Source organism: Gracilinanus agilis, chromosome 1 (assembly GCF_016433145.1).
Source record: "Gracilinanus agilis isolate LMUSP501 chromosome 1, AgileGrace, whole genome shotgun sequence".
Classification (NCBI taxonomy): Eukaryota; Metazoa; Chordata; class Mammalia; order Didelphimorphia; family Didelphidae; genus Gracilinanus; species Gracilinanus agilis.
Genome location: NC_058130.1, coordinates 141,032,408 through 141,104,496, shown reverse-complemented (window position 1 = coordinate 141,104,496; position 72,089 = coordinate 141,032,408). Strand labels below are relative to the sequence as shown.

General features: G+C 39.8%; 1 protein-coding gene across 1 annotated transcript; it reads left to right on the top strand.

Moving 5' to 3' along the window:
- The first annotated feature begins 30,130 nt into the window (after positions 1–30,130).
- Positions 30,131–66,308, top strand: PIGQ (phosphatidylinositol glycan anchor biosynthesis class Q). Its single transcript, XM_044657137.1, has 10 exons — positions 30,131–30,820; positions 36,910–37,041; positions 38,061–38,181; positions 50,307–50,433; positions 52,490–52,643; positions 53,744–53,855; positions 56,645–56,725; positions 57,973–58,087; positions 62,905–62,966; positions 66,118–66,308. Exons 1-10 carry the CDS (start codon positions 30,141–30,143, stop codon positions 66,268–66,270), a joined length of 1,737 nt encoding a protein of 578 aa, XP_044513072.1. The 5' UTR covers positions 30,131–30,140; the 3' UTR covers positions 66,271–66,308.
- The last annotated feature ends 5,781 nt before the right edge of the window (positions 66,309–72,089 follow it).

Here is a 72,089-nt window from a genome sequence, read left to right as displayed (position 1 = left end):
GAAGCTATGACCCTACAACCTCACTGGGCCTCCGTTTGGTCCTCGATAGGGTCAGACTTGATATGATCTATATGGTCCCATCCAATTCAAGCTCCTATGATCCTATAAGTTTCCTTTCCTCTGCCTTCTGTAGGAGAGGGGGAAAGCTTAGCAAGTGAGGAGTTTTTAAGAACTTGATTTCAAAGGCTTGTTCTTTCTGAGCTAGAGGGAATCTGAGACTAGTGGATTGGGTATCTGGGAATGCCCTTTGAACTCAAGAAGCTTTGCTGAAATGAAGAGTAGAACCAAAAGCTGTAATATTGATCTATATTCCTTCTGAATCTGAGATGGTCACTCCCCTGGAGGGGGGTTACAATAAGGCAGCCAATCGGCCCGGCAAGCTGGATCTAGAGCAAAGGCACGCTCGTATTGGGCCATGCAGGGAAGGATACAGGAGACCTCAGGGAATTCCTTGAGGCTGAGGATTTGGCCTGGGACCTATAGTTAGGGAGAAGAGATTAATACGTTTTGGTCCTTTCTCTCCTGGGCTGGGTAGAAGCTTTTATCTACATTAATGATTACCTTTGCTCTTGGCTTACTTAATATTTTTGAATTATTCACCCTTTTCTTTTGTGGATAAGCCTTAGAAGGAGATGAGATGAGCTTTAATGGTGTGCTGGCAGAGAAGGGAAAGGGAGAGAGGAAGTGAGTATTGGGAGAATACCCAGAGATGATGGCAGCTATAGAAAAAAAAAAAAAAAACGCAGGTAAATTCAAGTCAAACCAGCTCTAGGATCAAGAAGGCCTGGGGATAATTATGCAAGCAGAGTTATTAAAGTGTTCCTATCCTTTGGCCCAAAGATCTCACTATTGGGACCATTCTCCAAGAAGGTTGACATTGTGTACAAAAATATTCAGAGCAGTATTTTTTGGTGAATAACAAAAAACTGTGAAAATAGGTGTGGAGCTATGGGGGAATCATCAAATTCACTGGTATGTGGATGCAATATTACTAACCTGTAGATTTTAGCTAAGCATTTAATATTTTATTTTTTCATTGAATTCTTGTGGACAAAATGGGAAAATATGGGCTAGGCGAGGGGTTAGCAAACTATTGAACAAGAGCCGATCCAGTCTGCCAGTGAGCTAAGGATAGTTTTTATATTTTTAAATACAAAAAAAAGCTTTACTTAAAAGAGTAAAAAAAAAAAACTATTTTTTGCTACATAGAGTATATAAAAAAACAAAACCAGGCATTGGGCCTAATGGACCACTGACCACAGTTATCTGACCCCCTAGTAATCAATAACAAAATTAAATGTTTTAGAGTTCCTTGAATTCCAAACATAAAGTGCAGGCATTAACTGATTTGATGCCAGCTTGGAAGAAGGTCTCTATGGTAGTGCCCCAGGCATCTGTGCTTGATCCTGTGATCCTGTGCCTTTTAACATTGTTATCATTGGAGGCAGCTAGGTTGTTTAGTGGAAAGAGTGCCAGGCCTGGAGTCCGGAGGTCCTAGGTTCAAATCTAGCCTTGGATATTTCCTAGTTTTATGACCCTGGGCATATCACTTAAGCCCCATTGCCTAGCCCTTACTGTTCTTCTGCCTTGGAATGGTTGCTTAGTATTGACTTCTAAGACAGAAGGTAAGGGAGGAAGAGGAGGAGGAGGAGGAGGAAGAAGAAAAAAATAAGAAAGAGGAGGAGAAGGAAGAGAAGAGAAGGAGAAGGAAGGGAAGGAGAAAGGAAAGGTAGAGAGGAAGGGGAGGCAGAGGAGAAGGAAGAAGAGGAAGGAGGAGGAGGAGAAGGAGGAAGAAAAAAGAAGAGGAGGAGAAAGAAGAGAGAAGGAGGGGAAGGGAAAAGAGAGGAAGGGGAGGTAGAAGAGGAAAAGGAGGAGTAAGGAGGAGTAAGGAGGAGAAGGGGAAGAAAGAAAGAAGAAACAGAGTAGATACAGAAAAAAATGAAAGCTGGAAAAGATTTGAAAGGAAAACACTCATTGGTAGGGTTGGGAGGGAGGGAGAGAGGGAAGAGGAGAGGAAAGGCTTCGAAAAAGGGCATTTGAACCAAGGTTTTTAAAAGACAGAGGTGAGGAGGGAGTGAATTGTAGGTATTGGAAACAGTGCCTAGAGTTCATAAAATAGTGAGTTATGCATGAAAAACATCAAGAAGGCCCATTTGATTGGATGGCAGTTAGGGGTGATGGGGGTGGGTTGGCTAGAGAATAAAATGCAGTAAGGCTTGAAAGATGGGCTGGGGCCAGGCTGTAATGGGCTTTATATTCTAACCAAAGGAGTTTCTATTTGAATGTAATATTACTATACTGTAGATTTTAGCTAAGCATTTAATAAAACAGGGAGTCATTGGAATCTGTTGAGTAAGGGAGTAATAGGATGTTCTATTTTGGGGAGTGGAAGGAAAGAATGGGCATTTATGCAGAAACTACTGTGTGTTGGTGTGGGGTGAAGAACCTACTGTGTGCAAGGCACTGTGCTAAGAGCTTTACAAATAGGACCTCATCTGATCTTAGTCAAACCATATTTGGAAAATTGTGTTCAGTTCTGGGGCCATATTTTTGCCATCGATGAACTAGACTATAATAGAGGAAGACAATCAGGGCAGTGAAGAGTTTTTAAGTCATGCCATATGAAGAACAGAGCAGCTCGGTGGCACAGTGGATAGAGCTCTGAGCCTGTAGTCAAGAAGACTCATCTTCCTGAGTTCAAATTTGACTTCAGACACCTAGTACCTGTGTGAGTTTGGGCAAGTCACTAACGCTTTGCCTCAGCTTTCACATCTGTCAAATGAATTGGAGGAGAAAATGGCAAGCCACTTTGCCAAGAACCCCCCCCCCCAAGGGATCACAAAGAGTCAAACAAGACTGAAATAACTTCACAAATGAAGAGCAGTTGGAGAAAATGGAGATGTTTAGCTTGAAAAAGAGAAGGATTAGATGGGGCATGATCACTGCCTTCAAAGATTAGACAAGCTGTCAGGTAGAAAAGAGATATTCAGTTGACTTGTTCTGTTGGATCCCAGAGGGAAGAAATAGGAGCAGTGGATGGGAGCTCAAATAGTCCAGTTTAAGTTTGATGTCTGAAAGAACTTCCCAACAATTAAAGCTTCTCTCCCCCAAAGAAATGGCCTCCCGTCTCCTTCCCATTGGAGATCTTCAATCACAAGTTGGCTGGCCCATTAAATATTTTATAGGCAATATTTCTTCTTCTAGTAGGGGTCAAACTAGATGCTCTCTGAGCAAATATGAAAAACTGCAATCCTATGATTCTGAAATGTTAATAACTAACCTTTAGATGACATTTACTATGTGCTTTACAATTATTATTTAATTTGATCCTAATGACCACTTTAGGAGGTAGGTGCTATTATTATCCCCATTTCACAAATGAAGAAACTGAGGTGAGGTGACTTGCCCAGGGTCATACAGCTAGGAAGGGTCTGAGGCCAGATTTTAATTCAGGTCTTCCTGACCCCTAGGCCCAGGCCTCTATCTGCTTTATTGCTTGGCTGCCCCTACGCAGCTTTAGTAAATGAAGTATATGAAAGATTCAGAGAAGCATGGGAAGGCTTGCTTAAAATATTACAGAATGGATAGTGTACACAGTGACCACCAAAGACCAATGCATATAGTGACCACGACAATAGAAATAGCTTGAACAATGAAAGGCTATGAAATTTGGATTAAATACAATGGTCAAGGTTAGTTGTTTTACTACTAAGGTTAAAGCCCAAATCCTTCCTTTCTGTTATCAATCAGGTAACCACAAAGGTTGAAGGTGGGTTGATGACCATTTTTTGTTGTTGTTTAATCCTGTGTCTGACTCTGTAACCTTTAGTGGGATGTTCTTTTTTAATTAAAAAAATTTTAATAACAAATTTCCACTTAAGTTTTCCAAAGTTATGTGATCATATTTTCTCCCTCCCTTCTTCTCTCCCCACTCCAGGAATTGAAAAGCAATTCAATCTGGATTATACATATATTATCACACAAAATATTTCCATATTGCTCATTTTTTAAATGAATAATCTTATAAGACTAAAACCCCACATCCTATACCCAAATAAGCAAGTGATAAATCATACGTTTTCATCTGCATTTCTACCCCCACAGTTCTTTCTCTGGAGGTAAATAGCATTCTTTCTCATAAGTCCCTCAGAATTGTCCTGGATCATTGTGTTACTATTAGTGGCAAATACTATCACACAATATTGCACTTGCTGTATAAAATGTTCTCCTGGTTCTGCTCATTTCACTCTGCATCAGTTCAGGTAGGCCTTTCTAGTTCTTTCTGAAATCATCCTATTTATCATTCCTTAGAGAATAATATTCCATCACTAGCATATACCACAATTTTTTCAGCCATTCCCCAATTGAGGGACAATTGTTTCCAATTCTTTGCCATCACAAAAAGCGCAGTTATGAACATTTTTGTACAAAGAGGTCCTTTCCCATTTTAAAAAATCTCTTTGGGATACAGACATAGTAGTGGTATTGTTGGATCAAAAGGTGTGTATTGTTTTATAGTTCTTTGGGCATAATTCTGAATTGCCCTCCAGAATGGTTGGATCAGTCCTCAACTTTAGTGCGGTTTTCTTGACAAAGATACTGGAGTGTTTTGCCATTTCCATTTCCAGCTCATTTTACATATGAGAAAATTGAGGCAAACAGTACTAAGTGATTTGCCTAGGGTCACCCAGTTAATAAGTGTCTGAGGCCAGATTTGAACTCAGGAAGATGAGTCTTTCCTTCTCTGGGCCCAATGCCCCACTGTCCATTTAGCTGCTCAGACTGAGGTTCTTATTTCTAAATCTAAAACTGATTCAACTACACCAGGAAGACCTGTAGGATCAATAGCCAAGATAAAAAAGACAGTGAGACAAGTTGAAAAAGAGAAGGCTTTCAATGCCCTGCTTTGTGCATTTGCTTCTGCAAAGATTTCCTCCTAGGCTGGGTTCTCCACACGTCTACTCCTAGAGCTGTTGGTGTGTAACTAGGGAACAGGAACTCATCTGAAGTCTCCACCTCCGCCAAAACCATGCAATACATACCAAAATCAAGTAGAAATGAGCCTTTAAAATCTATGATGATTTGGATCTAGATAAATGAAAATGTTGACTATATTCAGGCTCAGGAAGGAATCCATTCTTTTCTCTCCTTTCTCCCTCATTGTTATTTTGATCTAGATTTCCCCCCGGTGGCTTGAGCAAGGAACAGCAAGAATCCTTGAATCATCCACTAAAGGATTCAAAGAGAGAGAGACCTTAACAGATCATTCTCCTTTTGCAGATGGAGAAAGTGAGGCCCACAGCAACTAAGGCATCTGCCTAAGGTCCCACAGTGATAGGACAAGAATCCGGATCTCTAAACTCTACATTTAGAGTTTTCTCTCACCCCATCGTACATATCCAATCTTTTGCCAAAATCTGCTTTATAATATTTCTCTTTATTTGCCCCCCTCCCATCTCTCCCCGACACTGCTACTATATTGGTACAAGCCTTCCTCACATTAAATCTAGACCATTGCTATATCTTTGATCTCCTCATCTCAAATCTCTCCCCACTCAACCATGAAAGTGATCTTAAATCTCTGGCCTGGCCATGTTATCTCCCCATTCTACAAATTTCCGTGGCAGGAAAAAAGGAAGGAAGGAAGGAAAGAAGAAATCAGATAAACAGTCTTCCCTTTGGCTTTTAAAACCATTAATAGCATGGCCCCTTCCTACTTTTCTAGTCTTCTGTTCTCTCTGTCACAAGACTCTCAATAGGAACAGCTGGGTGACTCAGTGGGTTGAGAGCCAGACCTGGAGACAAGAGGTCCTAGATTCAAACCTGGCCTCAGGCATTTCCTAGCTGGGTGACCCATTGCCTAGCCCTTACTGCTCTTCTGCCTTAACACCAATACACAGTATTGATTCTAAGTCAGAAGGTAAGGGTTTAAAAAAAAAAAACATTCAATGTCTAGACTTCAGACATTTTCACTTAATGTCTTCCATGCAGAAGATTCTCTCTCTTCCTATAAATCCCAAATGAAATCCTTCTTTCTACAAGAAGCTTTCCTCATCTCCCTTAATGCTAATGCCTTTTCTCTGTTGGTTATCCTGTATAGATGTTGTTTGTACATATTCTTTTCCCCATTAGACTCTGAGCTCCTTGAGAACAGGAACTTTTTTTTTTCCTTTCTTTATATTCCCAGATCTTAGCACAGAGCCTGGCACATAGAAGGCACTTAATGGTAATAAACACTTGTTGATTTGCCTTGCCTACGCTATTGCTGCTTGCTCAGCTTAAACGCTGCTGTGTCCCCAGATTTCCCCCAGATCTTCCTCCCCAGCAACCTTTCCACCCTTGATTTACACACTGTCCACTAGGATTCAGAATCTGCTTTCCCAAAGCTTAGCCCTCTCTTTCCTAGTAAACTCCTCTAATTGCCCAGCCCCCATGCTTTCCTTGGAGGCGCTAGTCAAGGTTTTTCTATGGCCCCAGGGGCCCTGCAGGGCTGTGGGCTGGGAACTCATCCAATGGTTTTACTCCTTCCCCCACTCTCACCTTCCCAGTCCCAGAATGGATACAGCCCCGGGGCAGGGCCATGCCAAGCTGCAACAACAGAAGTCTGGTCTCTAACAACAGAAATCTCCCTCTCCTAGCCTTCTTCAATGGGTTTCTGTGGCATGTGGGCAGCTGGAATGGAGAAGGAAGTTCCCCAGGGGCCCTAAATAGGTAGGAGGAATTGACAACCCCCTGCCCCCCAAACCTAGGGCTACCTGGGAGCTCTGCTGAGCCAGGGTCGACCATTAGGGAGTAGATTTAGGGATAAAAGGGAGGAATCCCAGGATATTTAGGTCCCAAGGTTGTGCGGAAGGTGCGGCCAGGGCGATTACAGCCAAAAGTTCAATGAAGGGAAATGTTGGTCCTGTGTCTGGAGACCCCCTTGGGGTCTCTTTAGGGACTCTCATGACTCCACTGAGTCATTCTGCTGGGATGGGTGCTAGGGTAGAGAGAGTGAATCATGGTCCCTGCAGGACATAAGAGTGCAGGAGAGGTTTCCTTCTACCCCTAAGCCTCCAAGGTGCCTGAATAGGAGAATACAGGGATGGGGTGGGACAGTAGAATATTGGCATTTTTCTTGGGAGCTTCAAATTTAAATTGATTCTGGGGGCAGTTAAGTGATTTTAGTGGATTGAGAGACAAGCTTAGAGTTGGGAGGTCCCAGGTTCAAAACTGGCCTCAGATACTTCCTAGCTGTGTGACCCTGGGCAAGTCATTTAACTCCCATGGCCTAGCCCTTACTGCTCTTCTATCTTTGAACCAATACACTATATTGATTCTAAGGTTTTTTTAAAAAAAATTGTTTTAATTGATTCCTCGGAGAAGAAGTAGATTGAGTAATAAAGAGCTGATGTTCTAGGAGTGAAGGGGAGAAAGGTTCTTGGGAAGACTTCGTTGAGGAAGCAGGACTTAAATGGGCCTTGAAGAAGAGTTACTAATGAAAGATCACTTTAGTTCCCTTTATAAACTCTTAGAACCTCAGGGCTAAAAAGGCACTTAGAGGTAATCTAGTGTAACTTCTCACCCCATACAGGAATCCCCTCTACCGTATCCCTGACCTGTGGTCATCCAGCTTCTGCTTGAATATTTCCAGTGGCAGGAAACTCGCTACCTCAGCTATTTAATTGTCCAACGGCTCTGATTATTAGTAAGTTCTTCCTCATCCTCACCTATTCCCTTTATTTTGGAGAGGCATAGATGGCCCATGCCTTGGAGACAAGTCGACAACAGAAGGAAAAGTTCCTCAGAGCTATGCATGTCCTTCAGGCTACATCCATTCATACCTTACAGGTGGCCAGCCCACTTCTGGAACAACCTGGAGGCTTAGGACTGCTCACTGGCCCTTATCTTCATCAACTAGTACACCAAAGCCAAGGCTTGTGTGTAGAGTTGGATCATGTGGGTCACCTCCTCCGATTTCAGCAGGACCAGCTTCTGAGACGAATTCCCACTCCTGGTGGAGTCAGAGGCTTGCATTGCTCCCTGGATGATATGCTCTACTTGACCTTTGATGAGACCCCCTGTGTCCAGATCCTTGACCTCTCTGGGCACCTTCTCCACACTCTGCCCTGTAGCCTGCCAGGGACGGGAGCCTTTGTGTCAGAAGATGTGACTGTGACAGGGTCAGGGCTAGTATTGGTCAGTAGCCTGGTCCACAGAGCAGTCTATGCCTTCCGCCACCTTTCTGAGGCCTCCCAGGGTGAATGGGTGAAAATCTTGACCTTTGAATCCCCCAGAGGACTGGGAATAGATGCTCTGGGACGCCTCCTGGTAGCAGACTATGTCTCAGGTTTAGTTCATAGTTTTTCCCTAGGCTCATCATTCAAGGTCATGGGCCTGACCATTGTCCCAGGTCTGTGTGGCCCCCGTTATGTGAGCTGTGGCCCAGATGGGGGCTTTGTGGTGAGTGAGGAGTGTGGAGATGTCCGGCTCTTTGGTCATGCTCACCAGGCACTGGGCTCTCTGAGCAGCCGGCTTGAGTACCCATTTGGGAACCCCGCCGGTATCTGCACTGATGCCGAGGGCAACATAATTGTCATTGATGAACAGCTTAAAGAAGTAACCCTATTCCCACGAGCTGGGCCCCCAGTCAGACTTGTATCTAAAGGACTGCAAAGGCCCACAGGGGTGGCCTGTGCCTCCAATGGTCGATTATTGGTGGCTGACAATGGCGATAACTGTGTCAAAATCTTTAAATATCAAATGTAGACCTTGAAGTAGTCTGGAAAGTGAAGGTTGGAAGGAGAAGGAAAGTCTCTGCCCCAGACACTAAGGTGAGTATCAGGACTTCAAGAAGTTACAGGTCAAGATTCTTGAGTTCTTGTCATGGCTATCCTTGCTAGAATGGTCTGTCTATGCCTCACTTTCCCCATCTGAACAATGAGAAGTTATTCCAGTTTACAAAACGTTCCTTCCAAATGGAATGACTGGGATGCATACTGGACAGGACATCAAATAGCTGTTTGCTGACCTGCATCATATTTCTGGAACTCTTGGCCCACTTCCAGGAGTAGGGGGCTGATTGGGTTCTCTTTGATCTAGGTAGACAATCTGGAACCAAACATTAACCCGTCATCAACCAATAAAACTGATAAGTGTTTCCAAAGTCCCTTATGTGCCTGTCCACTCTTGTACTAGGCTGTGTCAAGGGTTGTGTATTTGGGGAGGGAATAGAAAACTAGGAGCAGAGAAATGAGGTAGTAGAAATTTAGTCCTTTCTCTGAAGGACTGTCATAGTCTCTGTGGAAGAGTCCACATCTAATATGAATATCTTTTATTGTAGACAGTATTTATTTATTATATATTAGATATAAGATCCTTATCTATGGCATGTCTTTATCACTGTATCCAACATATGATTAAAGATTTAGAATTGGATGAGACTTCTTAATCTAAGCAAATCTCATTTTACGGAGGAGAGAGCTAACTGGTTTATGCCATAGAAAGTGGATTGATTTTCTTTTCTATTTGTTTTTCCTATTTATTTACTCTTGTCCCCTGGAGTTCAGGGGTTCTTAACTTTTCTTGCATCAGAGGTTCCTTTGGCAATCTGATGAAGCCTAAGGACCCCTTCTTGGAATAATGGTCTTAAATATATAAAATACCATACCTAGGATTACAAAGGAAACCACAATAGAATTTATGCCTTTATCAAATTCAGGGAATTTATCAAAAGATAGTGCCCCCTCCCTGACCCCAGGCCTATGGACTCCCAGGTAAGAACTTTCCTTCTTATAGTGGAAAGAGGATTAGATTTAGGGACAGGGGACTTGGGTTTCATTTCTGGCTTAGCTACTTATTATGTGGCTTTGGACAAGTCATTTGACATCTCTATGCCTCAGTTTCTTCATCTGTAAAATGAGAGGCTTGGGTTAAATGATCTCTTTATGACTTCTAGACTTTTTTTCCCCTCATTTCTCAAATGTGAGGTTGGACTAAACAATCTCTAAGGTTCCTGCTAGTTCTAAATCTTAGCACATTTCAAATTCACAAGTTAACAAATTCACCTAAATTATAGACTCTTCTGTGCCACATGTCGTCCCCCACCCCTACCCCACTCCCTTCTGTTTCCTGCTTCCTGACTGAGAAACAGAAGTTAACAAAAAATATCAGGTAGTAGATACAGGCTATAAGGAGGCTACTGACAATTAGGGAAAGGGAAAGATCAGGGTGGGGTTGGGATAGTCAAGGAAGGCTTCCTGGAGGAGGTAAAAATTGAGATGGTCTCTCTTGGTAAGATTTCTCTTGGAGATCTTTCACAATTCCTTGAACATGTTACCAGCCTCTAGGACCTACTAGTTCTAGACCAGGACTCCCTCCAGAAGGGTCAAGAAAGTTAGAAACTAATCCAGTTAGAGACTGCCTTAATTTGTCATGGCCTTATGTAAGGTCCTAGAGGTCTCAGTTTTCCCATCTGTGAAGTAGGGAGTTTAGATTAGATGATCTCAAAGGTCCCTTCTAGCTCTGAAGTGTTGTGTATTCTGAGGTTTTTCTAGCTCTCTTCACTCTGCCTGCCTGCCATATTGGACCTGAGTCCCCTGTATCAGCCCTTACCCCTTGTCTGGGTCTTCTCCCCAGGAAAATTCTCCAGCCTTCTTATCAGCCCCCAGCAGGCCTGAGGGTAGGTGTGGCCCAAGGGAAGGCAGGAAGGGAGTTCTGATGGAATAGTGACCTGGTTTTCAGCTCATTCAATTTGTCCAAGCCTCCAGTGCTGCTGCTCCTCTGGTCCCAACAACAAGACTTCCCATTGCTGGAGATTTCCTGGATCCAGCGGATACAAGGTGTGTGTGTGTATTTGTGCATTGGGTGGCAGGCAGGAGAGAAAACAGCTGCTAAGGGCAACAGCATCAGGGCAATGGAATCCATGTGGTTTTTAGAGCTCCTTTGTGTATGGGTTCTTAGAGGGTAGAAAAGCCATGGAGAGTGCTCATCTCTCTATAACATCCCACTTTGGACATTTACTACCTGGGTGAACCTTGGCAAACCTCAGTGAACCTGGGCCTCAGTTTCCCCATTTGAAAAACGTGGAGACTAGATTTGGCTGACCTGTAGGGTCCCTTCCAGCTTTAACAGAATGGGTGATCCGATGATTTTTATTCCATCTGTGCTCCCAGATCAGGATGAGTGATCAAGCAGTAAAGGGCAGCTTTCCCCTCTTCTTTATCAGGCCAGATGTACTCTTGGAGGACCTGGCCACTTTATAGAGGGTCCAAAGGGCCCCAACCAAGGTTAGGGTAATAATCAAATTAACAATACTAGTAACTCACACTTCCATAATGCCTTGCAATTTTCAAAGCACTTTCTTTGAGACAGGTAGTACACATATTAGGATCCCCATTTTATAGAAAAGGAAACTGAGTATCAGAATTGAGACTCAAACATAGGTTTTTTGACTCCAAATTCTGTACTCTTCCCATGTCTGCACAGTACATTCCTCAGTCTCATTGTCAAGGTTAATCCATGGGATTCATTGGAGAGTCTTATTTTCATTATTTATTTGTTTGTTTTTTAAGCCCTTACCTTCTGCCTTGGAGCCAAAGGCAGAAGAGTGGTAAGGGTTAGACAATGGGGGTCAAATGACTTGTCCAGGGTCACACAACTGGGAAGTGTCTGAGGCCAGATTTGGACCCAGGACCTCCTGTCTCTAGGCCTGGCTCTTCATCCACTGAACCACCCAGCTGCCTCCCATTGGAGAGTCTTGAGCGGGGCTCTTTGGCTAGAGGAGTAAGTGGCTGCATCTGAATTAAGTTAAATAGGGTCACAAACCCTGTTGGGACTACTAAGTGTCCTTTAAATAAAGGTTGGCATAAAAAAAATGCTTTGTTCTCCAGTGGTCACTTCTTTGGATCTTACAGAGGCTCAGAGCAGCTGTTGGGCTGGGCTTCCCTCCTTACAATCTTAGGGTAGCATTAGGTCCTCAAATGGGTGGGGTGTTTATCAGCAGGGTCAGAGTATGGGGAGAGTCTAGGGAGGGTCCCTTTTCCCTCTCTCCACCATAGAGAACTCTCCCCATGCTTCCTTTCCTAAAGTAACACAAGAGAGAACATGGAACAGAAGAAGTAATGAAGTAAGCTGGGCTATAAACTAGGACCTCAACACTCCAAAGAAAATGAGCTATGGAAAAGGTCATTTTCAAGATGAGAGAAATCCAAAGGATGGTCTGAATTGGGGTAATGGTGAAGAATATTTTAGAAGCCTTAGCAGGAACTTCCTCCTCCTCTAAATGGGAACGGAGAGAAGTTATGACTGATCCCTAAACCCAGCTCCAAACTGATACCTAAATCCATCCACAGATTGACTCCTAAATTTAGCCCCAGGTTGACCCCAAAACCCAATCCCAAACTGACCCCAAAATTTATCTACAAAATGAGCCTTGACTCTGTTCACAAATAGACCCCTTATTCAAGGCCTAGCCTGATCCACAGACTTGAGCCATAACTCCAGGCACAGACCAATGCCCTAACTCTGGCCTTAAGTGTATGAACGCTGAAAAAATGAGGAGTGACAGGGAACTACAGTTCTGGAAGAAAAGAAAGCTAAACATCATTAGCCATACTTTCCTTCCTGTTCTTCCCTGTGGCCAAGGATAATCATTTGCCAACTGTCAACAAGGGAGTCAGGGGTTAAGCTTGTTCCTAAGGAGGAGGGGAAGAGGAAACAGAAGCAGGGGGAGGGGAGGCTCTGGAAGGTATAGAGGGTGGGGAAGCCAGGTCTGGAGAGTATGGTATGCTACTGGATTAGGGGGCAAATCTAAGGTTATAAGGGTCAATCTGAGGTTAGGTTTGGGGTCAGTCTGTGCTTCGTTTTTGAGGTCAGTCTAAGGCAGGGTTTAGGGATCAGTCTGGCATATAAAATTTGGTTGAAAGCTTAATGTTAAAAAAAAACCCACTAAGATTTTGGCAACTCATTTCATCACTTTCTAGCAAATGGAGAAGAGATGGAAGCAGTGTCAGATTTTATGTTCTTGGGCTCAAAGATCATTGCAGACAGGACTACAGCCATGAAATTAAAATACTTGCTGCTTGGAAGGCAAGCTATGGCAAATATGGATAGCATGCTTAGAGACATCACCTTACTGACAAAGGTCTATATAGCAAAGCTATAGCTTTTCTAGTCATAATGTATGGCCATGAGTTGGATTATACAGAAAACAGCATTGCGGAATTGATTGCCTTCAAATTATGGTGCTGGAAAAGGCTTTTGGGAATCCCCTGGAAAGCAAAGTGATCAGGTTAGTCAATATTTAAAGAAATTGTCAGACTATTTCACTGGAAAGTCAAATACTGGAGACGAAAATTTTAAATTCTTTGGTCACACGATGAGAAGATAAGTTCCTTGGGAAAGACCCAGGTGTTGGGAAAGATTGAAGACAAAAGGAGAAGAGAATGATGGACAGAAGATGAGACGGATAGTGTCATGGAAACAATAAACATGAGCTTGGAAGATGTCAGGGGATAGTGGAGGATAGAAGCGCATGGAGTGCTCTATGGTGTCCATGGGGGTTACCAAGAGTCAGACCCAATTGAATGAATGAACAACAAACAACTGGGTTTAGACTTGGGGCTCAGACGGGGGCCAGGACAAAGCTGAGTGTCCTCTGTGGGGATTCTACAAAGTACAGGGAGAAGGGAGGCGATCGCCAAGAGTAGGCCAGGGGAGTTTCAGTGCTTCTATGGCTCCATTGGCGTCTCTAAGTCAATTTTAAGTGGCTGTTTCCTTGAGGGTGGGGACGGGGGCGCTGTTTGAAACCCAAGCTGAATGCCAAGGGCCCTCTCACCAGGTTCTCCTCGGATCCGGATCAGCCCGGTAGCACTCTCTAAGCCCGCTGATTGCTGTGCATTGAGCGCTGGCGGAACGTTAGAGCCGAACCGCGCGTATAGCCGAGAGTCTCTAGGGGAAGGACCCATCGCGTAACCACTGCCCAGCAACGGGCGGAAATGGGGCTCCTGTCAGGCGGCGCGGCAGTGGCGGGGCAAGGGCAGGCGATCCCGGCGGGGCTGAGGAGCCGCCGCCTGCAGCCCCAGGGCTCAGCCCCGGGACGCTGGTGTGTACATCTCGTAGGGCGCGGTGGGCTGGGGCGGACAGCGGCTGAGGGGAAGCCCTGGGCCCTGGGCCGCAAGCACAAAGACGGGCACTTGGGGACTAAGCTAGTTCCTGGGAAGGGGAAGGGGAGGCGGAAGCGGGCGGAGGTCGCGCCGGCGCAGTGGGGAAGGCTCGAGCGCGTGCAGAGGTTGGGTAGCAGGACCCGGGAGCGAGGGGCTTGGGGACTGGCCGAGGTGTTCGGGAGGGGTCGAGAAAGAGTTTCTGGTCGTTCTATGATGCCATTGATTGGCTCTGTGACCTTGGTGACTGGATGGGAAGAATCCGGGACTAGGGAGACCTGGATTCAAAGTCTAACTCTTCAATTTGCTACTCGTGCCCATAGAATCAGTTCCAAGTATTGACTCCAAGGCAGAAGCGTGCCAAGGGCTGGGCATTTGCGGTTAAGTGGCTTGTCCAGGATCACACAGCTTAAGAAGTTTCTGAGTTAAAATTTGAACCCAGGACTTCCCGTTTATAGGCCTGGCTTTCTGAGCCGCCTAATTGCTCAACCCATGTCTTCTTGGACAAGTCCCTTCCCTTTCCTGGAGCTCAGATTTATACCCTATAAATGTAGTGTGTTGGACCAGATCAGGGGTTCCCAAAATTTTTGTTCCACAAACCCCTTTCAGCAACAAAAAAAATGAATTGTGAATCCCTGGGTTAATTTACCAAATTTCTAATAAATAAGTCTTTCATATGTAGATTTATTAAATTTATTTAATCTACATGGGAATTTTTTTCATTAAGTGCTTATAATAACTACAATAACTTTGTCCCCAAAAGAAAATTGTTTTAATATAGAATTATTAAAAATCCATTATATATTATATATTATGATACGTATGATTATGAAATGTCAAAATATTAAATTATAAAGCTAATTTTAAAATAGATACAAATGTTTTATGGGACATGCTGTAAAATTAAAATGCAAAAAACATGCATACTATTATGGTAGATACTTAATATTGAGTTTATTTTACAAATTATATTGAACAACATTATTTTTAATGAAATAAGTTATAACTTGAAGATTTCTAACATAATCATAAACTTAATTTTGGTTCTGGTCCTTTTTTATTTCAACTTGGGTTTGCAATATTTGATTCAATACCAAAGGGGGAAGATATATTTGTAAGATAATTGGGCAGTTATTTACTGCTTAATTATTTATTGAGAATTTTTAGTGTGAATCCTTTGGACAACAGTTGCAAATCCTCTAGGTTTTCAAATCACTAAATAGGAACCACTGGATTAGGTCTAAGGTTTCTTCCAACATTGGGCAGTCACAGAATCACAAGGACTTCAGAGTCTTTGGGGCAACACATAAATCTGACAGTGGCTTTTGCTTTGAAGACTTCCAAGACAACCCATTTTGCTTCTGGTTTGCTATAAATTGTAAGGAAGTTTTTCTTTACTTCAGTTCCAAGTTTGCTTTTTCCATTAAAACTTTGGAGTTTCCCTCTGTGAATCAGCTCCTTTTCTTTTCCTGGGTCTTAATTTCCTTGTTCAGTCAAATAGAATTGTAGAGTTGGAAGGGACTCTAGAGGTCATCTGAACCAACTCATTTATTTTACACAGTAGGAACTTGATTTGCCAGGATCACATAGCAAGCCAATGTCATGAGCCTGGTTAAAAACCTAAATGTCTTCTGGAAAGTTGGGGGAACTTTCAACTATTCCAAATTGCTGCTCTGTTTTTGAGATTATTTTAATTCTGGAGAATTCCTTAAATCTGTTCTGGAACCATGCTATTAGCCATCCTCTAACAGTAGGACATAGTTCCTATGACATATTGACCACAACATTCTTGAATGCAACTGGAAGTATTTAACAAAACAAATAAAAATACATAGATAATGTTAATGTGTGACTTTCTAAGTCAATGTGCTGCCCAAAGAGTTTCTATTTGAGTTTGGCACCACTATTGTTGAGCAAATGTGAAAGCAGTTTAATAATAGTAATAGCTAACATTTAATAGCAATTGCTATATGCCAAATACTGGGCTAAGGACTTTACAATTATTATCTTGGTCCATTCTGAGCTGAATTTTTTTTAGGTTTTTATTGATTCTTTTTTTTTTTTAACATTAGTCTAATTTCCTCAAGTATCTCTCAATAATTTTTAAGACAAATGAAAAGAAAAAAAGAAAAAAAAACAGTCTAACCAGTACATTGAAAAAGTCTGAAAATATGTGCAATATATAACATTTGTGTTCCTCCTACCTCCACATAGAAAGGATGAATAGGTCTTCACATATCTCTTATTTCCAGTCATGCTTGTTCTTTGTAATTTTGCAACATTCCTCATTTATTTATTTGTTTCTGTTTTCATTGTTGAAGTCATTGTATATATTGTTTTCTTGGCTTTGCTTACTTCATTCCACATCAAAGTTCATCAGTCTTCCTATGCTTCTCTAGGGTTTGTTTGTTTTTTTGGTGTTTTTTTTTTTTTTAAACCCTTCCCTTCTGAATTAATATCTAGTCTAAGACAGAAAAGTAGCAAGAGCTGGGCAATTGGGGTTAAGTGACTGACCAAGGACCACACAGCTAGGAACTGTCTGAGGCTAAATTTGAACCCAGGTCCTCCTGACTCCAGGTTTGGTCTCTATCCACTATACATTTTCCTGTCTTTGCTTTGATCTATTCTTAATTTCTTAGAACACAGTAATATTTTGTTACATTAATGTACCACAGCTTAAGCTGATGTAATTAGTGGGCATCTGTGTTTCCAGTTCTGTGCTATCACAAAAAGAACTGCTATAAATATTTTAGTGTGTATGTGAACTTTCTTTTTATCAAAAGTCCCCTTAGGGTATAAACCTAGTAAATGGAATATCTGGGTCAAAGTGTGTGGACATTTTAGTCACTTTATTTACATAATTCCAAATCTATTTTCAGAATAGTTGTATTGATTTATAGTTTCTCCAACAATGCACTACTGTGGCTAACTTCCCACAACTCCCCTACAACATTGACTATTTCCATCTTTTATTATCTTTGCCAATTTTCGGGGCTGAGGTGAAATCAGGCTTGTTTTGATTTGGATTTCACTTAATAGTAGTAATTTGTTGTTAATAGTTTGCAAATCTTTTGAGAACTGTACCTATTCATTAGCCACTTTACTACTGAGGAATGGCTTTCGGTTAAATATCTATCTCTATATACATGCTAGCTGTTGAATTTTGTTTTATAAGAGTGAAAATTATAAGACTGACCATAAATTAATAAGTTTGTAATTGCCTATCTCATTTAAGAATACACTTTCAGGTTGTTGTGAAAGTTATATGATCTATTTCTCTTCTAATTTTTTTATAGGATGACCTTTAATATTAAGGTACACATCCATTTAGAATATGTTGTAGAATGTAGTGTAAAGTATTGATCCAAAATTAATTTCTGCCATACTGTTTCCCCTGCAGTGTTTTATCAAATAGGGAGTTTTTTGCTAAGTAATATTTGCTTTTCTGGTTTATTGAACACTGGCTGATAGAGTTCCTGATTCTTTCTTGTCTGGTCTTTCTAGAGCAGAATTTGAGCTAGGATTAACACTCCTGGCCTCTTCAGGATTGACTGGATGACTTCTATCTCTAACATAACATTCTAGAAGTAGAAGTAGGTGAGTGGCAAGGAAAGCACCAGGTCCCTACAGTTAAGAATGGAAAGAGAATGTCAGGTAGGATCTTGAAGGATTTGTGGTTTTGGTGTTGGTATGTATTGCAGACCTTAAAGGGTGCTTGCCTGGACTCTAGAAAGGATTATCACTTTACTCTGCAGCCTTATTTGAGGAAGCAACTCCAAACCTGTTCAGGAGGGGGAGCCCAGTTCTTATGCTCTATTTAGTCTCTAATGCCCTTGCAATAACATGAAGTAGGAAAGCAATTTAGTCCCAATGGTGGATATGAAAATGTAATATTTATTATCTGGATACAGAGCCCCAAGGAATTCTCAGGTGAAAATAATGTAAGTCACATCACTCCTAATTGAGGTGTTGACCCAGAAGCAAATGATTCCAAAACCTTGAATTCCTCTGTGAGCAAGAGTTAAAAGTTTGATAAGAAGAAAATGTTTATAGCAACAACCACTTGTAGAACATACTTGATTTTCCTGTGTGGTGAGTCAGTTCCCATGGGGCCAGAGACAGATGATATAAAGAAATGTGCTTTTTTTTTCCTTCTGAATCTAAAGTTGAAGTAAGAGAAGTTTTAAAAATAGATAATATTATAATAGTTTCTACCAGCCTTGAAATGCCCAACCTTAATAGCACTTATTTTCCTGGAGAATTTTACTCCAGTGTAAGCTCCTCAACAGTAAGAAATGTCTCTTTTTGGTCTGTGTGTCCCCATCATTTAGCACCAGTACCTTATACATAATAGGCACTGAGTTAAGTCTTTAATAAATTGAAGTTTTTTGTTTGGAAATGTATTTTAGATCCAGTTAGAGGGCATGCTGTGGCAGCTTTGTCCTAAATGCAGATTTGGTCATTTAATTCTCCTGTTGAGAGAGTTGGCTACTGAAGGAAAAGCTTCAGGTCTTGATTTTCAGACAATAATTTGAAGTTCTCCCTATGTTTCATATTTAGTATTACTTTGTAACTGATCTAAAGTCAGATTCAAAAGTTTTTTACTTTGTGGAGTATTTTTTTAAACTGTTCCTCAAAACTGGTGACATTTCAGACATTAGTTATATTCATTTAGCAAAATACATAAATACAGAATATTGTTTTTCCCCAAAGCAGTCTGGTTTAGAGAATAATTTTTAAAAATAACAACATGATTTTAAGAAATAAACTTTTTTTCTTAAGTCAGGAAGGATGATTAACAGTGAAGCTTACCTTAAAGCCTGGAAAATGTCCACATGGTGCTCATTATTATGTTAATTGCCAACTGGCTCCTTCCTGAATTTTTATTTGTTTCTCCGTTGTTCTAGGACTGGAGTAGATGTTAGAAAATCAAGATTTGTTAGGTAAACCTTTTGAAAGTGATTGTGTTTGGTGGGTGGCCCCCACCGGAAGCTGTCCCAGGGGCTATGAACGAATCGGGCTTTTTCATATGCAAAGAGAACCTGGATTTTTCAGAAATTTTCTGTTCTTTACTAATTTTTGTATTACTGATTTATGGTTGTGCCAGAAGTTTGTTTCTTAGATTGTTCAAGATTACTACACTGATTTCTCTTTCTCTCTTTCCATTATTTTTTTTTTTTATTAAACTTTATTATTCCTTCTCTTGGCCCCCTCTGCCCAGAAACATAGACCTGCTGAGGTAAGGGAAGAGAGCTGGAAAGGGGAACTAGTGAGTAATAGCACTCCTTAGCTTTATTTCTCTGATGTACCAGGGCAGGAGTAGGTGTTGGAAAACTGCTAGTAATTTTAAGGGAATTTTTCTTGTGACTGTGTTTGGTGGGTGGCCCCCTAGGGAAGCTGTCCAAGGGGCTATTAAAGGGGTTGGGCTTTAACTTGCTATTTTTGATGCTTTACTTGTAGGAACAGTAGCTGGAAAGGGAAAAAAAAAATCTTTCAAGAAAACTTAAGTAATCTGGTTTTTTGGTCCATAGTTACCGAACTTGAACAGCCAGCCTCACAAAGGTTATTGTAAAACATTTTAGAAACTCTGAAGCATTATATGTCAGCTATAATTATTCTAAATGTGAACATTCTAAATGTTCTAAATGTAATCATCTCTCTTCCTTTCTCTGTCTAGGGTTTTATGTCTACATTTGACCCCCAGATCCCTCCCTTGGCTCCTTTTCTCTATAGACAAAAATTTTTTTCATTAGCAGGTATGGCGAATATCCCTTAATACCACACAATTATATTAGTCTAAATTGGAATTTTTATTTTTTATTTTTCAAGTGAACATTTTTATATTTTTTCCAATTACACGTAATAGCAATTTTTAATATTAATTTAAAATTTTTAAGTTCCAAATTCTCTTCTCCTTTCTCTCCTCCCTCCCTGAGTTGGCACGTAATTTGATATAGATTATACATGTGCAGTCATGCCAAACATATTTCTGTATTAACCATGTTGCAGAAGAAAACAGATCAGGAAAAAAAAACAACAAAAAACCACACACATATACAAGAGAAAAAGAGAACATTTTTAAAAATATAAACTTCAGTGTACAGTCAGACTCCTCTAGCTCTTTCTTTGGAGATAGATAATATTTTTCATCATAAGTCCTTCAGAATTGTCTTGGATCATTGTATTGCCGAGAATAGCTAAGTCATTCACAGTTGATCATCATACAGTATTGCTGTTATTTTGTCAAGTTGGAATTTTTTAATGCCTGTTTTCTAGATTACTTGTGTAACCTCACAGATATAGCAGGGTCTTTACTTGTCAATCCAGAACTAGAATTCTGGGTTGATTGCTTATGTATCTATGCTATACAAACAACTTTTAAAGCACAGACCACAGTATTTTCTAGTCAGTAGCCTGTAATAGATCTGCTCTCAGTAGTTCTTACAGTAATAAAAAATGACAAGGTCAGGGATGTAGGAGACGACAGCTTCTTCCAATAGATTTAATGCCAAAACCTTCGTCTCCCAATATCAAAGAAATGAAAGATCAACTGTGACCTTTTTTCTTTTCTTGAAAGTTGTTTCACTCTGTCTCCTTGTTGGTTCTTTCATTACTGTATTTGTTTTGTTGCATTGTTTTAATATTGGTTGAGAGGATTTTTTTGGTGACTCTGAGCTTCTGCTTTACTCTGCCATCTTCTTGGCTTTGCCCCCCCGGAGCTTACAGTTTAGCAAGGGAGGTGAGGCATATGTAGAACCCCAAACTCTCCAAGCCAGAAGGGACTGCAGAGGTAGGTAATCCAATCCAAACCTAAAGGAGAATACTCACTATGGCATATTTGACAAGTTGTCATCCAGCTTTTGTCTTAACAGGTCTAATAAGGGAGGAATCTACTTCGAAGAAGGCAGCCCATTGTAATTTGGGTCAACTCTTAATTATAAGGAAGTTTTTCTTTAAGTCAAGCCCAAATTTCTACTACTCTGACCCATGTATTATTCCTGGTTCTGTCCTTTAGGACAAAGCAATATTAATCTCTTTTCCATGTTTTTCAGTTATTTGAAGACAGTTATGTCCCACTAAGTCCTCTTTTATACAAACTAACCACCTTTACCTTCTCCTTGATCTTATATGGTGTGTCTTGAAGCCCTTCATTATACTTGTTACCCTCCCCTGGATGGACTTCAGCTTATAGACATCCTTGTAATATGTCACATCCCAGATTAAACATAATATATCACAGATGTGACCAGGGCAGAGTACAGTGAAACCATCAGCTCTCTAGTCCCGGGCACTTCGCCTCTCTCAATACAACTTACAATCACAGTCATTTTTTTGACTGCCATATTCATCACAGTGTTGGTTCATATTGCTCCCTTGGTCCACTAAAACAACCAAATCTTTATCAAACTACTCTCTAGCCACTGTTCATCTTTTACAGATGATGAGTTGATTTTTAAAAGCCAAAATGTAAGATTTCACTTGTCTCTGTTAAATTTCATTTTACCAGATTTGGACCAACAAATCTAATATCAAGATCATCTTGGACCCTGACCTGTCCATCCAAATGTCCTCCCATCTTTGTGTAATCTGCAGATTTGACAAACATATAATTTATATATAATCATAATGAAAAAAAGGTTAAACAGCACAGGGTCAAGTATGGGCTTGTGCTAGGGGCACTTCACTTGAGAACTTCAAGCTGACATCAAATTATTAATGACTATTGTTAAGGTCTTGGCATTGAATTCTATTCAGAATCTACTTAATTGTATTATTTTCTAGCTATCTTGTCTACCAGCATAGCATAAAAGATTCTGTCAAATGCTTTGCCAAAATCTAGGTAAACTATATTAATGCCATTCCCCTGATCTGCCAGTGGTCAAAGTCTTGTGATGATGATGATAGCCAGCATTTATTTATATGGCACTTTAAAATTTGTTCTCTCTCAAGATCCTTGCAACCCTGGTAAGTATTTATCTCCTCACTTTTTTGGAGAAGGACAGTGAGGTCAAGAGAGGCTAAGTGATTTGTGCAAGGTCACACAGCTAGTAAATGTCTGATCTGAATTCAGCTGTTCCAGACTCCAAGTCCATCCATCCATCCATCCACCGTGCCTCTGAGTTGTTGACATCACTTCCTTTTTGAGTAGTTCTTTAACCAACTCTTTAATATACATGCAAGGATTTTTCCAGGAATTGAAGTTGAGCTCATTGGTCTATAGTTTGCTGACTCCATTGTCTTTTTTTTTTTTTTTAAATTGGAACATTTGTCATTATCCAACCCCAAGCTGTCTCTCCTTTATAGACTTTAAAGAATCAGCAATCATATCTTCCAATTCTTTTATTACTCTGGGCCCATTATATGGGCCAGATGACTTGAACTTCTAACGGTCAATTAGGTGTTAAATTCTGGCTTATGTATAAACTCCTTTGTATTTTTGTTCTGTCCTTTCAAGTACAAAGACTGTTCTATTTGGCCGACAAAACAGAATCAATATAAGAGTTGATCAGCTCTTCCTGTTTTCTGTAGTCTTTTGTCATTGTTCTACACATCGCAAACAGCAGCCCCATCTCTTCTTTGATCCCCCTTTTTCCAATGTCACTAGACAAATAGCTGTATTCATCCTTCATTATCTGCCCTTTCTTCTATCTTCTGCACATCTTTTAAAAATCTGAGTTGGTTGGTGAGTTTCCCCCTTCATATTTCTCTTTCTTTAGATAACTTATCCTCATTGCAATTTTTTCCCCCAGAATTTCATTTTGAAAGCTTTCAGTTTCTCGTGGGATGACTTCTCCTACATATTTTTGGTCTTTAGGAGCCTATACATTCTTTCTCTTAGCCCTTCAAAATCTGATTTCCAAAAGTCTTAGGTGCATATCAGATACAGCATTGTCCTTCTTTTCTCTCTTTCCTTTTTATAGATTCTAAGATGGAATGATCAACTTGTCTCTAGGCTTATATTATTTCCAGCCCAGCAACTGGTTTATTTTTATGTTGCTAAGCATCACACCCAAATAGCAGTTTTTCTTGTGAGTTCTTCAACCTTTTAATGGATGAAATTATAATTAAAGCAAATCAGCAAATTATTCTGCTCTGCTTTTGGCAGAGAGGGACCTTCCAACAGATGTCTGTATAATTGAAGTGTCCCATTGGGACCATTAAAGCTTTATTGTCAGGCTTCTGCTTTATTTCTGAAACTTCTAGCATATACATGTAGCTCTAGGTGTCCCTTACACATCTCATGGATTAGGAATAGTGGCGCCCCTGTGATCTAGAAAATCTATATTAAATTTTTTGGCCCTCCCTTCATACCAGAGAAGAAGACTGAATTTTTTCTTTTTCAGGGTGTTTACAGTTCCATATTGCAAAATTTGGGTTATGCATTTGGTCATTGGCAATGTAGTTTCTAAACCTTTGCCGTGTTGCCTGCTGGCCTTCACTGAATCATCTGTGACTTAAGATTCCATTAATTCATGTGAAAAAAAATTATAATCATTCCGCTTGACACCAAACAGCAGAACTTGGACCATGGGTGAAAATTTTAGGAAGACTATTTTTGACCCAATATAAGGAAGAATTTCTTAACAATCAGAATTTCCCAACAACAGATTGAGATTCCTTGGAGATGGTGAATTCCTTTTCCAGGGTAGTCTTAATACAAAAGCTAGATAACCACTTGCTGGGAAGATCATAGACAGAAATTTATGCTTCAGGTAGGATTGTACTAGGCTTCTAATGCCCCTTCCATTCTAAGATCCTTTGATTCTGTGCCCAACTTCAGCAGAATATGGGCTTTGAAGAGTTTTTTTAATAATATTAATAGATATAGATTGATCTCACATTATTTTGCATAGTTTATCCCTTTTGTGATCAAGGACATATATGTACAAAGCATCTAAGATAATGTTGTAGTTTGTGAAATAGAGGATAGCTTTAGTGATCCTTACTGATTTTTTCGGTTTTGTTTTGTTTTTAAACCCTTAACTTCTGTGTATTGGCTCCTAGGTGGAAGAGTAGTAAGGTTGGGCAATAGGGGTCAAATGACTTGCCCAGGGTCACACAGCTGGGAATTGTCTGAGGTTGGATTTGAACCTAGGACCTCCTGTCTCTAGGCCTGATTCAGTCCACTGAGCTACCCAGCTGCCCCTATCCTTTCTGATTTTTGAAGCACAGTTGTTTCTCACTGTCACATAGCACAGATGTGATTATTCTCCATATTGTTATTCACAGTGCTTATATGATTGTTTGAAAAGATGAATGCTTGACAAAACAATCCTTTGCAAGTTGTATGCCCACAAGTAATACTTTTTAAAACTCTTTGAGTGGTCATGAAAGAGTTCAAAGAGATCATCTTCTTAGCTCGAAGGCCCCAAGAAACAAACATTACTACTACTAATAATTCTGTTACATACTACTTTGGGTTTTACAAAGCACTTTCCTCACAACAACTTTGTAAGGCAAGCATTTCAAGAACTATTTTTTAAAATAACTTTGTAAAACCTTGTAGGTTTTTAAAAAATGATTGTTTCTAAGAAATCACTATTTGGAGAAGATTAAACTTTCTTTTTCCGTGAAGGAAAATGAGATGTTCAGGTGCACGGGCCACTCTTTGTAAGTTAGAAAGAGAAACAAACAAAAAAAACAGTGCCTCATTTCCTGATTTTGATTCCCTGTTTAACTTTCAGGGATCTTAACAAAGTCTAGACTTATTGGTCTGATATTCAAGAATCTCAGCAGGCTGACTTGAACCTGTTTTTTCAGTCTTATCTTTCATTGCTTTCTAAAGCCTGAATACCCTAGACTCCAGCCAAACCTTCCACCAAGCTGAGGTCCTTTGCATCTCTGCCATTTTATAGCTCAATTTACCTTTCATATTCTCTTTGATTACAATCTCTTTTCCCCATTCTTTTTCTACCTGTTAAAATCTTACCCATTCTCCAAAGTCCATTCAATCAATAAGCATTTATTAAACATTTATCATGCACATATGCCAGATATTGGGGTTACAAAGAAAGACAGAAAGGGACCCTTCCCTCAAGTAGCTCACCTTCTAACAGAGGAGACAAAAATGAAAATAACTAAGTACATATATGATATGTATAGAGTATACAGAAGTTAAGCTCAGTGAAAGAGTCTTTAGCAGTTGGGAGGACTTGGAGGGGTTCCTGCAGAAATTGGGATCGAGGGGTAGCCAAGTGGCTCAATGGATAGAGAGCCAGGCCTAGAAATGGGAGATCCTGGGTTCGAATCTGGCCTCAGATACTTCCTAGCTGTGTGACCATGGGCAAGACACTTCACTCCAGTTGCCTAGCCCTTACTCATCTCGCTGCCTTGGAACCCATACTTAGTATCAATTCTAAGATGGCAGGCAAGGGCTTATAAAAAAAAGAAAGTGGGATTGAACCTGAGACCCAAAGAAAGCCAAAGAACCTAAGCAAGTGGTAAGAAGGGAGAGCATTCTAAGAATGGGGGACAGCCAACATAAAGGTACAGCAATAGGAAATAAGGTATTCTGTGCAAGAAACAGCAAGTAGGCTAGAGTGGCTGGATTGTAGAATGTGTGAAGGGAAGTAAAGGATGAGACTGGAAGAATAGCAAATGGCCAGATTGTGAAGGGTATTAAATTCCCAAAAGAAGACTTTTTATTTGATCCTGAAATAATAGGGAGCCACTGGAGTCCGTTGAAGAGGGGGTGACATGGCCAGATTTGTCAGTTGAATGGAGGATAGATTGGAATGGGGAGAAACATGATGCACAGAGACCAAGAAGTTTTTTATAAGCAGGAAGATGAAATAAGAATATGTTACAGTCCTCTAGGCAAAGGTAATGAGGGCCCAAACCAGGATGATTGCTCTATGAGAGAAGGGGACATATCTGAGGAATGCTGTAAAGGTAGGAACAAGATACAACAACAGATTGGATAGATAGGGTGAGTGAGAATGAGGAGTTAAATGACACCATAGTTGCAAGCCTAAGTAACTGCGAAGGTAGTGGTACCCTCAATAGCAATAGAAAAAATAAATGAGGAAAAGAATAAAATTTTAAATGGTGAACCCTCAGGATTGGGGGACAACAGGTTTCTAAGGAAGGGTGAAGATCCCAGGTCAGAAGTGGAGCAGGTCAGAATTCCCTGATCAGGTTGGGATCAAGCCTATGACCTCCTTACTTTCAGCCCAGTAAAATTAGGAAGACTCAGTCTTGGGGGGAAAAAAATTTAACAATGTTAGAAATAGGGGGCAGGTAGGTGATTCAATGGATTGAAAGCCAGGACTGGAGATGGGAGGTCCTGGTTTCAATTCTCAGATACTTCCTAGCCATGTGACCCTAGCAAGTTACTTAGCCCACCACTGCCTAGCCTTTACTATTCTTCTGCCTTGGAACCAAAACACAGTATTGATTCTAAGATAGAAAGTAAGGATTTTTTTAAAAGTGTTAGAAATGAGCTGTTTTGATCACAAAATTTAAAAGTTTGTGCAGAAACAAAAGCAGGGCAGCAAAATTAGAAAGATACAGAAAAATGAGGGGGGAAATCTTTGCAATAGGTTCCTCTGATAAAGATCTCACTTTTGAGATTTACAGGGAACTTTTTCAAGTTTGTAAGAGGAATAACCAGTTTTAATTGATATTCAAAGGATATGAACAGGTAGTTTTAAGCAGAAGAAATCTAAAATTATTAAGAGGGGGCAGCTGGGTGGCTCAGTGGATGGAGAGCCAGGCCTAGAGATGGGAGGTCCTGGGTTCAAATCTGGCCTCGGATGCTTCCTAGCTGTGTGACCCTGGGCAAGTCACTTAGCCCCCATTGCCCACCCTTACCACTCTTCTGCCTTGGAGCCCAATATACAATATTGACTCCAAGATGGAAGGTAAGGGTTTTAAAAATAAATTAATTAGTTAAAATTATCAAGAGCCAAATGAAAAAGTGTTCTGATTCACTAATAATTAGATCTAACAGATTGATAAAGTTGACAGAAAAGTAAAATGACAAGTGTTTGGAGAACTGTGATGAAACACGTACATAGTGTACTGTTGGGGCTGAAAACTGGTTCAGCTATTCTGGAAAGCAATTTGAAACTTTACATACCTTTTGGCCCAACAATATCACTACTAGTTCTATATGCCAAAAAGATAGTAGTTAAAATAAAGTACTTTAAAGTTGGAAATGCTTTATAAACATCTTAGTGCATCTTCACAACAACCCTGGGAAACATGCTATTTTTATCCTCATTTTACAAATAAGGAAGCTGAGAGAGAGGATAAGTGGTTTGTCCAGAATCACATAGCTAGTAAATGTCTGCAGTGGAATTTGAACTCAAGTCTTCTTAACTCCAGTCCTTTTACACTGTGCCACCTAATTCCATCTGACCAAAGGAAAAGGTAAATTTTCCATATGTACAAAAATACTTATAGCAGCTCTTTTTGTGGTGGTAAAGCATTGGAAACTAAGGGGGTGCCCATCAATTTATGGAACAATTGAACATGTTATGGCATATGAATGTGATAGAATACTATTGTGTTATAAGAAATAACGGAGATGTTTTCAGAGAAGCCAAGAAAGACTTAAAAGAGTTTGATCTCTGCTATTAGACCATAAGCTCCATGAAGGTAGGGATAAGACCATATGTCTTATCTTGCATATAGTAGGCACTGTTGAATACATGAATGAACTTCAAAGCTGAAACATTTTTGTGATCAAAACAAAATTCCATAAGATGTTTATTTACCAAAATGATTTAAACCAAGTAAAATGCACATTATTTCACTTAACCTCTCTTAGCTTCTTTTTCTTCTCAGGATCCTTCCAACTTGAAATCCCTGTTCCTGTGATCTAATTATCCCTTATTTATTGGAACATAGTTAAAGACTAACTTTTGAAAAAAGTTAAAATAATAAGTATTTTTCTTCATTTTTTAAAACTATTTAGGTAAATAAATTTCATTGAATTTTGTTCTTATGCCCAGCACTCTATTCTCACTCTCCCCAACTCCTCCAAAATGCATGGAATTCCATTTCAAAGTCAAAGTCTAATCTACAGGAAATAGGAGTCAAAAATTATAACCCCAACCTTCTCCAGGGAAATTCCAAACAAGCCTCCTGTAAACCATGGAACTCACTTGTTAGGAAAAGGGGAAGGCTCAGGGAAGGAAAGTTTAAGATAATTTATAATTCAATCATTGTTACTGCTCAAGACAGTTCTTTCTACTGCTAAAAGGTCAAATTGAGGATAGATAAACAGGAATTCTCCTCAGCATGTGAGATTTATAACTGTATTTCCCTCAGGAAGGAAACTAAGTACTCTGTCTCCAGGAACCTGGTATTTTTCCCGTCCCAACTTCTAGCATGAATTGAAATGAACATTGAATAGTGTCCTGGATGTAAAATTGAAAAAAATGTTAGCTACAGATAATCATTCATATTTATGTAATGTTTTAAAGTTCCAAAATACTTCCTTATAACAATCTTTTGAAATGAGAGTTCAAGTATTATCACTGTTTTACAGATGAAGAAACTGAGCCCTGGAGAAGTGAAAAGTCATGCTTCTAGTTGTTGACAGAACTAGGACTCAAACTCAGATCTCTTGGCCTTTGCTTTTCTCACTATACCACACCATCCTGAAGTGATCCCAGACAAGTGGTTTTTAATTTATTTATTTTAACCTGTTACTTTCTGGCTTAGTATTAATTCTAAGACAGAAGAGTGGCAGGGGCTAGGTAATTGGGATTAAGTGACTTGCTCAAGGTCACACAGTTAGGAAGTGTTTGAGATTAGATTTGAACCAGGTCTTCCCAACTCCAGGTCTGGTGCTCTACCCACACTGTGCAACCCATCTATCTGCTCAGACAAATTTTGAGGTCAAAGTTTTTCGGTTGCTTGAGTAGGATGTGAACCTTAAATTGCCACTAAAATACAGGCATAAGTGTCCTAAGGGTGTTTGAGGAAAAGAGTAGTCCTTTCTGGAGTACCATCTGCTAGACTATAAATGGAATGCTTATATTTATGAAATGTAGTAAATGCATTAGCTTTTTAGGAGGGTACATTTAAACAATCTGAATGTTCACCTCCTAACAATTCAACTTAATAGATGTTCATTACGCACCTCCTGTGTGTAGGGGCCCTGGGCTGCATATACTCCCATAGGAGCTGAGATCCTCTTTGTCCAGCAGATCTCTTTTTCATGTACTGATATTGTTTTCTGATCACATTTTACTTTCAGATTTACATTTTCCTATTTAAGTTTGGAACTTTACCCATCTTCTTGGCTGTATCCCCTCTCCCTCCTTTCCCCCTTTCCTTTTTGAACCTCCCTCATTGTTCTGATGGACTCTGTGATTTTGAAGAGGTAATATAAATTCTTTGCCTCATTTTTCTTGGTTACAAAATTGAAGAATGAGCCATGCATTCACTATACCACAGCTGCCTCATAGTGTAGTGAATTGAGTATTCTCTAAAATCAACTAAAGTAACTTAGGCACGTTGGCCATGGCAACAACTCCGTGTAGGGAATTCCCCAGATGCCTCATCAGGTGTAGTTTTCACGCAAAAATATGTCACAGTTCCTACATGTTCTACCTATACAAAGCTCTCTGGAGAGTCGAGCATCCCTGAAAGCTGTTGGAGAAGTCTAGTGGGATCATACCTACTAAAGTTGGTCATTTCTGGCCTGTCTTGATTTCCCCAGCACGATATTACCCAAAACCTCTCGAAGATTCATGATGCCCTTTAGTCCTTATCCTGGGGTTATTTCAAGATTTTAAATTGATTAGAAACTAGCTGCAGGCCTCTACCTCTATCATTAGCTTAAATAGGAGCTGTCCAAGAACAATAATCTCCCGTATACTGAGAAGGCACTTGGACAGAATTCTAAGGCTCTAGATGTTGCATACTTCCCCTTTGGTTTTCATAATTATCATTATTTTACTTTGAAAGCTATTATTTTTTACCTCATCTATTTGGAAGTGAGATCTGAGTTTTGCCTTGTCTTTCTTTTTTAGGATTCCCACCATGGTGCTCAAAGTCTTCTTCCCTTCTTGCTGTTCCTCAGCAGACAGTGGCCTTTTGATTGGCCGGTGGATCCCAGAACAGAATTCTGCAGTTATCCTAGCTGTTGTCCACTTCCCTTTCATCCCTTTCCAAGTAAAGCAGTACCTCTCTGAAGTGCAGAAGGTGAGCCAGGTCGAAATTGTCGTGCTGGGCACTTGGTGTAACAACAAGCAGGAGAAAGAGGAGAGCCTGGGCAAATTCTTGGATGATCTGGGCACCATTTTTTCTCATGAGCCTTGGCTCCAGATTAGCAAAGAAAAAGGAAGCAAGTTCTGGAGCTGCCATACCCTTTCCAGACAAGCTGACACTCCCACAGAGGATCAGGTCATTCTGGTCTATTATGACCAGCGCAAAGCCATGCTGTCCCGACTCCATCCCCCTGAGATATCTCTGGACAACCAGCCAGGGGTCATCACTGCTCCTGATGCTTCCAAGCTTGCAGCTGTATTCGACACAGTGGCCAAAAGTGAGGTGCTCTTCATGACAGATAGATACGACGATGGGCCCATCAAACTGACCCACTGGCAGTCGGAGGGTGTGGAGGCCAGCATCATTGTGGAACTGGCAAAGCAGGCATCTGTGCCCGTGTGCATGCTCCTGACAGGTTTGCTTTCCCTTGTCTCTGGACTTTGCAAGAGCAGGTAGGAAACTCTTCTTATTTTCCCTTTATCATCCTTGCACTAGGTCTTTGAGGCTGATAGAACCAGAATGAATAGGTGTTGCCCATAATATATGATTAGACTCCACATGTCTTATAATGCTCATATTAAGATGAGTCATCTGTATGAAGAAGGAAGGGCCTAGAGACTTGGCTCACGTAGGAGTTATATTCCATAGCTCTGTGGTAATGGAGCAGCAGCAGAGTTGCCTCAAAAAAGAGCCCTAAAGGCAGAGGCCAGAATGAAAGACCCAACACTGCAGAGTGCTTGTGCTCTGTGAGACCGTGGACAATGGCCAACTCTTTCCTTTCAGAAAAGAAAGTGGGCAAAAGGGAAGAACATTCACTAAACCCTTCATTTTATAGAAGGAGAAACTGAAGCACTTATGTGACTTACCGAGATCCCAAAGCTAGCTGTAGCAGAGCCAAGACTTGATTTCAAGTCACCGTACTATTCTTCTTCCAGAGCTTAGGCCTAATTCCTTTCTAGAGCACAAGCACACTAGTCATATCAAATGAGAGTTGTAAGTCTGAAGATAGATATTTTGGAGTGTTCCCTAGACTCATCTCTCTCTCGTACAGTAAAAATAATGTCTTCTGTACTGTGCGACAGTCTAAAGACACATTGGAATTCTGGAGTAAATATAATTGCTGATGTAGTATAAGAGGCAAACTGGAAGCACAGGATTTCTAGGGTATATATGTATATGTGTACACACACACACACACACACACACACACACACATGTCCTGTGTATATGTACATTCCCACAAACCAAAAGGATGACTGTGGAGTAAGGTAACATTTCATGCATGCCTGGCAGTGACTGATCCTTCTTATAAGTAGGGCAGTAGCAAATGCTTATAGAACTGAGCATCTCTTTGAGAGTACATTCAACATGGGTTCTTTCTTTAGGAGCTTATAATTTAAGATGACTTAAAGTATGTGCCAAATACAGTGAATGCACCAACAAACAGAGACTGCTGGCACTAGTATATATTGATCACTTCAGTGAGCCAGGCCTCTTGGGAAGAATCTTAAGGAAAAAACACTATGGAAAACTTACTCTTTTATCTGTTGCTCCTACAGTACTATTTTTCCCATTTGAAGACCAGAGTTTGACTTTCCTGCTGTTAGAAGTGGATTTTGGGGGGGGGGTGAGGAAGAGGGTTGGGGGGAACGACAACTGGGTGGCTCAGTGGATTGAGAGCCAGGCCCAGAGATGGGAGGTCCTGGGTTCAAATCTGACCTCAGATACTTCCTAGCTGTGTGACCCTGTGACACTTAACCCCCGTTGCCTAGCCCTTACTGCTCTTCTGCCTTAGAACCAATACACAGTATTGATATGTATGTATGTACATATATATTCCTATACCTCTGTATATAAAATACAAATGAAAATATGAAAATTGTATTAGAGGATTACAAAGTACTCTGAAATCAGATGAAAAGATGGCTTCCAGCCGAGGGGCTCAGAGAAAATTTCTTGGAGGATACAGTATTTAAGTTGGGCCTTGAAGGATGGATAAGCTATCAGCAGGCATTTCAGGAATAGGGTACAAGGCCCAAAGTCAGAGGCAAAAAGGTGAAGCATATGTCTGAGAGCTAGTGATTAAGCTACTTGGAGCAGAGAGTGTATAAAGGGGAGCAATGTGAAAAGTCTAGAAAAGTAAATTGGAGCCAGACTATGGGAGACGGACAAAAGAGAATTCTGTTTTCCTCCCCTTTCCTTATTTTACCTTTCCTCTCTGCTAACCTCTTCTCATTGTCTTCTTACCTCCCCAAAGCCGGATTTCCCAGGCAATCAAAAGGAACGATTTAACACTACACACAGGAAATGCCATGAAAGATATCAGGAATAACACTGGAGCAGAAACTTCAGGATGAATATATATTTTTAAAAGACCCTCCTGATATCATGAGCTCTATCACTGGTAGGGGATGAACTTTCCCTGGGGAAGTTACAGAAGCAGCTTTCATTAGAACATTTTAATCCAGGGGGAATCAAAAGGTCTGGGAAGATATACGACAGATAATTTCGCACACAAAGAAAGCCCTTGGGTACAGGACTGAATACATTTTAGGGTCATTTCCATCTCTCTGGGTGGAGAATTACTAGACCTGACAATCAATGCACCTGGCCCCACCTGGTGGAGAAGAGCTGTAATTGCAGAGTTTTTCCGCTAGTCGGGTTCCTTTAGGGCTTGTGTGACCAAAGGGAATCCACTAAATCATTTGATTAACATAGCTTGCATGCAATTGAAAAGAATCTTCCTAGCCAGCCTTTGTGCCAACATTCCTGCCTTGAGCCACACTGTCAGGCCAGCAGAGAGTGCAGAAGATGACTGGTGAGAGTTTTCTTGAACTGGATATGGGATTTCATTGGTATAGGGAACTCCCAGGGAGGTCCTCTGAAGACAGCTGCCTGGGCCACAGAGAGGTTACATGACTTGAGGAGGATTGTACAGCCAAGTATGTGTTAGGGTAGATCTCGAACTCAGGTCTTTTTGACCCAGGGCCAGGTTTTTATCCATTTGACCACACTGCTTCAGGACAGACAAGAGGTATCATCTGCCAGGCAAATTAAATCACCATTCCCACCCACCCCAAATCCTGACAGAAATAGCACAGGAACCTGAACTCAAGAGTTCTGAGAACACCCAAAAGGAAACTGAAGAGGGTGGAGTAGGTCATCTAGGGAGGGCCATGTTGTTCTACGGAGTGGAAGCCAAGCAGATCTGCTGATGGCCAATGCTTTCCTTGATCCTGTAGTCAGACTCTGGTCAATAGTTACTTCTGTTGTTACATCTTTCAGAGTTTCCTAGATGCTATTCATGTGTACATGGAAGTGTACCTTATAGCACAAGAGCCTTTTTAAAGTGTTGTACATTCCTCAGCTCAGTCATCAAACACTAAACAGGTTGGGATCTCATATTCTATCTTGCCACCAGCCATGTAAGGGTGTGGTCTGCCAAATGATTATTCATGAAAGCCTACCTGTTCCTTTTCCTGATTAGAGTTACTCCTGAAATTCAGGGATCATCTCATCATTGACTGCTCATCCATCAATTCTTGTCCTTCAGAGAACTTTTAGTCTAAATGGAGTGCAAGACATTGTATAAATATGAAAAATGATAAAGGCTGCTATAAATATATAAATTAGTGTTTTAATTAAAGCCATGCTGATAGATAAAATCATTAGACCACGCGCTTGTAAGCATTCAAAACTGCCGCCTCCATTACTGTCTCCTGTTTCCTGGAAGCGCCTACTCGCAAAAGACTCCACTTCCTCCTAACCCAGGAGATTTAAACCCTTCCCTGCGTCAAGACGTAAGCCTTCCCAAGCCCAAAAACTGGAAACGGAAACCCGTTGGACCACGGGAAATGTAGTTTGATACATTTCCCAAATTTCATTTTTACAATTGTTACACTAAATCCTTATATGATACACATACTGTAGCTGAGCTCATGACCATTTAAATATTCTGTGATTTAATCCGTGGGAGTGTACCTTTTTGATTTTATAATTTTGTATTTCCTGATTTACAAACTTTTAACACCAGATGAGAAATAACTTCCTTGTGGTTTAGTGTGCATTGAATCAGTCCATTGGTTAGTGTTGAATATTAGCTCATTTTAATCATGTATTTCTTCACTATAACATACTTACCCAGGGGCAGCTAGGTGGCATAGTTTATAGAGGGCTGGGCCTGGAGTCGGAAGGATATGGATTCAAATCTGACCTCAGACACTTCCTGGGCAAATCACCAACCTCATTTGCTTAGCCCTTGCCTTTATGTCTTAAGAGTTGTTACCAAGACTGAAAGATTTTTAAAAAAAAATTTTTTTTTATCCTGGGACTCCATTCTAGGAGTATAGGGCCACAACCAGTAGGCAATGGGTCGCTCAGGGTCACCCAGCTGGGAAGTGTCTGAGCCCAGATTTGAACCTAGGACCTTTCGTCTCTAGGCCTGGCTCTCAATCCACTGAGCTAGCCCAGCTGCCCCTACTTTAGGTTGCAGTTTCTTTAGCAGATGTAGTTTTTACAGGGTGGGGTTGCTAGCCCCACGCCCAACCCTCCTCCTTTTTCATCCGGGCTAGGGACCGTCCTTAGCCCAGGAGTGGTAAGGGTGGGCGATAGGGGTCAAGTGACTTGCCCAAGGTCACACAGCTGGAAGTGTCCAAGGCCGGACTTGAACCTAGGACCTCCAGTCTCTAGGCCTGGCTCTCAATCCACTGAGCCACCCAGCTGCCCCTTAAAAAGAAATATTTGACCAAAATTGCAATGAGATTAATTTTCATATTTCTTATCTAGTCCTTTTCAGTTTAATTATCTATACCTCGTATGGGATATTAATTCCTTACATAGAGCTTTACTACCCATAACATATTTTCATATACATTATACGCCTTCATTTTAGCCTCATAATAAACCTATGAGAGAAGCAGGAATTATTGCCTTTTTATAGATAAGGAAATCAAGGCTCAGAGAGGAGAAATGATTTGTTCACATGGCAGAAATGGGACCCCCCAAGATCTTTTGGACCTAAGTCTAAGCACACAATCTCTGCTCACTAGAGCAGGTATATAGAAATGAATAGAAACAGATATTGACGTGTATACCCATTCTTAACTCATCATCCTGGGACAGGAGTATTAAAACCAAGGTTTATTTCATTGAAGACATCCCCAGAAAGGAAGCATGGCAAAGAGTAAAGGCCACGTGTGGGAGGAGGGGAACATCTTTAAGCTACCTCTATCAGCCCGGAATCCTAATGAAGGCTGGGTAGAGGATTCCAAACTATGCAATTCACTTTTTCATATAATTTTCTTGGAAATGATTCAGAGCAAATAGTATAATACAGAAACCTTTAAAATCTACCCAGATTTAAGACTTCCTTCTTCCGAAGGTTCTAATTCAGACAGTTGGCAGCACTGAGGCATATCTCCTACCTGCAGCAAGTATTCTGAACCAAAATGAAGGTCCTAAGCCCTCAGTTAATGGGAGTTAGAAATACTGGGTATCAAAAACAGGCCACATGTCAGTTTTACTTTCTCCTCCTGGGAAACTATCTTTTCCATATAACAGTCAAATATTTATCAAAATAGTTCATTGAACAGCATCTCAGAGTTGTTTCTTTTGCTTTATAAGAAGTCTCATCTCATTCAATGAGTTTTATAGGCAATAGAAGGAGGTCCCTGAATATCATAGGGGTAATGGTCAGGGGAAAGCTGGAGGTCAGCTCTGTTGCCTGAATGATCTTGGCCATTTCCCTTTCTAGTCTAGGGAACATTTCTGATCCTTTCTTTTAGAGAACTCAGCAAGTTGAAGGCTACTTAGAACTTGGCTTTTGGGAGATGGTATTGAAAAAGATCGGTTTAGGCTCATATTAGAAAGTGAAGTTGACAGCCTCTAGTATTGAAACAAGCTGTCTCTCTGTGTTCTTAATAGTTACTGCTAACCAGCTTTAGATATCCCCTATGACTGAGTCTAGTGCATTTAGATAGTTCTGAAGTCATTGGCATCCTCGTAACACTCCCTTAGGCCTCCGTTAGAGATCTTCTACTCTATCCACTTGGCATGCAGTGAGCTCACTGGCTTGAGTGCCAATATTTGGGGGCCTCAGGTTATTGTATAAAACAAAAACAGCCTCTCAGTTGTTGTAAGACTAGTTTTACATTCCTTTCATTACTAGAAGCTCCTAAGGCAGCCTTGGTGAAGATGCTGGGCTCCATTCCTCCTCTTCCCAGCACCTGAGGACATTTTTTTGCATGCCCCACCCCTCTGTCCAGCCACCCAAGAGAGCACTTCCTCTCTCTGCTCACTCCAATAATGCCAGGGCTCACAGACAACTTGAATTTGCCTTCTGGGCATTCAAACTAGGAAAAGGTTTGCCAATGCTGTCCTAAGGGGCCCATAGACCTGTGTTAGAGCAGTTCTCCCTTTCTATCTTCTAAGTGGTATAAATTCAAGCAAAATGGAATTATTATGTGATGTTAATGTCGACATGCAATATTCTGTCCCTATTTTCTAGTGGAAGAAATGTATATTTTCTACTTTATTTCTGCAGAATATTTAAGTTTTGGCCTTTGTCCTTCATATGGAGCAAACTCTCAACTTGTGAGCAGGTTGGATATCGACTAGAACATCTCAGATTTGTCTTCAGCAACCAAAAAGCTGAGAACCAGACCCAGCTGATGAGGTACAGTATTCTCACCCTCTCATTTTTATCTGGCATCTAGTTGGATAACCCTTCCCTGGGACAGTTAGGGGTTTTCACTGATAGTAAATTTTAAAGAAAACTCTTTGGCATAAAGAGTTCTGACTTTTCTCTTATCTCTCCAGCTGCCCCTCAACATCACTCTCTAACTTTAGGAATTAACAGGAAGTAGAATAGCCTACATTTGTACTTTGTCATCCCTGTTAAGTAATTTAGAGGTTCTTCAAGAATGTGGAGCCATGGGAAAGAATGCTTACCTTGGGTTTAAAAGCCCTGGGTTTGATTACTGCCCTGCTCCTTAATGCCTGTATGAACCTTGGGCAGATTTCTCTGCCTAATAATTCCTGTCCTGCCTAGCTCACAGGTTTATAGTGAGGATATAATAGAGAAGGATGGATGTAAATATTATTTACAAATGTATTTTATAATGTAAACCCCTTACAAATCTGTAACACTCCTCTGTGTGTGTGTGTGTGTTAAACACACAAATACACACATATAGACATAGAACATAGTTTAGACGCTCCAAGGGCAGCTACATGGTACAGTGGCTAGAGAGCCAGGCCTGGGGTCAGGAAGACTTGTCTTCCTAAGTTCAAATCTGGCCTCAGACACTTACTAGCTGTGTGATCCTGGGCAAGTCATGTAATCTTGTTTACCTCAGTTTCCTGTCAAATGAGCTAGAAAAGGAAATGGCAAACCACTCATTATCTTTGCCAAGAAAACCTCAAATGGGATCCAGAAGAAACACTGACTGAACAACAATTAGACCATCTTAAGACCAAGTTCCACCTTTCATTGAATTTTGCATTAGTCCAACTCCGTCATTTTGTAGATGAAGAGACCGAACCCAGAGATGGAAGTGATTTACCCATTTACCCAAGGTCAATAGGGTAGTAAGGAACAGAGCCAGAATTTGAACTTGGGTCTTCTGACTCTAAATAAGTACCACTTCACTATATCACATGGCCTCACTCTTCTACCTACATCTTTTCATACAGGAAAGCCAACATCTTTGTTTCACTCCTTGTGGATGTAGCTCTGGGGATCTTACTGCTGTCCTGGTTATATAGGAAGAATCGCATTGGTCAGCTGGCTGACGCTCTCATCCCTGTTGCAGATGTGAGTTAAGTAGAAATTCCATCCCCAAAGCCCTGTGACTGAGCCAGAAGTTGGTCTCTCTCTAAAGAGAAAAGCCCTTTTCTACTTAAATTTCTTTGTATTCTTTTAGAGTAGCTAGAACAATGCTTTGCATATAGTGAGTACTTCAGAAAGACCCATTGGTTGACTGATAGATTTTCCCTAATGCTTTCTGGTACTGTGGTATACTTAAAAGTTGTGTATGCGTGTGCATGCATGTGCTCGTGTGTGCATATGCTCATGCAACATTACTACAACCAATGTCCTTTGTTTTGGCCCGATGAAACTCAAATCCAAAATATCTTTGGTTACTCTTGAATAAACAGGACTGTTCTTCACTGCTGCTAGTTCTAAAATGTAAAGTAATTAACGAAACACAGGCAAATTTCATAAAATAGCTGATGTTTTAAAAAATTAAGTGTATTCAATGATTACACCAGCTTCCTCTGTTTGAGGAAATTAAAGTCTCAGAAAATAAATTTTTACAGTTAAAGAAATTAATTTATAATCATGTGACTTGTGAAAGAATATATTAGTGGTGAAACTTGAAATTGAGCAAAGAAGGAATGAAATACTCGACTTACATTCCCAATTCTAACCATGATTTATGTTATTTTGCCTGTGTTGAAAGACCTTATTTTGGTCTTAAAACCAATCTTTTTATGTCATTTATTGAAGAGGATACCCAACTTAGAAATAATTTGACTGAAGGATAACTTTGACATTTAATAATTTATTGAATGAAACAAAGTTAACATTCTCTTTCATTTGACAAGATGTAGCTACCTCCTTCCATTTACTAACTCAGTATGGCTATTTTTGGTCTCTGAAAGGACAAGTAAACTCCCTGATCTGGTCTGATTCTTTTATAATAATCTTAGAAGCCGTAGGGTTTTGGCTAGAACCCACTATAAAAGCACAATAAAAAAAAAAAAAATCCTCCATCTGTCTAGTACCATGGACAGATGGACACAGAGTGCTCAAAGGGCAATGGACCATGACACCTGCTTCTGGATCTGTTGTTTACAAATACATCTTATTTTATGTACTATATCTTCCATTTTCTTTTTCAGGATAGGCATTGCTTTGTTAAAAATTTCAACTTTTTTTTTAAACCCTTACCTTCTGCCTTGGAACCAATACTGTGTATTGGTTCCAAGGCAGAAGAGTGGTAAGGGCTAAGCAATGGGGGTTAAGGGACTTGCCCAGGGTCACACAGCTAGGAAGTGTCTAAGGCCAGATTTGAACCCAGGACATCTTGTCTCAAGGTCTGGCTCTCAATCCACTTAGCTACCCAGCTGCCTGCCAAAATTTCCACTCTCTGAGGGCATCTAAGTGGCTCAGTGGATAGAAAGACAGACCTTGAGACAGGAGGACCTAGGTCCAGGTCTGGCCTTAGACACTTCCTAGTTATGTAACCCCAGGCAAGCCTAATGCTTGCTGTTCTTCTGCCTTGGAATTGATATCTACCATTGATTCTCAGTCAGAAGGAAAGAGTTTAAAAAAATTTTTACTTTCTGCTCTAAACCATTGATTCTCTTTCAAAATTCTTTAAAAACTATAATTTTGCTCCTTATTTCTTTCTTTAATTTTTAAAATTAAGCATTTTGGCTACTCTAGGGGTACTTGTGGTTATTCTAGTCTCTTTTTAAATGTTTTTATTATTAATTCTCAATGATCATTAGCAAAAATGTTTCAACATACAAAAGAAGAAAAGAGTATAAAAAATTGTGTACTTCTGTACAGCTCATTTTTAAAGGTTGGAAATCAAATTTTTTTAAAATAGTAACAATTACCATTTGTCCTCCTCATCTGAATTTTTAAAAATTTTCTTCTGTATATTTTAAAATGTTTTACTGATGTTCTTTGTTTTAAGGTTTTTTGCATCTCTATCAATATTGACTAACTCCTACCCCTCTGAACAAAAAACCTCTACTATAACAGATATGTATAATTAAACAAATTAATTCATTGCCCATGTCTGAAAATGTGTGTCTCATTCTGAACCTCTAGTCTGTGACTTCGCTGTCAAGAAGTAGGAGGCATGGTTCATCAGTTCTTTAAATATTTTGATTTGGCTAAAAGTCACTTTTGATAGACTTCTTAAATTTTTCAGAGTTGTTGTGGTCATCATGTAAATTGCTTTCTTGGATTTGCTCCTTTTGCTTGGCATCCGTCATCTAAGTCTTCCCAAATTTCTCTGAATCCATGTTTTCATATATCACAATTTGTTTAGCCATTCCCAAATGGATGGGTAACTACTTTGTTTCTATTCGTTACAACAAAACATACTGCTATAAATACTTTTGTATGTACTCATCCTTTCTTTCTATCTATGGTATCCTTGTGGTATATGCTTACAAGTGTTTTTTACTGGGTCAAAATGTATGTACAGTTTGGTGACTTGGGGAGCATTTTAGGATAAATTGCTTTCCAGAAAGGTTGGACCAATTCACTTATCCACCAACAGTGTATCAGTGCGACAGTTCTCCCAATTCCTCTTTCTTCTTTTCCTCTTCTGTCATCTTATCTGATATGATGGGGTGGAGCCTCAGAGTTGCCTTAATTTGAGCTTCTTTCATTATTAAGTGAGTCGAAGCCTTTTTTTCTATGTTTATCAATTGTGTATATTTCTTCATTTGTCTATTCACATCCATTGCCCACTTATTGATTGAGGAATGTGTGCTCTTGTTTTTTATGTTTGTAACAATTGCAAACATGTCTTGATTATTATAGCTATATGAGAGAAATTTGCTAAAAAAAGATGATTTTTCCCAAATAATTTTTCCCTTCTAATTCTATATACATTGATTTTTCTCATCCAAAAGTTTTTCAGCTTTATGTAACCAAAATTGTCCGTTTGGTCATAGAGAATGAGTATTATCCCTTATTTGGGTTAAAATTCTCCCCCTAGACAAAATTATTCCTATCCCTTCTCTTCCAATCTTTGTAATGTGAATTATTTTTTAAATATTTAGGGCATATGTCCACTTGGAATTTATTGTGTTATATATCTAAGTTGTTGGCTTAAATCTAATTTCTACCGGATTGCCTTTCAGTTTCCCAGAAGTATCTGTCAAATAGGAAGCGCTTGCTCTCTATTAGTTGGTGTCTTTAAATTGCATCTGGATCTTGTTTTCCTAATCTGTTTCACTGATCATTTTTTAAAATTTAAAGATATTTTACCAATTACATGTAATAACAATTTCCAACATACATTTTCCAAAATTATAAGATATATATTACCTCCTTCTTTTCTTTCCCTCCCCACTCTCAGAGATGGTAAGCAATTTGATCTGGATTATACTTGTATTATCATAAAAAGATATTTCCATATTGGTCATTATTATAAGAGAATACTTATATAAAACCAAAATCCCAAAATAAAACCTTAAGTAAACTAAAGTGATAAATCATATGCTTTGATCTTCATTCTGACTCCAGCAATTCTTTCTCTGGAGATGGATAGCATTCTTTGTCATAAATCCTTCAGAATTGTCCTGGAACATTGTATTGCTGAGAATAGCTAAATCTTTCATAGTTCCACTGGTCAATTTTTCTATTTTTTAACCATATCAAGTTTTTATGATTATTGCTTTATAATAGTTTGATATCTGATCCTGCTAGGGCTCCTTCACTCCTACTTTTTTTTCTTTCATTATTTCCCTTAAGATTCTTGTTCCTGGGGCAGCTGGATTGTTCAGTGGTTTGAGAACCAGGCCTAGAGATGGGAGGTCCTAGGTTCAAATCTGGCCTCAGAAACTTCCTAGCTGTGTGACCCTGGGCAAGTCACTTGACCCCCATTGCCTAGCCCTTACCCCTCTTCTGTCTTGGAACCAATACCTAGTATTGATTCTAAGGTGGAAGGTGAGGGTTTAAAAAAAAAAAAAGATTCTTGTTCCTGCAAATTAATTTTATTATTACTTTGATTAGTTCATAAAACCTCTTAGTAATCCCTTAGAAATTCCTTAGTAAGTTGATTGGCATGACACTAAATCTATAAATTAATTTACATAGCACCATTACTTTTATTGTCATGTCCCAGCCATTGATTTTGCTCTGATTATTTAAGCCTTCCTTTACTTTTCTTATATAGTCTCTTTTCTGGGATTCTTAATCATAGTTATTGCAATATTATTCCTTATGGAGATTTTGACTTGCATCCTTTTACACCCCATATTAGTAAAAGTCTTTTTTGTTTATTCACTTCTTCAGTCTGTCTCTTGGTTTTTCTGTATAGGTTTCCTTATATTTCTTTCCTTTCCCCTATTTTTTTATCTTACTTTTATTTGGGACATTTCTTGCTGTTTTAAAGTAATAAAGGAAAGCTGTGCTATGAAATGACCTCTTGACTATTTTGCTTACAAGTTCCAACATATTTCTTCCATAATCCCAGTAGTAATAATTTCTTCCTAACCAACACTCATTTCAGTTCTGTACACAGAGTTTGGATGCATCAACTTATTTTCTGAAGCTTTGTCTGAGTCATCTCACAATTTCTGAGGATTCTACTGCCTTCCTCTTTAAGAGGAAGTAGAAGGCCAGGACTATATCCCTGCCTTATTTTATCATGTAGAATCCAGTGTGTATATGGTGATCTCTAGTGGAGATGGTAAAATTGTTGCAGCATTGATTCAAAAGGTAACTGAGGGGGCAGCTGGGTAGCTCAGTGGATTGAGAACCAGGCTTATAGACAGGAGATCTTAGGTTCAAATATGGCCTCAGACACTTCCTAGCTGTATGACCCTGGGCAAGTCACAACTCTTATTGCTTAGCCCTTACTATTCTTCTGCCAGTATTGTTTCCAAGATGGAAGGTAAGGATTTAAAAAATTAATTAATTAAAAATTTTTATTTTAAAATGTTTCCATGTTTCCATGATTCATTTTATTTCCCTCCCCTCCTTCTTCCCCATTCCCAGAGCCAACAAGCAAAGATTATTTTTAAGTATGTTGTTTTGAACAATTTATCACTTTCCTCAGCTTCTATCCTTAATTATGCTAGTGTGCAAAGGAGAACCGACATTGGGCTGAGCTTCAAAAAATATGATTTTAATTCTGGCTCTGACACAGATTTGAAGAAATGGCACCTCTCATTTTACCTTTAAATTCTTTGTCTCAACTTCCCCATTTACTAAATAAGGGCAGTAATATCCATTTCCTCTTTGCATCTCAAAGATGCCATGAGAATTTATAAAATAACATTTGGCACTTTGAACTCTTAGAAATAAACAATTTCTGATGTGGTTATTGCTTTTATATTTGCCCCTCTAAGAGTAAAGGTGTGTTTTCTTTTTTAAATTTAGAGTGATTTTGCAGCTTTTATTAATAAGACACAAAAGGATTAGTTCAGTAATGTATTTTATTCCTTCTGATGGACTTTGTCTCATTTTTTCTATTTTTCTTCTCCTTTATATTCCTGGAACCAATTCCCTATTTCTCTTTTACTTAAAGTTGTTTGACTATCTTATTAGAATTATAGAATTCTATAATTGGAAGAGACTTTAGAGGTCATCAAGCCCTGGCCATATTTGACATCATCCTATTTACAAAATCTCTGACAAATGGTCATTTAACTGTTGTCTGAGAATTTCCAGTGTTGAGAAACTCACTACTTCATGAGTAAGCCCATTCCATGAAATTTCTTGTTGATGAAGCCAAAACCCCAATAACTTCCGCCCACTGGAGATCAAGTTAAACTGCATTATTTCTCTTTCCCTAATTGTCCATATGGCAGTCTCTTGGAGGCAACTTTAAGAAATTAAATTTAGGGTTTGACTAAATATGAGAATTCTTTTTTTTTTTTTAAACCCTTGTACTTCGGTGTATTGTCTCATAGGTGGAAGATTGGTAAGGGTGGGCAATGGGGGTCAAGTGACTTGCCCAGGGTCACACAGCTGGGAAGTGGCTGAGGCCGGGTTTGAACCTAGGACCTTCTGTCTCTAGGCCTGACTTTCACTCCACTAAGCTACCCAGCTGCCCCCTAAATATGAGAATTCTAAGGTAATATTGTGGTTGCTGATTTAAAATATTACAGCTCAAGTCAAAATGACTTTTAGTAGCGTTTATTTACAAAGAGATGGAAAGAGTGAAAGTAGAGAAATGTAAGAAGAAGGTAGAGAAAAATGTCTAGCCTCTCACATTAAATGTTGCTCTTGTGTCAGACTCAGCCCAGGCAGGGCTTGTTAACCCTCAGCCAGAGGACCAAGCGGTTTCTTATGCAAGGGTTCCACCTACGCATTCTCCTCCAGGAAAGGAAGGCCAGCTACTCACTCACCCAAGACAAAGTCCAAAGGAAAAGATCCAGGGGCAGTCCTCTGAGAAGCACCTCCAAGAGCCAAATCACCAGCCAAAGATCCCCAGACAGGAAGTTCAAGACTTTTTATAATTCTTTTTCCATGTCACTTCCTGTCACTTTCTCTATTTTATGGGAACCAATTGCAGTCTTTCAATTTGCTTAGCACTGCCCAGAGGGTGGTCCGTAGTCTCTGGATATGTCACTCAATTTAGTAAGTGATTTGGAAACTCCCTTACTTAGTGTTAAGTAGGGGTGTTTAAGTTTTTGGTTGATTAATTTAAAAATTGCTGATTGATAGACAAAGAAAGTTTGATTCACTCTTCACACACAACAAAAAATCAAACCAGCTTTTACATATTATTCCTCATCCCAAGTTCATAGAGTTATGTTCACATGACATGTCCAGAGGAAAAAGTCCAGGAAAAAAAGCCTGATTTTCAGGAATCCTAAGATTAAATGAGATCATTTTCAACAGAAGGTAGTTCAGGTATGTGAGGACTAACTGACAATGGGAGCCTGTAGTGACAGATTCCCATTTTTCTCCATGAAGTGTCAATATACATATCTAAGATTGTCACTGATGAATAGTTTTATGATCTTCTAAGCATTGTAACCCTTCTCATTAACTTATTGGCCCTCTTCCGCTGAGTTTTTGTCTAAGTAGAATGTTCTCTTTGCCCTCTGTATCTGAATATAGCATATTTCACAGGTTATGAAAATCAAGTGAGATGTAAGTAAAGCACACTGCAAACCTTCTATCGTGTGAACTATTATTATTCTTGGTGAAGCATTACCTCCCTATTCTCTCCTGTCTTTTCATTTTTTAGCAAAAGCAGATCAAGTGTCTGAGTTCAGAGGGTTCATATGTTTTATTCTGTTTCTTCTAAAAACTAGCAAAGTCTTTGGAGATCAGGAAGCCCACACTGGGGCAAAAAGGTCTACAAAGCAATATGTCTGAGATAGTTGGGCATGGCCTATACCCAAAATTGTAGTGCTGTGTCAGATTCGGGGATTAACTTCTCTAATCATTGCAAAGCTCCCTGGACACCCTTGACTGGAAACCTTTTGACTTCAAAATTGTACAGATATATAAATATTTAATTTAAAAAAGAAAACCTCTTCCTGTTGCCAGGCTCTTATGCTTTAAATATTACATAAGTTCTATTTATAAAGTATGTTCTGTTCTCAGCTGCAAGGGCAAGATTTGTTGGCACAAGGCAGTAGTACTTTCGTGACAGTAACTGATAAGGGAAATGTTGGAGGAGCTGAGAAACAAGTACTAGACTAGAAAGATGGATTTTTAGAGGTTAGGAAAATGACTAGAATGAACATACCCGATGTTTCAGAATTTTGTGGGCTTCCTGTGCATCCCTGAAATAGGAAACCTCATTCTGTGCTTTCCTCTTAGATTTAGTATTAACAACAAAGCTAAAAAAACTAGTTATTTTTTTTCAGGGATTGTCTTTTTTCACAAACTGTTTTTGGAAATTGGTTCTCTGGTGTTAATTTTCTCTCTTACTAATTAATACTGATTCACTGATAACTAATTCCACTGTGAGTATAACTGTTTGATTCAGGGGTCATCAATCATTAGATAGTGGTATAGCAGAGTTCCAGGCATCCTGGATCTCAGGCATTCCAGGTGGGTGAAGGGGAAAAGAAGGATGACACACATCTTCTCCTGGGGCAGGAAGGGAATATTACTATTCTGATTCCTCTAGAGCAGTGATGGGCAAACTACGGCCCTCGGGCCAGATGCGGCCCCCTGAAATATTCTATTCAGCTGCATGACATTATTCCTAATCTGATGAATACAATGAGTAGGATACAATACAATGAAACTTGAAAGAGTTGCCTTAGAAACAGACTGACAGATGAGCATTTCCTTTCCTTTGGCCCCTCTTTAAAAAGTTTGCCCATCACTGCTCTAGAGACTAGTAGTTGTCTTGCTCTGTTAACTGTTGTTTGAATTTTTGATATTAAAAGGATTACTTTAAAAAATTTTTACACATTTCTCCAATAAAGGCCTCATTTCTTAAATGCAAAGAGAAATGAGTCAAATGTATAAGAATACAAGTCATTCTCCAACTGATAAATGGTCAAAGGGTATGAACAGACAATTCTCAAAGTAAAGCTATCTATAGTCATGTAAAAAAATGCTCTAAGTCACTAATGATTAGAGAAATACAAATTAAAATAACTCAGAGGTACCACTCAGTATCTATCAGATTAGCTATTAAGACATAAAAGAAGAATAACAAAACCTGGAGATGTGGGAAAATTGAAACTCTAATGCACTGCTGGGGGAGTTGTGAACTGATTCACCCATTCTGGAATGCAATTTGGATCTGTGCCCAAAGGGCTATAAAACAGCACATACATACCCTTTGACTCAGCAATAGCATTACTAGGTTTGTATCCCAAAGAGATAAAAAAAAAAAAAAAGGGGAAAATGATCTCTGTGTTCAAAAATATTTAAAGTAGCTCTTTCTGTGATGGCAAAGAATTGGAAAGTGAAGAGATACCTATCAATTGAAGAATAGCTGAATAACTTATAGTATGTAATTGTGATGGAAATAAGAACTAATGACCAGAAGGAACTCAGAAAAACCTGAAAAGACTTAAAAAATGAACTGATGCAGAATGAAGTAAGCAGAAACAGAACACTACATAGTGACAGTGATATATTATGAGATGAACAAATGTAAATAACTTAACTGTTCTCAGCAATACAATGACCCAAAACAATCCCAAAGGACTCATGATAAAAAATGCCATCTGCTTCCAGAGAAGGAACTGATGGAGTCTGAATCCAGACCAAAGCAAACTTTTTCCACTTTTTTGATTTGGGGGTAGGGGTAGCGATTTGAGTTTCCTTCCACAAAAGGATTAATATGCAAAAATGTTCTACACGATTGTACATGTAAAATCTATATCAGACTGCTCACCATTTCATGGGGAGGAGGGGGAATTTGACACTCAAAAAAGTTTTTATATGTTAAAAATTCTTTTTACATGTCATTGGGGAATTTTTTTTTAAAGGAACAAGTGGACTTCCTTTCAGATCATTACAGATGCAGAGAAGACCAATGACTTGCCTCAGTCACATAAGCAGACTCTTTTGACTTCAATATTGTATCATGTTATTCAGTTTAATGCAGTACTACTGCAGATTAGGGGTATAAGCTACACTCAAACTACTTTTCTGCCCAGCTGCCTGTTCCTCTCTATTCTCCTTTGGTGGGTATCATCTGTGTCACAAAGTGAGTCCAGGAGCCCAAGCTTCTGGCCTAGGCCCTCTTATATTCCTCCATATTTTTATGATGACTATATTGGCACCTATAGGTTTAATTATCATCTCTATGAATATATCTCCCAGATTTATATATCTGGGAGGACTAGTCTGTCTCCTAAGCACATCACTTATCACCAATTTCCTATTGCACATTTCAAACTGGATATCCCCAAAGCATCTCAAAATTGAAAATAAAACTCCTTAAATTTCCCCAGAAAACCTATACCCCTTTCGAACTTCTCTGTTAATAGATTTTTGCTTATAATTTTATATATTACATGTATTTAAAAACACTCTAAGAAGGGATCAATGATACAAAGAAGTTAACACCTGGACTAAGAGAGTCACATTGTTGTCTGTCCTTAAGGAAAATCCTTTTGGCAGCTTTTTGATCTTTTCTGTTTTCAAGCTCTTAAAATATGAATTAACCACTTAAAGTTCTTAAGTATCTGACCAAGGTAACAAGACACCACCATTCTTCTAGACACCCAGATTTGCAACCTCATGGTCATCCTCAACTCCTCCCTCTATCACACCACATATCGAGTTAGTAGCCAGATTTTGTCATTTTTCTCTTCTCTGTTTTTTCACATGTCTCCTCTCCACTCACATAGCTACCGCCTTCATCCAGCCCTTGATCACCTTTTGCCTGGCCTATTCCAATAGTCTCCTAATTGTCCTCTCTAGCTCAGGCCTCTCCCAACTCTAATTCATCCTTCACATAGCTGTGAATTTTTCTAACATACTGATCAAGCCCCTCTCCCAAATCAATAAATTCTAGTGTTTCCCTATTAACTCTAGGATCATAGAGACAATCGGGTATCTCCCTTTCTCTCTCCTCCCTTTCTCCTCCCCTCTCTCCTATCCCTTTCTCCCAACACTTCATATCTCCTATCTCCATGGCTTTTCACTGACCATCTGCCATGCTTAGAATGCTTTTCTTCTTCTCCTCTGCCTCTCAAGAGCCTTTGGTTTCCTCTTTATGCAGAAGCTAATTCCTGGCACAGGCCTCTTCCTCCTCCAAGCCTTCCCATCTAAGGTCACCTTCTGTCTGCTTGGGAGGTGACTTGTACATACTTATACAGTCACAAATAGTCATGTGTTGTCTCCTCTCATTGAGCGTATATGTTCCTTGAGGCCAGGGACTGTTTGATTTTTGTCTTTGTATCTCTAGCACCTAGTTCTTAGGTGATTCAATGATTACTTATAAACTCACATTTATGGGGCTTTTTCAGCTTTACAAGATGTTTTCTTCAAAACAACTAAATAAATATGAAATAATTTGGTAGGAGAGATATAATCGCCGAGGCAATTGGAAAAGCCTTCCTGTTAGGGTTGACAACTGAGCTGTGCTTTTAAAGAACCCCAGATTCTTTAGGGTGGAGGTGAGGAGGGAGAGCTTTCCAGGCATGGGGGTGTCTCCTTTAAAGGACCAGAACGAGTAGATGGAAGGTTGTGTGCAGCCACAGGAAGGGCACTTTGGCTGGAATGTCTAGGACAGGAGGGAAATGTGTAGTCAGTCTGGAAAGACAAGATGGAGCCAAATTTTAAAGGGTTAACATAGTTTGTGTTTATCCTGGAGGCAACAGGGAGCAACAGAGGCTTCATGAACAAGAGAGTGACATGGTTATACTTGTGCTTTAGGATCACAGATTTAAGGAGGAAGACACTGAGTCTCAGAGAAGTTAAATAACTTATAAATTCATGGGAGAGTTGGGATTCAAACTCAAGTCTTCCAAATCCAAGTCCAAGGGCTATTTCTGCTATCTCAGGATAACTCTCTGAGATTACATCAGTTTCTGACCCTCATTCCACCTGTGTTGAATTGAGTTGCACTCCATTAAATTGTTCCATAGAATTCACAGCAGTGTAAATGAAAACAATACTAAAAGGCAGCTTGAACCTGTATTCACTGCAGTGACCACTCCTGATCCCTGAAAACAGAGGATGAAATAAACTTTCTCCTCTCAGTAGAGGCCTGAGAGACTAGCAGGGCAGAATGGTACACACCCAGGTGTTTTGACAGTCAGTTTTGCTGAATTTTTTCTTTGTTACAACAGAATGTTCAGTTATTGAGGGGATGCATATACTGAGAAAAGAATGAAGTAAGAAACAAGAATCATCAAGAAAACATTTTTAAAAGATTAAATTATGCATCTACACTTTCCAAATGAAATGAAAGAGAACTGCACATGTTCAGTGAGACATTCCTTTGGTGCTGATAGTCAACAAGGCTGAATGAGAAATTGATGGCCTGACTGGCCTGTTTTATACTTGTGTTTGATCCTTTGTCCCTGACCAAGAGCCAGAAAACCTGGCCCCTGGCCTGCTTCTGACTTGCTGTGGGGCTTTGGGCAAGTTCTTTAACTTGTGTCTGTTCTTTTATCTGTGGAAGAATGACTTACCTCCTACTTAATCTTGGGTGGCTCTGCCAGTGACTTCCTCAGAGCTAAGACCCACTAAACTTTAGATTCAGTATCATTCTCTCCTAAGGACCATCCCCTTTATGTTGACAGCATGTAGCTCGGGAGCTCCAGGACCTATTGCAGTGGTTGATGGGAGTTCCTGCTGGTCTAAAAATGAACCGGGCTTTGGACCAGGTATTGGGCCGCTTCTTCCTCTACCACATTCACCTCTGGATTAGTAAGTACAACCTTTCCTTGTTTGCTCTGCTCTGCGGTGGAATGATGCCCCAGTGAGAAATGAGAAAGACCTAGAAGCACTGGGAGGAAAGAGTGATATGAATGAAGGAAACCAATTTATTAAGTATTTGCTCTGTGCCTAGAAATGTGTTCAGTGTTGGGGAAGCAGACCAAAAAATATAAGACATTCCCTGTTCTCAAGGCACTCAAATTGTAATTGTGGGAAACAAAACATATAAAAGGTCAGTGGCAGAGCAAAAGGAAAGACCTGGAAATAAAATCCAGGAATATACCCTTACCTTCCATCTTAGAATCAATACTAAGTATTGTCTCTAAGGCAAAAGAGCAGTAAGGGCTAGGCAATAGGGGTTAAGTGATTTGCTCAGGGTTCACTCAACTAGGAAGTGTCTGAGACCAAATTTGAATGCAGGACATCTTGTCTCTAGGCCTGGCTCTCGATCTACTGAATCCCCTAGCTGCCCCCATCTTAATATCAGCTTTAAGACAGAAGAGCAGTAAGAGCTGGGCAATCGGGGGTTGTGACTTGCCCAGGGTCACACACCTAGGAAGTGTCCAAGGCTAGATTGAAACACAGGTCCTCCCAACTCTGGGCCCGGCATTCTATCCCTAGTACTATCTAAATGCCAATTACATTGATTTTAGGGAGACAGAAGACCTTCACCTAGATCCTTTTCTGATAGACTATATAGGCTGACCATTCTTAATCTTCCTAGTTACTGACATTGTAAATATGAGATTAGGTTGTTATTCATGTAAAGCAATGGCCCTTCCCTTATTGTCAGTGAAAATTACATGTGGATATTATAACGTATTGCTTTATGACTAATATTACTCTATGTGGAACTTGCACAGAGTATTTCACGCCTAGTGGGGAGGAGGTAATCTATGACTCAGTCTGAACAAATGGTTGCTGATGTTGCAACTAATGGCAGCCAGAAGTAATGGCCCTGGAAGCTGGTGGGAGAGTGCAGAGGCACTGGCAGCTTTGTACCCAGGACTTGGGTTGGAGGAGTAGCAAGAATGCCTGTCAGGTTTTCCCAAGGGAAAATGAGGGCTGGTCACATACAAAGGCCAGGCTGAAATGTCAGCTAGATGGGAGCAGGGATCAATTAGTCAAGAAAGTTGGAGGCTGACCGATTTGGACAGATTTTGGAGGATCACAAGGAAAGATCCCTGTATTCTCCATTTGAGGCCAGTAAAGCCATTTGTCTCTGGATGAACTAAAGAAGGAATAAGGAAACATTGAAGCCAGACAAAGCCCAGACTTTTGGCATTAACAGAGAAAGAGAAGGAGCCTCCACCCCGTCACCTTTGGGTTAATCAAACATGAGGCCAAAAGGAATACAAGTAGGGACCAGTAAAAAGGAAGAAAACCCAAAGAAGAATCAGGTTTGTCCAGTCTCTGCTTTTGTCTGAGTTTGCATTTCCTCACTGTGAACTCCCAAAGAAACTAATGATCACTGAATTTAAAAGAGCTGAAGCATCATTTTCCGAGTTTCTTGAGGCACTCCTATGGCTCACTTTGTTGAAAAGCTTTTGCTAAATTTTCCACTATATCCATTCCAGAAATGTTCTCTTACAAAAAGAAACTATTGAGCACATACTCTGTAGGCATCCTTTCACATTATGCCCTCCTCCTCCCATTCTTGTCACTAGTTCTAAGTAAGAAAGCCAATCTTTTTGTCCCTGGGACCTCAGTAGTTTCATGCTGACTAAAGGTGCTACTGAGTGGCTTAAGTGCCCTCATGTTTAGTGTTAGGAAAGCAAATGAAAGTGGTGGGAGGTAGTCAGTTCACAAATGTGATCTCCACAGAAATTGTGGGGAAGAGAAACCCAGGGCCTGCTCCACAATCCCTTGAGAGGCACAAGTGACTGAAAGGTATTTTGAAGCCACTTGTTAGACAGAGACAGAAGCAGAGTTCCCTGGGGTGACTCTTGTATACCACTTCGGTGATTCCAGCTTTTAAAGCTGCTCCAAGAGAAACAGACCAACTGAGACTGTTCTTCTAACACAGGAAATTATTCTTTTCTTCTAGGTTATATCCACTTGTTGTCCCCATTCATTGAAATGATCCTGTGGTATGTGGGTCTTTCAGCCTGCCTGGGCCTGACAGTGGTGTTGTCCATACTTTCAGACATCTTCGCACTCCTCACTTTCCACATTTATTGCTTTTATGTTTATGGAGCCAGGTGGGTACAGTTGGCATAATTATCCCCCCAAGCATAGTCCTTTGACTGTGTCCACAGGCTCACAGCAGAGGAAGTTAAGCTCATTTCACACTGGCTCCTCCGCACACATCCACCCCCCCACCCCCATTAGTTAAAACTGCAGATAGTGGTGCATGGAAGCAGAGCATAGACAGGGAAGACAAAATCTTAAGCAGCCAGTACAGAGTGTGCTCTGGCAGACTCCGCTCCCCACGCTGCCCACATGGTGTTGCCTGAGACAGCTCAGTGTGGTGCAGGGAGCACTGGATGTGGAATGAAAGTTTGAGTCTGAGCTTGGGAGAGTTAGACCTGGAAGGGACAAGAGCCAGCTAGCCTCATGACCTCACTGCACAGCTGAGAAGCTGAGTCCCAGGGACGTGAAATCTCTGCCAGGCATCAGTCAGAGCTGGCTTCAGAATCTGGTCTTCTATTCCAAACTCAATCTTTGCTCTCTGCTAGATTACTAGTGGGATGAGCTCAGGCAAGTTACTTAAACCCTCTGGGCCACTGCTTCCTCAGGTGGAAGATAGGAATAGTAATACTTACAGAGTCTGCCTTTAAGGAGTGTTGTGAGAAAAAACGCTTTGTAAAATGTAAAGGGAAATGTGAACGTAGTATCATGACTGCTATTATACTGAAAGTTTCTGGGAACTGGACTAGGACCATTGATAGATGGAAGGAGTTGTCCTTGAGTTCAAGTCTTGCCTCTGAAACATATTGGCTATGGACCTGGGGCAAATCACCCAACCTCTCAGTATCCTAGATACCTCTCTGAGGCTATAAATTGCATAGCAGTTGCCATTCTACATTGGCAGAAAGATTCCCCTCAAGACCACTACTGACATTAATGAAAACACATCTGGACAAAAAAAAAAAAAATTTTATATATATATATATATATATATATATATATTTCCTAGCATTTCTGAGTAACAAAAAAATATCCATTAACCTAATCATCCTGCTAATCCTTTTAGGTCATCTCTGATAAATACTTTGATCATGGAATCCCCAGTTTTTCTAACTCACAGGCCCCAAGAACACCAGATAATAATTACTTGAATCATTCCTTTCTTCTGTAGATTGTACTGTCTGAAGATCTATGGCTTGTCTTCTCTCTGGCGCCTCTTCCGAGGAAAGAAGTGGAATGTCCTGAGACAGCGGGTGGATTCCTGTTCCTATGATTTGGATCAGGTATTAGCCAAAAATTTACAATTCTTCTTCTCCTCCAGTCTTTGCAAATGAGCACAGTGTTGGGCTGTTCTCATCTATACTTCCTTGTATTTGGTGTGCCACCTGAATCTCATCTTCTGCTCAGGTTGCATATTGACCAATCTTTTTAGTTACTCATTGGTCAAAACTACAATAGGTATCAGTCTAGGCTGTCCTGCCAAACATGTCAGTTCTTTAATGATGCTCAAACAGAAATCTCTATCCCTGTTAATTTCTCCAATTAGCTGCCACTCTTCTCCATCCACTTCTGTTTTAGGTTAAACGAGCACCATGTCAGGACACATTTAAGTGCTGGCACACTTAATACTCATCCTTCTTGAGCCATTGGCAAGCATACAACATAAAAACTTTGCCAGTGCTTATTCCAGGCATCTATACATTCAATAGCAATTAATTAACCACCTATTATGGTCAAAGAATTCTAGAGGCATTATCTCTGTTTTGTCCTAGAACATTTGTTATTTGGTGTGGGAATGAGAAATAGTTAAAGAAAGAGTACAAAGTGTACTAGGTGACTCAGTGGATAGAGCACCAGACTTGGAGACAGGAGGTCATGGGTTCAGATTTAACACCACACATTTCCTAGCTATGTGACCCTGGGCAAGTCACTTAACCCTGATTGCCCAGCCCTCACCACTCTTCTGGCCTGGAACTGATACTTGATATTGATTATAAGACAGAAGGTAAGGGTTAAAAAAAAAAGTGCTAAATATCAGAGTCTGAGAAAATTCAGTGCTGCCCATTACTTTTGCCATAATTCTTCAGTAGAAGAGCCTGAGCTCATGAAAAAGATCTTGTTTACTTTGCTTTATATGATAGTTATCATTATTTATGCTTTGGCTAAAGACTGACTAGTGAAATATGAGTAAACTTACATCCAAAAGGTGAGTGTCATGAAACAGAAGATGACTTCTCTCTCAATTTGATCCCAGCCAATGCATGTTCTGGGGAGCCTTCAGAGAAAAAGAACTAGAGCTTCCTAGCAAGTTGCCTAGAGTTTTCTGGGGCCCAGTATATTTTTTCTAATCCCAGTATTTGTCATTTAGCAGTATGAACTTCTTTAAACATCCTACCTGCCTGCTTTACTTTGGTCCCTGCCTTAAAACCCAGTCATTTTGGGCAGGTCAACCTGGTATCTGGGGTTTTCCCCTCACCTTTTCTAGCATCATTAGGTCATCCTGCTTATTTTCTGTGGTACAGTTTCAGAATAAACCACAGTGGTTAAGGCCAAGAACTAATATCCAATTTTCTAGAGTAGTAAAAACCTTAAATAGGTTTAATCATGGAGGTATTGAGTCATAGCTGGACTTCACTGTTTCCTATGTTAATAATTAATAAATGGCCATGGGTGGAAAGCACAGTCCTAGAAAAAGTTTTATCATGATTTAAAATGTGCCTACAAGGGAGAACTAGTTTACACCAGAATGCTGCTCATCCATACATCCAAGATAAATAAAATAACATCGGGTACTCAGCATGTGTTTGGGGAGAAGGGAAGGAGAGGAGGACAGGATGGGATCTAGGAACTACCAAGGTGTTTCAATGGTATCTCATAGAATCATAGAACATAATTGATCATCTAGTTCAACTCTTTGCTGAGGAAGAAACCATGATCCAGACTGGTATTATGTCCCTAAGATTACATAGTTAGAGGCAAAGCCTAGGCTGACAGTTAAAAAATTGATTTTTGGCAGCCCAGATACTGAATAATAATATATTCTCTTTTCTCTATCCTGGATGAGGGCTGAGAGAGGTTTTTGGAAAGATAGGTCATAGGAATCCTATTAAAAAACAATCAACCCCTTCCTGGAGACAATTATAACTCCTGATATCCCTGTTTAGAAAGCTTTATGATGTTCTAAAGCCTACTTGGCCATAACAGTAGGATGTGGCCAATTAGACCTGTTGAGAAAGGCACTGATTAAAATTACTTTGATCATAGTATTATCATCTAGAAGTTGTCAGAGGACTAAGATTGAGTCTTTTTCTTATTAGGAGTTCATATTGTGACAACTTTGGGATATTGGTTCTCACCATCTGGACAGTCTAGCATTTGGAATGTGTTTTTGCTTATCTTGATAATATCCATAAAGTATTTAGCACAATGCCTAGCACATAGTAGATGCTTAATAAATGCTTATTTTAGTGTCCCTTTTCCCTTCCCCTTGATGATAAATATATTCTTTATTTTGCAAAAAACTGACTCTTCTAGCTTTTTATCAAGCTTTTCCATCTTATAAGATCAAATGTCATAGTGCCAGTAATTAAACTGTGGTATAGTTGACATACAACACATGGAACTGTCAGGCAGCATTATCAGAATGAAGCTTTCAGAGAGAATAAATTGTTCTATTGAATTTTTTTTTATATATTTTTTTTAAACCCTTGTACTTCGATGTATTGTCTCATAGGTGGAAGATTGGTAAGGGTGGGCAATGGGGGTCAAGTGACTTGCCCAGGGTCACACAGCTGGGAAATGGCTGAGGCCGGGTGTGAACCTAGGACCTCCTGTCTCTAGGCCTGACTCTCACTCCACTGAGCTACCCAGCTGCCCTCTATTGAATTTTCTTGTGAAAACCAAACCATTAAGATTAGCAGAAATTCTATTTAGTTATAGGATGAGTACAAGAGTAAAAAAAGAGGGACCAGAAATGTTCCCACTTTAAGTAAAAGGATTTTTTCAAATTTAGGTTACTCTCATTGCACTTCCTTTTAATGTTAAATATATGAATGTCTGTTTTGTCTTACAGCTCTTTATTGGGACTTTGCTTTTTACCATCCTGTTATTCCTTCTGCCTACCACAGCCCTCTACTATTTAGTCTTTACTCTGGTAAGTGGACAACCCTACTGTTTAATGCTGTTCATCTAATATGAGTGAAGTCTGAAAATCATCCCTAATCTGTTTTTTTTTCCTTTTTGTTTTTTCCCATCTTGGTTTAATATGTTGTACTCCCTCCTGGGACCACAGGTAAAAAGAGCAATATACGTACTGCCAAGTTCTATCTTCCTCCAGGGAGTACTTAGAACAGTTTCTCAACTAAAACCTGGTCCATTGTCTTTCCCCTAGATTCTAATTAATTTTTCCCTACAGGCTTGCTAAGATAACCACTTGGCTGCTTTGATCCTTGTCCATCTGGCAGATGGTCAGCATCCATCATGCCTTATTTGAAGCCATAAAAGTTAAGATTGGGCTTGAGACTGAAATCATTAGGCATTTTGGTTCACCCCTCACTCAATAGCTGATAGGTGCTCTTTAAAGCAATGCATAGCAGAACATAAAGCATAGATGATATTAGCAAATTCCTCCCTCCCTCCCTCCGTCTTTATCATTTGTCTAATAATAATATTAGTTATTCTGAAATGACTTATGGAAAAGGATCATGATTGTATTACATCATTTTTCCTTGCCAAATTTGACTGGTTGCCTTCCTTTTTTAGGGAAAATTATAGAAAGGTTGCTAAGAAACCTCTGCTTTCATCTAGAAAATCTGGCTCTGTTTTTGACCCCTTGACTCTTAGGAACTTTGACAGTGTGCTCTGAACCCTAATTCAATAAGACAAAAAGTACATAGACTGTTTTGCAAACTTTTGTTGTCTTATCTGATTGACTCTTTGTGACCCCTTCAGAGGTTTTCTTGGCAAAGAAAATGGAATGGTTCGTAATTTTCTTCTTCAGTTCCGTTTTTAGATGAGGAAACTGAGGCAAGCAGGATTAAGTGACGCCCAGTGTCACACAGCTAATAAGTGATGGTGGTCAGATTTGAACTTAAGGAGATGAATCTTCCTGGCCAGGCCTAGTGCCACTTAGCTTGCCCATTTTCAAATCTTAGAGAAGTAGTCTCTGGTTTGTAGGTTCCAGCAATGTACTTTTCAGATTTCTTATATAAGAAAGATACAGCCTCTGGTGGGGTCTTAGGTGCTTAGGCAAAGCAAGAGAGCTCATTTCCATGATGGCAGCAGGGGTATCCAAAGTTGGGTTGGATTGGGCAATCTTGGCAGGAAGATGAGTTGACTAGGCTGACTGACCTGCTTGTCTCTCTTGGAAGCTATTTCACAGTGCTGTTTTTCTTGTTCTAGCTCCGTCTGTTGGTGGTGATTGTGCAAGGACTGATCCATTTGCTGGTGGACCTTATAGATTCTCTCCCCCTCTATTCCATTGGTCTTCGGTTCTGCAGGTCCTACAGGCTTGCAGGTAGGTGCTATGTGTAAGGAGAGAACATAGATTTTGGTTTAACTGATTAATTGTATTTCATTTTTACTAGTTAAACCAAAAAAATATATTGGTTGACCAAGAGAGCCTCTGAAATTTCTTCCAAATCTGAGATTCTGCAAAATCAAGTTAGGAAAATCTGGCAAAAAAAAAATTTTAAGTAAAACTAAAGGGGGGCAGCTGGGTAGCTCAGTGAATTGAGAGCCAGGCCTAGAGACGGGAGGTCCTAGGTTCAAATCTGAACTCAGATACTTCCCAGCTGTGTGACCCTGGGCAAGTCACTTGACCTCCATTGCCTACCCTTACCACTCTTCTGCCTTGGAGCCAATACACAGTATTGACTCCAGGACAGAAGGTAAGGGCTTAAAAAAAATAATAATAAATAAATACAATTTTATTATGTTATTTTATTTTATTTTATTTATTATATATTAAAATACATATAATTATATGTATAATATAAAAATAAATAAAAACAATAAAATATATTTTGTATGTTTTATTATTATATTATATTATAATAAAAAATAAAAATAAATTTAAAAACTATAAAGGCATCATAAAGAAGTCTCAGGGGGAAAATAATTTTAAAAAACCTATTTAGGGGGACAGCTGGGTGGCTTTGTGGCTTGAGAGCCTGCCCTGGCCTCAGATACTTCCTAGCTGGGTGACCTTGGGAAAATCACTTAATCTCCATTGTCTGGCTCTTACCATTTTTCTGCCTTGGAACCAATTCACAGGAGTAATTCTAAGACAGAATATAAGGGTTTTAAAATAAAATTAAAACCTATTTAGGAGGCAGCTAGCTGGCTCAGTGGATGGACAACCATGCCTGGAGATGAGAGGTCCTGGGTTCACATCTGGCCTCAGACACTTCCTAACTGTGTGACCCTTGGCAAGTCACTTAACCCCAGTTGCCCAGCCCTTGTCACTTTTCTGCTTTGGAAATGATACTTACTATTGATTCTAAAACAGAAAGTAAGGATTTAAAACAGAGACAAAATAAAAAAGAACATATTTTGGAACCTTAACCCAGGATAAGTTAGATTGGGCAGATTTGTTCATATAAGGCACAGATTTTAATCACATCCCATTTTAATGGTCCAAGAGGTCCATAAAATAAAAACCCAATCCCTCATACCTGTCTTGGCCCAGAGCAGAAACATTCTTGATATTTTTGTAATATCACTCACTGACTACCCATTTGCTTTGACCTAGAGTTTCTAGTGCAGGTTAATTAAAATATAAATGAAAATTACTTCTTCTATCATGACCCACACAGTTGCCAGACTGGAAAGATGAAAGGGCAGATCAGCCAAGTGGCTTACTAGGCCTAAATCAAACCCTTTTCTGTTCATTCATTAGTTTGATTTTAGAACCACTCTTTTCCTGGGCATTAAAGCTCTTTAAAAACTCTCTTGACAGTTACTTTCCAGATCAATTTAAAGGGAAATGTTATAATTAAAATTCTCTGGAAACTACTTCTTAATTTATAATTATTTGTTAAATAATAAAAAGCAGGCCAGAGAAAAAGAAAGCGTCAGCTACATGTGGTCAGCTGCCCTGCCTTCCTTTCTGAGCCACCTACTCACTCTAGATTCTCAGGAAAAAGCCCTCTCACTTCCTCCTTGTATTCCAGTTTATGCTCTTGGTGATGTCCCTTTCCCAAACTCTTCTGATTAGGGCACTCTGACCTTCCTCTAGACAAGAGGCAGTTTTCTGGATGCCAGGCATCATAAAACCTTTAGAAAGGCTGCTCTGTGCACATGTGCACTTTTCTCTGCCACACTATCTCAAGAGACTTGTTTACAGATAAACAAAAGACTTTGTCTCCTCCCCTATTCAACAAGGGTAGAAGAAGCACATTGTAACTTCATTCTGAAGATTAAACTTTTTCCCTTTAAAATCCAAAGGTTATCCTGGAATACCAAAGAAAGGGATACAGGCTAGTGTTAAATTTCCACAGAAAACATTAGCATGATTTAGTTTAGAACTAACTAAAGTAGCTGTTTAGAGTGTGAACAAATCACAAACTCTGGCCAAACTGTACTTCCTTCACAGTGCCCTTTCACTCCTCCCTTCACACACAGTGCCAGGATTGAACTTGACATTAGGTAAAGAAAGAACCTACAGTCTCAATTGCAGACACAACAGTTTTGGTGCAAAAGAGACAAGATGATATATACCAGAATGCCAGCATTTCTAGCTTTGGGACAGTGTTAAGAAGAAAAGGAAATGACTTAATGTTATGACCCTAGAGGTTTCTTCAGTTCTGAAATATGTGATTCTGCAGCATTCCTTTAATGCAGAGGTTGGGACAAGGTCCTTCAGCATAACTGGCCCACTAAGATCTGATCAAATGGAATGAGTCCTAATCTAAACCTGCATCCACAGAACATTCAGTTGATCAATCAGAACTGGCTCAAGACTCATACCTAAGTAGTTACACCCCAAACATCATGAGATTCCTTCTGACCCAGGATTCATGGGCCCAAAATGTCATTCCACCTTTCTTACCTGGAACATGGCCCTTGTTTATGTTGGGTCAGACTCTGCATAAAGAAAAAATTCATACTTGGGTTGATCTTTCTATTTATCATCCTGTGTGCTATGTAAATTTGTCTGCCTGATTTACCTGAGAAGTGATCAATAGAAACTGAGATTGGGAGAAATTTTAGAGGTCACCTGATCTAGCTTCCCACTTGGCATGTAATGGAATCACAAGAGAACTGGTCTTGGCATCAGAAAACCCAAGTTTGAGTCTCTGCTTTATGCCTTACTGTGGAATAATGGGCAAGTCATTTAACTTCTCCAAACTCAATTTCCTCCTCTATGAGATGGAGACAATAACACTTGCATTACCTTGCTCACAGAGTTCTAAGGAAAGTTCTTTGTAAATATCAAACTGCTAAATAAATGAGAGGTGCTATATCCCATAATATCGTTTCCCTGAATGATAGTTTTCAAAACTAGCCTTTCAAAGCTACTGTTGTAAGCCCAAGATAACCAGAAAAATGTAAAGGACACCCAAACTGCCCTTGAGAAACAAATTTATAGCTGCCATATTTTGACTTTGCTTATTCTGCTTGCCTCAGGTACTGAGTGCTAAGCCCATAAAGGCAGAAGCAAAGATTTCTTGGTGTCAGTGCCAGTTCTGAGGGGGTCATATCGGATTCTAAATTCAGAAGCCATTTGATATATTTTTGCCAGATTGCCATATTGAGCTGACTAAATGCAACCAGTTCCTACCACTGGATCAAGAAATTGAGGAGTGTGCATTGATCATTTATACCTTGTGATATATATACATGTGATATATGTATAGTAGCATACAAAGCTGTTGGGCTTTCTTTCCAAACGTCCAAGAGGCCTGACAATCTCAGGCATCATCGTTGGGGAAGCAGAGACAGTTGGCTGGTGGCATCCAAAATGTGAAACTGATTAAGATGAAGATGAAAGCCATCCATTGTTTAGAATTCATTCTGACACCATGATGGTGGGGAAAGGCTCCTGTCACTATAGCCATCAGTCTTTCTTTAACTATAAATAAATGGAAAAACCAAATATTCCTATAATAATAATGATGTGTTAAGTATTCACAATGTGCAAAACATTGTGCTTCATGCTAGGAAAAATACAAAGATAATTAAGATGTAATGCATAGCCTCAAGGTTTATAAGTTTATAGGGATGATAAAGGGAAAGGGACTGATTTCATAGATCTAGGGAAGTTCCAGGTGAAGAAACTCCCTCTTCTAATATGTCAGCACCTCTGTAACCTGTGGTGTTGGAGAGCTGCCTAAAGCAGTGAGAAGTTAAGTGACTTAGCTTAGGTCATTTAGCCAAGATGTGTCAGTCTGCAGTTTTTGAAATCAGCTCTCTATCCACCAGACCATGCTACCTCTAGGAAAGATAGAACCCACATATGTTATATCATAACTATACAAGCTATCCATTAACTAGGTAATGACTGTAATTCAGCAGAAACAACAAAAGTATAAAAGAAATATAATGCTGTATAAAGACCAATGGAAGAAATGGGGGGTAATCAAGGGAAATCCTTATACAATCAGTTGCTTTGGAATTGGGCCTTAAAGGATGAGTGAGGTTTCAGCTGGCAGTCATGAGGAAGAGAGCATTCTAAGAATAAAGGTGTAGAGGGAATGCATTGGATTTGTGAGTGGTCTAATTGAATTGGGGCATAATTGAACAGTAGTGTGAGAGAAGCCTCACAGAAGCTAAGCTGAACTAGATTGGAGTGGGCCATGAATGCCAGTCTGAGGTGTTTCATTAGTTGAATTGAATTGATTTGGTAATGAATAGGGGCAAAAACCCACCACCATGCTGACAGCCCTGTCCAACTGTGAAAAGCAGCCACTTTCCATTCCCTGTTAGAAATCTCCCTTTTCTTTATTTCAATAAAGTTCTGTGAAGTTCTTTTGATAATTAGCTCTTCCCTACTCCCCCCTCTCCAAAAAAAAAAACGAATTCAGAAAAGAAGATGAAAGTTGTATGTCATTCCCAGATAGGCTTCTGTTTTCTCAAACTGAGTTTCTAAGAGAAAGTTTCTTTTTTTTCTATCTGTAAAATTTCCTCCTCCACCCACTTATCCCTTTTGTTAACAAGCAAAATAGAGTGACTGATATTTGTAGTCTTTTCATCCATATAGTCAGGTGATTTCTGTTTATGTTGACTCACCCCCTGGTATTTGGCCTTTAGGTACAGTAAGACTAGGCCAAAGGGAGCCAAGAACAGAAACGTTCCTCCTTTATTCACATACATCTTTTCTTTGGTTTTCAGCTGGTGTAAAGTTTAGAGTCCTGGAGCAGGAAGAGGGCAGACCCCTTCGACTGTTGATGCAGGTAACAGCAGGCCATATCATATTTGCTTTCAGCCTGTGTCTGTGACTAGGGCTAACATAAGGATCTCAGCTACTTTAGCTACATTTCCCAAGATGTGGGCCTATTTGTAATTCTACCTTCCCCAATAGCTTATCTGAGTTTTATGGCCAGGGTGGAAGAGAATAGAAGCCCATTTTGTTCTATTTTAGTCTCTATTTGTTATCCGTGTGCCTATTCCCATAATGGGAACATGAATTGGGCTCACCTACATTGATGAAATAGCTTTGGTTTTGCTCTCTTTATATAATGATGTAGGTCATTTCTGAAGATTCAGTTGCTGAGAGGGTAATTTTCCTTCTTTGCAGAGTAGCACCCATATAACATAGTAACAAACTCATGTTGAAATGTTCTCACTGTCTCTATGGTAGTGGGACTTACATGGAAATAGAATAGAACCTGTGACATCTTAGACTCCTTCAGAATCATAATTCATAGTCTAGGGATTTCCTGGCCCACTGGCCAATTAAATCTCTCCCTCTTCAAAGTCACTCCAACTCTCTTGTTAGAAAAGTATTTTTAAATCACATACCCAAGAAAAATTTTAAAAGGGGCAACTAGGTGGCTCAGTGTATTGAAGAGCCAGGCCTAGGGACAGGAGATCCTGGGTTCAAATGTGGCCTCAGACACTTCCCCGCAGCGTGACCCTGAGCAAGTCACTTAACCCCCATTGCCCAGCCCTTACCACACTTCTGCCTTGGAATCAATATTGATTCCAAGACGGAAGGTAAGAGTTTAAAAAAAACAAAAATCACATACCAGCCATTCCTTAAGCTGATTCAGCAAGCCTATTGAACATATTCTTAGCCCAAGAGTGTGAACATATTGTGCATTACTGAGTTATGAAAGGACTTGTGGGAACGTGATCTTTTGGAGTTTAGAGCCCCACCTGCCATCAGCTTCTAGCAGATTAATTTTAGACAGTGACCCATTTAGAACAGAGAGAGGGAAGTGAGAAAGTTGGCTGTTCTGTAAGAGAAAGATCCTTTAGTACCAGGTCACAGAAAGCCCACCATTTATTTAGTTCAGGAAGCTGATCCTAATGCTTTTAAGAGTGTGCTTCCATATAAAACAGCCTGCAGCAAGACCACATTATTCAACTTTATCTAAAATGCATGTTCCCTTTGGTTTGTTCTCAGCAATTTTCCTCTGAACAACTTGCCCTACTAGTTGTAGTGTCTTAAATAAAACTGGTTTCTATTTAGAGTGGTAGGAGTATTCCAGATCATAATTAGGAATGAGAATAATGACTACACATAAAGTCTTTTATAAATGTGCTTGCCTTTTTACAACTCTAGTTTGGTCCTTTTACCTCAGATCAGTCCATCTTGGGAATGCTTTGTTCTTAATTAACAATATTGAGTCACTGTAGTAACTCAAATGAAGCTTCAGACAAGTTGGAACTGTTATGGGTTTTTACAGGCCCAGCTTTGCCTTGACAACAACAAACTTCAGAGCTTCAGTACTTCAGTATATAAAACCCAAACTCTCTGAAGAAATGCATGAAAGATGACTAATAAATCTTTCAGTGGGAGTGACTTGTCCCTAACTGTACTTTCTCATTGGAAGTCACAAAACATGGAATAAGCAAGATTTCTATCTTACTATTTTTTCATCACTGGTAGGTTAAATGAAAGCTAATATTCTTCTGTTCAGTAACTTCATCCAAAGGAGAAAAATGATAACCTGTAGAAATGGAATGAAAAGAGTCCCCTACTAGGGACCAGAATCTCTTGGGTGCAGGTGTCAATTTTGATCTAGAGCAAGGCCTAGACCAGACAGTCTCTAAGGTCCCTTCCAGCTTTATGATTCCAAACTCCTGTAAAATACAGAGGAAAAAGTTTAAATACTAATAGTATAAAGATAAAGATTTCCTGACCTTGAAATCCACTCATAATGTGACCCATAGAAGGATTTCTAACATACTATTTCCTATAAATAGGAATACAATAGAAGTCAGGTTCTTCTTGGAACCTATCCAGGAAGTTTAGTTTCTAAGCTCCTTTGGGAATTCAGTAAAATATATTTTCTAAGGACCCGAACTCCTGAATGACATTTTAGTGAGAGATAATGCTAAGAAAACTGAGGTCCTGAAGGTTCAGTAGCCTGCTCAAAAGTTCAGAAGACATCTCCCAGAAGCAAGACCTAGACATCATGATTCCTAGTTCACTTAGTGTTCCATATGACCTACAAACTAGGATTTAGGTGAGACTTTAAATTTGGTCTTCAAAAACTTAAAACTGAGCAATGAAAAGTTATCATTTTTGCTTACAAGTCTCACTGTAATCCTTTAACCTTTTTCTCTCTTACAAGAACCTAGATTCTTATATTTTTATAGCAAGAAGGTAGGCATTGGATAGGTTCTGCCTCCTATAGACTTAGAGCAATCACTGCTTTGCTTATTTCTTTTACAACCCAGTTCATCCTGCTGAAAATTCCTGGTGGTTGGGAGGAAGTTGGACAACAGGAATTTTAAAAGGACCCATTCCTTCCTCTTCCCTCCTAAACACATTCAGTAATGAAATAAAACATTCAAGGACATACCATAGCCTAGGTGCTCTCAGATCTTTAGTTCTCTCACTTCTGAGCTTAGTTCTGTATTCCCTAGGTCATCTCATAAAACCTCTCAAGGATATTCTGCTTATGCAAATAGTGAAGGGAAGCTTACAAGGCACTTAGAGCACGGGGAAGCCCTCATTCTGGACTAAGGAAAACCCTAGGTTAAATTAAGTCTAGTAAGAGATTTTAAATGTGACCTGCCTTCTGAACAGGGACCTATATTTGCACTCATTCCATCCGAAGAAACAGGGATCTTCTAAGAGATGGCACTGCTCTGAATTCTCAGTGTGCCTGTGCCTTTTACTGCAAAACCATTTAAACATGGCACGTAGGCATCAGGAGGAAACCTGGCAATGAGCCCAAAAGCAAATTCTTCTGCCTCCTGTAGATCCCCAGAGGTGCCCAGCAGCACAGTTGGGAATATATAAGAAAGACCAAGAATGAGGTAGGGAGATAAACACATACATACTTTATACCATCCCTTACTGGCTTCATTTGAAGTCCAAAGTATAATTACTAATCTTTGCTCTGGTCTTTCCCGGTTGTGTATTTTCAGATCAATCCTTTGTCATATGGCAGTGTGGTCCAAACCTACCGTCTCCCTACCTACAGCTGTTACCCCAAGGACACCTGGGGCTCCCTGTGTAAGAAGCTATTCTTTGGGGAGCTCATCTACCCCTGGAAGCAAAAAGGAGACAAGCAGGACTGAAGGGCGGAAATGAGCCAAATGTGCAAGCCTGAGCCAAAGCAAACGTTTTAACTTGCTGCTCATGGGCCAAAGGCAGCTTGAAGCCAACAACTGCTGGCTCAGTGCTGCAGCCTGAGCTCCTTCGGCCAAGAAGCCAAGACTTTAGCAGGGACGGGAGCTAGGTTTAAAGTGGGAAGCGCTTTATGGGCACCCTTTTAGCTTTTCCCTTCCCATCTGAGCACTCAGGTGTTGTTATTGACTGTTTGGGGGGTGGGGGAGGGGGGCAGATATGGGTTTTAATGATTTAATGTTGCTCCAACCTTGATGACACGAGTTCCTCCTGAGCAGGCCAAGGCTCAGCAACCATTTTCAAAGAAAGGTCAGTGCCTTGGGTGCCTCAAGCACGAGATAAGAGAGTGATGCCCAGATGGACCCCACAATGTCTCTCTCCTCTGTCCTCTCCGGTCCTGTGTTATAAGCTTCGTTTCCAGGGGTAAATTTTGTTCAACCTGAGCAGTTGCTGCTGTCAGTCATCACTGATGGGAATATGTGTTCCGTGTGGGCTCCACTCCCACTCTGCTTAGCCCAAGTCTGTCCTCCCCAGGCACGGTAGGAGGCACTTGTCTTTTCCATCAGCTGGTGCATTCTTGCTCAAGCACCCAGGAGGGACGGCGTTCCCTGTAGTGAGGAGAGGGTTCGGCCCCCAGGTAGACTCTGCTCCTTCACTAGGAAGAGCTGGCTGCTCCGGGACCATTCGCTTTCTTCTCTCACTGTTCTCCTAGCTATTGGGACTCTTCTAATTCACTTGCCAAATGCCACGCACTGTTAACCTGAAGGACACCAGCTACTCTCAGTGTTAATAAGTAACTCCAGCTCTCAGGGTCCCCAGAGTTCTTTAATGTTTTCCCTCTCCCGGGCATGTTTTGGAATCTCCCGCATTCCTCTTCTCCATAACTATATATACATATGTGTATGTGTGTGTGTGTGTGTGTGTGTGTATACACACCCACACAACTTTTTTTTTTAAACTTCTAAGAAACATTGTGCAAAACTGATCTTTCCATTTGCCAGAGATTTAAAGAATATGGGCACTGACTAAAATTTCAAATTCATGTTTGCATTATAAGCAGAGCTGCAAATTCTGGTGCTTCTCCCTAGATACCACCGCCTTTTCATCTTGCCAAAGGATTCTGAAATCCTGACTCTCACTTCTGTTTAAGTACATCTTTGGAGGACAGAACAGAGAGAGTGTCCTTTAAGGATATTCTGCTCTCTATAATTATAATCTACTTGCTTAGCTTATATGGTTAGACCTAAAAATATCTCATTTCCTCTGTGTGTGTGTGTATGTGTGTGTTTCCTGCTAAAATAACATTTCCAAGTGCTTTCCAGTAGAGTTTCTTCTGAACGGCCCTGAGATTGTCATTTGTAAACTCAACGATTTGGGGAGATCAAAGCAGCCTGTGTGCCCACATTGGGCATGACCCAGCAAGTCTAGATCTACTTAATGGGAGGCTCAAGGAAAATGACCTAATTCTCTTGCTCTCCCAATTCAACAGGACTTCCTCCAGTTGCTAAAACATTTCATGGAGAAATTAATTTTCAGAATGAGCCACCATGGGAGTCTGAATGATGAAAGTCCTATTGTCTTTGAGGCCAGGCCTCTATACGGACAGCTAAAGGCAGGTTCCATATTAGACAAAGTCATGTCTGTTTGTATTCTGGGTTTGCACCCACAGATAATCACTTTGCCATCTACCTCCAGTGATATAAACTATGGTACTTCCATTGAAATAACTTTTGGATTCCTAATTAGAATCCTTTAGTCTCTTGTTCTTAACCATGTATTTACATCTCTGGAGAATCTCAAATAAGTATTTATAGACATGGGTCATCTACCTTGGACTAACAAGTCTTGGAAAAGAGGAAATAATTGTCTCCTTAAAAATTATGAACTGAAGGGCAGCTGGGTAGCTCAGTGGATTGAGAGTCAGGCCTAGAGATAGGAGGTCCTAGGTTCAAATCTGAACTCAGACACTTCCCAGCTGTGTGACCCTGGGCAAGTCACTCGACCCCCATTGCCTACCCTTACCACTCTTCCGCCTTGGAGCCAATACACAGTATTGACTCCAAGACGGAAGGTAAGGGTTTAAAAAAAAATTTATGAACTGAGGGCAGCTGGGTGGCTCAGTGGATTGAGAGCCAGACCTAGAAATGGGAAGTCCTATATTCAAATATGACCTCAGACACTTCTTAGCTATGTGACCCTGGGCAAGTCACTTAACTACCATTGTCTGGCCCTTACCACTCTTCTGCCTTGGAACCAATACACAGTATTCATTCTGAGATGGAAGAAAAAGGGTTTTAAATAATGAACTGGTTCGATCATAAGCTTCTCAAGGGCAGGAACCATGTCTTAATTTTTAAGTGTCACTACTTACTACTCGGTGCTTAGCTTAGCCCAAGTGTAGTTTAGCATTTTTTATCCTTGCAAAGTCAAAGTTAGAATTGTCTTTATCATGAGTAAAAAGGCAATTAGGAACATAATTTAATGGGACACCTGGTCATCTTTTTGTATTCATATTGATCATAAACAAAGCTTATCTTGAAGATGATTGAAGCTTATGCATAAGCATCTATTACAAAGAATAAAGAGGTCAAGAAATTCTACAAAAAACTAGATCAGATCCTCCCAACCAAGCCAGTACTTTGATGCTCAGTAATTTCAGTTAGAAAGGTGGACACAAGTGAGAAGGGTGAAAATGTTAGAAAATATGATGCATATTTACTGAATAGATAAATGCTTAAAGGACATGAACAGTTTTCAAAAGAACAATCAACAACTATATGGGAAAAAAATACCCCAAATCCATAATAATTAGAGAAAGGCAGCTTAAAACAACTCAGAAGTTTCACCTTATACCCATCAAATTGACAAATGCTTTAAAAGAAAAAAATAGTAAATTTTGGAGGGATTATGGGAGAAAAGCCACACCATTAGACTGTTGGTGGAACAAAAGTAACCTGATAGTAAGCAATTTACACTGTAATACTGTTACACTCATCTGTCTTACCACTTGATATATATCTCAAGAAGGTCCATGGCAGAAAGGTCACATACCAAAATATTTATAGTAGCCCTTTTCAGTATAGCAAAAAATTGGAAGCAAAGTAGGTGTCTATTAATTGGGAAACTGCTGGACACATTGTGATATGTGAATGTAATATTATTGCATTTGTTAAAAAAAATGAGGAATTCCTAGAAATATTGAAGGGCTTAGAGGAACTAATGGAAAATGAAGAAAGTAGAACCAGAAGAAATCATATACAATGACTAATAATGGCTAAAAAACACTGAAATTCAGATTGAATATAGTGATCAACTCACAAGTAGAATCTAGATCAAACTGTCTGCCATCTTATGAAGAGATTTTGAAACTCAGAGTTTTAGAAAATGAATATAAAAAATTTTACATGTAATTGGGAAAAAATAAAATATATTTTAAAAAAGAAAAAAACAAAAAAAATTTTAAATGTATTTAATGATCAACCTTGGTTCTGAGAAACTGATGATAAAAAACAGTTCCCTTTTTTTATTAGAATGGTAGTAGACTGGGTATGTAATGTTATATCGTCACATATAGCTATTGGATTGAAATTTTGCTTAGATGTCTTCTTTGTTATAAGGGAGGGTTTTATGGGAGCAGAAGTGACTAATATTTTTTAAAAAGCATCATTAAGAAATAAGACTTGAGTCCGAAAAACAATAAAAGGCTAAAGGTCAGAAGCTTCATGCCTTTATATTAATAAAGGGAGTCAGTAAACATTTGAGTGCCTACTATATGCCAGCACTGTGCTAAATACTAAGGCCACAAAAGCATAAGATAGTACTTGCCCTCAAGGAGCTCACAGTGAGAAGACAGTGCTTAAAAAGAAGTTGGAAAGTGGGGGGAAAGGGGGTTAGCTGGGGAAAGGAGAGATAGGGGAGAAGGTTACTTGGCATAATGAAGTCTTAGAGCTATTGCAGGAAGTGGTCTGAGGAAGTGAGTTTCAGAATTGATTTTTATCTTGCAGAATAATGTTTCTAGAGATCATGAAGTCCAGGAAAATAGCCAGATGTAAACAATGAGGTGAATTCTCTAGGTGCCCTTTTTAAATGGTAAAGGATCTGAAAGGAACTCCTCTGGTTTCCTCTCCAGGGGTAGGGAGTTCTGAAATGTGATTTTCAGAGGAGTCCATCTTGCAAAATTATGCGATGAGTACTGTCCCCAAGTAAAAAGAAGGAAAGAAATTTCAACATCTATGTTCCAGACACTGGGCCAAGTGCTTTACAAATTTTATCTAATTTGACCCTCACAACAACCCCATGTAGTAGGTACTTCAAGGGTTGGAAGATGTTGAATATAGCAAGCAATTTTAATACTGGTTACAGATTTTGGAAGTCAAATCAGAATCAGTTGTCTTCTTATCTAGTCATGCAGAAAACTGACTGGAGCAAGAAATGGTCAATATAACATCAAATTAGAAGAAAGGATAAAGGTAGAAATATTATGTTGCAAATGATTGCAATAGCTACAAATCTGACAATTCAAATAAGTCACTGATGCTGCAAAAAAGGAAAATGGAAACATGTAAATGCTATGACTTAAATATCAACATTTCTTGCAAAAGCTTGCCTAGGGGCAGCTGGGTAGCTCAGTGGATTGAGAGCCAGGCCTAGAGACGGGAGGTCCTAGGTTCAAATCCGGCCTCAGACACTTCCCAGCTGTGTGACCCTGGGCAAGTCACTTGACCCCCATTGCCTACCCTTACCACTCTTCCACCTATAAGTCAATACACAGAAGTTAAGGGTTTTAAATTAAAAAAAAAAAAACAAAACAAAACAAAAACAAAAGCTTGCCTGATGTAAAGCAGGTACCACAACAGGGAGGCTAAAAGAGGCCACAAAACTAGTTTAATCAATAACACTTGATCTCTTTGGTACAATTCCTTTCCCATATTATGTGCTTAATAAATGCTTTTTCACTCAGTCACTTCTTGAGATATAAGGAAAGACATGGAAGCCCAAGGCAAAATCTATTTAAAATATTAAGGGCTTTGTTAAAATACTACAGAGGAAATTGGTGGATGATTATAAGCATTATCACTGTAACTTGTGCTCAGAATTAAGGAGGAGGACTTGCCTTAGAAAATTGTAGTGTTTTTATTGACGCCAAACTTCTTCCCGAAACAAATGCCTGTATTTTAACATTTTTCTAGTGAAACCATATGACCAAATCATGAAAATCCATTATCTCTGAAGAATTAAAACTTAAAGGACACTAGAGAGATGCATGATGGTCATGAGCAGACTGATACATATTACTAACTAAGAATTCTATAGGACAAACTACAAAGTCATTATAGAAATGTATGACTGGAAAAAAACAGTGGGCCAAATGTGAATGAAGGATACTAATAGAGAGCCTATGTGCTTCATTGCTATCCACATCATGTCAAGAAAACTAGAAAAAACCCCTACCATCCCCTGTAAAGAATTTATAGGAGGACATAATCAAGAGTTAAAATGGGATGAGAAGACATAGACAGATTGTAGTCCTTATTATTGGAGGAAGTACCTACATCAGGAAAATCATAGCTGTATCAAAATATACAAGTATCACTTCACATGACAATAAAAAGTGATGGAAGTGAAGTCAGCATCCCAAGAACAGAGCATTCATTAATGAAATGGGCAAGAGGCCAACAACTAGATGGAAAATGGAACAAATATGTCAAAATTTTCATACTCTTTTCATAATTAGTGACAGGAATCATCATAGGCCTTCATGCCTCAGTCT

What these genes read in the sequence shown, in the direction of transcription:
- PIGQ (XM_044657137.1), top strand. Translation starts at nt 30,141, where the DNA reads ATGGTGCTCAAAGTCTTCTTCCCTTCTTGCTGTTCCTCAGCAGACAGT. An exon ending in TCTGGACTTTGCAAGAGCAG is followed by an intron (nt 30,821 to 36,909) that starts GTAGGAAACTCT and finishes TTATTTCTGCAG; the next exon opens with AATATTTAAGTTTTGGCCTT. An exon ending in CCACATTCACCTCTGGATTA is followed by an intron (nt 50,434 to 52,489) that starts GTAAGTACAACC and finishes CTTTTCTTCTAG; the next exon opens with GTTATATCCACTTGTTGTCC.